We start from the raw sequence: 54103 nt of genomic DNA, 5'->3' as shown, positions 1-54103 counted from the left end.
AATGTCCTGCACGTTCTCCTTGTTTTTCTTTTCTGCAAACAGAACACAGACTGATTAAATCATGCAAACATCTCATATGTGAGGAAGTACGTAGCGTTTTCCGAGGGTAGTGAAGAGAAAACAAAATGTACACCTGTGTCTGGAATGGTCTCTTCCACTATTCTGCAAGCCTCCCCTGAATGAGTCATCCAGCCGGCTCCTCATTGGATAAGACCATGCCATCCCTAGGGATTGCCTTGCAGAGGCAGAAAGGCCTTGCTTCCATTCACAGAAACACTGGTATGCAAGCCTGCTATTTCATTCACATAAAAGGCTAAATATTGCATGCTTTTCTGTCCTCTGCTCTTTTTCTCCTTTGTGTTTTTGCCTCCTCTTGATGTGCGAGGTCCTGCCTTTTCCTCCCTGCTTTTGTGTTTGCCTTTGTTTCTGAGGAGAGAAGGCAGACGTGCTGTCTTTTTTTTTTTTTTTTTCTCTTTTGCCAGGCAGGAAAGAGAGATATTGGGAGGGACTGCAGTGCGAAATCTGCAGCATAGTGCGAGCGGAAGCTGCTTATGAATGAGTGTCAGTCTTTCGGCTTTGCTAGATGCTCCTGAGGACATTTTATATGAATGTGTGCTTTCCGCTACCTGGGAGACAAAGATGCTTCATTGTTGCTGGTTTTAAGGAGACTCTTGGGCTTTTTTTTTTTTTTCTGTTATCCTTTTGGTTGTTTCACTGACAAACATGTCGTTTCTAATGGTGTTTTTTGAGTTGTATTATTCATGTAGTTCAACATGGACCAATTGCTGGGTATTTTAGACAAGCTGTGAATCTGTATCGGCTTCCTAGTTTTGAATCTGGATTGTTTTATTCCTTTGTTGAATGTTGAGAGAGTATCAGTGCTACACGTTAGATCATTTTATGCAAAAAAAAAAAAAAAAAAATGGCTTTATTCTTTTTTGAATTAATGCTTGATTGTAAATATTTTGCGGAGAAACCAGTGCATTAACTAGTCTTAGATTTCAGACAGTACAAACCTGTAGTACATTCAGGATGTCTGCTCATATTCTGCAGCTATCATAAATTAAAATGGGAAATATATTAATGATGTTACGTATCCCCAGTCATGCTAGAATTTTACTGTATTGTTTCTTTTAATGATTTGTGTAGGTTTCTTTACATCCGTTTAAGGTAAATCTTTTTTGTATCCGTTTGAGGAGAATTTCTTCTTAATCGAAGATTTGTGTATTTTTTGGTTCAGATGATTTTAGCAGGCACTTTGACTGTAGCTGTCAATTAAATGGACGTTAGTTTTGATTACATATTTTACGTAATTTGTTATCATCTCTGATTAGTTTATGGTGTGTCGTCCTTTTTTCACAACTTTTATCTGATCATCAGCTTTATGACATTGTTTAAAACATGAATTTATGGAAATTGTTATGATTGATTATTTTACAAAGTCAGATAATCGAGCTACATCTCATTCATCATTTCCTTTTCTCAGAAAAACAAATAACGGGGAAAGAGTTATGGAGAATAAATACAAGACAATTTAAAAATTGATTGGTTCTAGTGTGCTGTAAGTGGGAGTTTTTTTTTCTCCCTCCAACAGGAAGTGATTTGCAGTGTTCAGCAAGCCTTTTGTTGAGAAGGTTTTCTCAGATCAGTGAGTCATGCTTTAGCTCTGAGCCGGCAGGCAGGCAGGCAGGCAGCAGTCAGCAGAGAGTATTTGCTCTTCCCTCGCTGTGTCCGTGATCATCAACAACACAGACCTTTTTCTGTTCTCTTACTTTCTGGATTTTGAGGCTAGAAATCAGGAGCAGCAGCAGCAGCAGCATCACCACTGGAAACCAAATAAGCTGCACCACAACACTGGCAGCCTTTTATCCTCCTCTTCCTCTGCTTCAATGTTGTGTTTCCATGGATTGTGTCTGTATATTTCTCTCTGACGGATTGGATTGCAGCTCTGGATTTTACTGAGAGCAGATTGGACTTTGGCGACAGCAGCAGCAGCAGCAGCAGCAGCAGCTCAACACAACCACCACTGTAACCTCAATAGAGAAAATTACAGTCAGGTGGCCTGTGATTGCTAAAAGGCGTTTGCTGCCTGTACCGTTGCTGCTATGTTACAGGAGAGGGTAATCAGCACGGCTCAGCCACGTCTGCCAGCACACTTGTGAACGAGGCAGGCTGTACGTTGGTGGAGAGAGGGAAGAGAGCAAGAGAGAGAAGGGTATGCTTCACCGTACCAAATACAACCGCTTCAGGAATGAGTCAGTAACATCCGTCGATGAGCTTCTCCACGGCCTGTCCATGAACCCCAAGGTCTCGGCCACCCCCCAGTCTGCAGCCGAGACATCTTACACACCCCCGACTGAGGTTCAGCCCTCTTCCACCACCACTCCTTCCAGCACCCCCACCGGCCACGGCTCTGATCACCTGGAAGATGGAGGCACCACCCTCTGTACCCTCATCAACAAGGTGTCCAGCCTGAAATTCAGCAACTCGGGCAGCTTGCTCGGTATCAAGGGTCTGCCCTCGGCCGTCAAGGACCTGGCTGTGTCTAAGCTGCAGGGGGGTGGGGGATCAGGCTCAGGCAGCTCCAGTGGCCCGAGCCCCAGTGCGGCGGCAGCAGCAGTGGCGGCGGCGGCGGCGGCAGCCTCTGGTGTGGGCGGCTCTCTGTGCAGCTCGGCCTCCCATCCAACCCCCTGCTCGCAGCTGGAGCCAGCTGTTAGCATGAGCAAGAAGAGCAGGCTGGATGAGCTCCAGCCCAGCGGAGAGGACTGGAACCCAGGTGGAGGTGGTGGACTGGTGAGCAAACCCTCCAGAGGATGGCTACACTCAAACGAGAAGATCTCTGGTCCTGGAGTGACATACATTGTGAAGGTTGGTGGACTCATTTTGGTCTATGTCCTCCCTCTTTTCCAGTCGTTGCCCATTGTCTCTTTTCTTTCAATGAATCGAGTTTAGCAACGTGCAAAGGAGGGGGTTTGGGGTGGGGAGGGGGTGGTGGGGGGTAAAGGAGAGATGCTGTAGTTTCACTTGCACATCACAACATGCCCTTGAGTGGGTGTATGTAGGTTGGCGAGAGCAGAAGGCTGAGCGAAGGAGCAGCAACCAGAAAATAGATATTGAATAATTCAGGAAACGGAGAAGGTCAACATTGGGGAGAAAAGTAGAGGAAAAGCCTGACGATGGCTAAAATCAAAACAGCATTCATCAATGTCATTTTTAACGTGCTGTAAAGATTTCAATTTATTCCTTTTTTCCGTGTGTTGTGTATGTGGAGCCACAGCGTTATGCTTTTGTAACCATGGTGATATGTTATTTCTGTACATCCTGCACCTCTACGAGCTCTGTGGCTGTTTGAGCTCCCCGATAGTGAAAAGGAAGATGCATGTTTGTCTCATGACACCCGGATCTGTTGTTAATGGTGTTTCAGCCCGTCATACATCATTTAAAGGAGCACAAGTTGGCGCACAAATGCAGGAGCTGTGAATGTCATCATGCCGGCAATGAGTCACTAGCTTAAGGAGTGATGATGCTGAGCCCTGGCTCTTCAAGGTGTGAAATGAATGGGGAAAAAAAATAGAAGAAACCATTTTAGCTGAAACAGTAAATTGATCATTTGACTGAATTCCCTTTTTTAAAAAATAAAAAAAAATTATTTATTTTTTTTGTCTTTCTTTTTTTTATTTATGCAGCAAATTAAACAAAAACTAAAATGCAGTTTATGGAGAAGAGTGAACATGCAGAGCAGCGTTGCGAGGCGAAATGTGTTATATTGCAAATCAAGTTACGCAGTATGATTGCCATCATATGACACTTACGACAAGTTGCCCGAACAAAGCCTTCAGTATCTGTGACCAGCGTGACACTCCGTTAACTGCATTAAGGCAGGGAGCGCTTATTTGTCCAGTCAATGCTGCTGAAAGCATCCACACTGCGAGAGGGGAAATGGGTCCGCTCCGTGCTCCCCCTCCCCCGGCTCATCCTGTGGTTTGAGTCCTGCGCGTATTGAGTTCAACGTGGTGTTCTGCTCACAGCACTTTTAATTAGCGTCATGCGGTCACTCCTCGCACATCATGCACCATTACTCTAAAGGGACGTTGACTGACAGTGACACTGTATACACTCACACTTTTAACCCATGGCGGCTGAGTGTTTATACAACAAAAACTTCACATTCACACCGAGTTATGTTGCACCTCCGCGGTGGCGATCCTCTTCATGTTCTTGTTTTTATTGCCGGCCGATTGAATAGGAAGTTTGTCACTATTATATACAACCCCAAAAAATGTTGGGACGGTCTGTAAAATGTAAATAAAAACAGAATGCAAGGATTTGAAAATCTCATGAACCCATATTTATTTGCTAATAGACCAAAGACAGCATATTAAATGTTGAAACTGAGAAATTATATTGTTTATAGGAATAAGTCAGATGTGTAAAACTTGCGTGATTGACTCAGCAGTTGCTTGCTAAACTTCTTTAACCTAAAATATCTGATTTCTTGGCCTCTTCGGGCGACACAACTGCAGCATTGTTGTCACTTCATGAAGTTGATGTGGCAAACTTCATTTGCCGTGTTTCTGGCTACCTGATGAACAGAACTTCAAAATGGTTCTCCTCTTTTAATATTCATTGATTTATGACGAAAGAAGGCACCACGTCTTCACATCACTCCCATAAACGTTTGACATGATAGTTCAATTATCAAAATAGTTGGCAATTCGTTTTTCTGTTGTCTATTTATTGATCAACTAAGTGACTTCGCCCCTCGACCTGACCGATCCTGTCTAGACTGCAGGGCAACTGGAGGGCAACTAAGTATTCTGAAAACTATTTTGTATGGAAAACCTTTTAGATTCACGTGAACAAGATCTAAACTGCAGCAGGCACGACGGCAGCCGGTGTGGTGTCGGACATATAAATGTGTTATGTTTTTATACGGGGATCATTAATGGGCTCTTCAGGGCTGGCCTGCGATGGATTTTCATAACTAATCAGAAGTTCTGTTTTACGTTGTGAATCGTGTGGGTGTTTATTGAACAGCGTGACGATCAGTCGTGCTCAGAATAGGACTCTCTACCTGTTTTAGAACTGTTTGATTTATTTTTGGCCCTGCTGAGTTGTTCACTTCAAACTCAATTCTAAAAATAGACGTCATTCAAAATTTTGCAAACGTCATGTTGACAAATATTGTATTTGTTTGCTAGAACTTGCTAAATGCTCTCTGGAGAGACAGCGAGTCATAATATAAATGTACGAAATCTGAGTTGGTGTGTCTGGACTCCTGTTTTGTTTACAGACAGATTATGAAAGTGATTCTGATAACGATAGGAACTCGTCAGCACAAAATGTTCCTGCTCCGTGCAATATTAATCAGAAAAGGTGTTGTAATGTGAGTAGCTGGCTGGTACTGATGATTATTTTATGGCATTGGAGAACTGCAGGCACCTCATGTGGCTTTGAAACACTAATATTTTTGTGATGATCAAGCATTAAACTGGATTTTCTTTTCTAAGTTTGTATCAGCTTTGTGTCAGACTGAACTCTTCGTCTAGCAGGATGTCTCTATTTTAAACTAGAAAACTGTGATATCAGCAAGTTTACGAAGCACAACTGCTGGTGTAACAGGTTTAGGCCTGCTTCCCATTATTTATTTACATGTGCATGAACAGATGAAGGTCGGGTAAAGAGGATAATAACTGAAATCGTCAATTTAATATTCATTTCAGTCCTTTATGTGTCAATTATATGATCAGTAATGCTCATTAGAAGAATTTGTAGTCAGCATCTTTTGTGCAGACTTGATGGCAAACACTTCAACCCACAGAAACCCATCCTGGGACAGCAGTCAAGGGAAAGTGACACGGATATATATTTAATCGGATGTAAGGTCATGTAAGTCTTTTATTGCAGAATAGTAATGTAATTCACTATTAACTCTCGTTCGACCTATTTAAAATAAAAACATTACTACAATTAAGATTCTACAGGTAAAAAGAGGCAGACAATAAATCTGAGCCGTAATATTTTCACCATGTAAGCAGCTCTGGCACACGTCTTTGTTTCACAACCATAACAGAACTGTATCTAGTTAAAGATGTGCAAATGTACCAAAGCTGAAGTTAACTCGACATATTGGCCCAACTGCTTGTACATGTGTGCAACTTTAATCAACAATTGTGAAACAATGCGTCAAGTTGGTCTTCATTTTTCCATTTAAAACAAGCCCCTGTTGTCCAATGTTAATGTGCGTGTAGTAATTTAATTTAGTTTGGATCAGTAATAAAGAAATAAAAGGTGTTTTTCTGTTCATAATGATGTTTCAGTTTTTGTTTATTTGACACTGGCTTTTCATTCTTGCTTTGCAGTATCTGGGCTGTATAGAAGTCCTTCGCTCGATGAGATCCCTGGACTTCACCACAAGGTCACAAATAACAAGGTATGTTCTCACATACTGTACTTTTTTTAATCGATTGTAAGACTTTTAAGACAGAAACGCCACACGCATCAAACTAGTTCATAACAAGTGTAACGAGTTTTGTTCATAATTAAGAATCAACCTCAAGAGAAAAGGGTTTCCTTTTTTTGTCTGTTAAATTACCGAAAAACTTTGGACACTTTGAATTAAAAAAAATCAGGTCTGGATTTTTTGTAACAGCCACTTATACACCTACATTTTTCCGTGCCAGTAATTGGTAAGTAATCAGTATATGGGATAATTCAAATGTAAACATGTTGTGTAACGGTCATGTTTGAATTTATTTGTAGAAAATGTTAGATGGCTCTCAAGCAGTTCATAATTCACTAACATGCGTTAAAACTGGACTGATTTGGGCACGGTAACTATTTCCCTATAACTATAATACTCATCTACTGTAAACCAGATTTTAAAACATCATATCATTGAACACTAAATCCCCCAAAAAATCACAGAAATTGAGAAATCTTGCCACTGCATTTTTAAAGTCAGGTCATATAGCCAATTTTAATATACAACAAGAGCTGGCCAAAGGGCTGCCAAACAACAAAGATTTAGGGTATCAAAACATTGAAGGCACCAAGGAAAACTAATTATAAATTAAAATGCATTTATTAAATAAAATTACACAAATTCAATGAATGTCACAAGAGTATATTTTCAAGAGTCCATCAATGTTTTATGATTCTCATGCATCTTTGACCAATTTTCAAACTCACATAATCAGAGGAAGAATAGACTGTTTACCATCTTGTGAGTGAAAAGCTCATTTTTATCATTCGCCACCATGTTAGAGTGTACGTCCAGACACACAACAATGGTCGTGACTCAGAGACTGACAATGACTCAGTAGTTTGTCCGGTCCAAAATAAAACTGAGCAGATGAGAGACCAGAAATCATCCAAAAAACATCAGACTGAGAGAGTTGTGTAAAAAGGATCAGAAGTGAAAGCATCAGCAGATATTAATAGAGAAATATTCCCTATGGGTTTTATTGTTTTTGAATTGCACTGTTAGTAAAACTTAATTTTTTATGTACGAGTTCACACGCGGCAGTGAAAACCTTTGATGCGACCACATGTTTTATTGTTGGTATCTAAAAAAGAAAAATGCTGTTAAATTGTTGTCTGACCCCAAATGTGTTATATGATAAATCTCTTCAGTATTAATTTGGTGTATTAAAAGACATTTTTCTGCCACGCCGTTGCACAGATCGTTTAAAAATGTGATAGGATTTTGACAATATATGAATTTAGAGTGCATTAATCATGATTTGTTTGCACTGAATTTTTCTGAGTTTCTCTGAAGTCATTGACCAATGTGCAGTGAGCCAAAGGCCAGCAGTGAATCGGTTTGTGTCATGTTCACTTTTCTGCTTGACTTCCTGAAGTCGGTAACGTTAGCTAGATGTCGCTCTTCGTCTGTCACTGTGAATATGTATTTATGTTTCTATCTAATAAAGAGAGAGATAGCGAAAAAGAGACAGAGAGAGAAATCATGCCTCTATTATTAGACATGTAGAGAGTGACATTTCTGATCTGTCATGAAACAATATTCACTTTTTATCAGAGGAATTTGACTGTTTTGTATCAAAGCAGCTCTATTTTTATCAGCTATTTATTCTAAATAGCGTTGCGTTTTACATCCTAATTATTGTCTGGTGATGCAGATTAGATAGTTTACTTCACATCTTTAAGACAGTTTCAGATTTCCTTTTGTAATGTAGGGCACCGAACAACGATACAAGATACATGTTCATTGGTTCAGGATTCATCTTCTGAAGACTGTGAACACCTTAAAAGAACGGTACATTAATAATAAAATTTGAAATGATAATTAAAGAAGAATGAAAGTAATAAAAAACTTCAATGAAGTATGAACCTTTCTAAGTATGAGCAGGGAATAAATAGCCTTAAAAAGTTAGGGAAACATTTTAACAGGTTTTTTTGGGGGGCATTTTATTTTTATTTAACTGTATAAAGGGAGAAGTATGAGCTGCTATAAAAGGTCACCTGGCCTGAAATCCATGAGCATTTGCAAACATGTGATATGTGGCTTCAGCACTGAGCTCCTTGGACGTTAAAATCGCTACCGAAGCTTGCGGCAGATGGATGGCAGTGTTGGTTGAACAGCCCAGACTCAATTATATCAGCGGTTAGAAGAATTGCTATGAAACAGACATTCAGGTCCCCCAGAGGATGAATCCTACCAATGTTGTTGATCCCTCAACATTTATTCTGGCGCCACCAGCAGGTCAACATTTTCCCTGCACCACAATTAGGTTGATTTTGGCAGCTTTACAAAACCTGTTGTATGAATTAATCAGAAAAACCTCCTGTCAGCTGCAGCTGTACTTTGTGAATGATAATTATCGAATGCCAACAAGCTAAACTCAGATGCACTTGTGTATACATGACACACAAATGCATTTCCTGATATAATAATCTATAATACAATATAATAATCTATAATACGAAGTGCAGCCCAACTAAATGCTAAACTAACTGTGACTCTGTGGCTGTCTGTCTTGCCCCCTCCAACCCCCCAACACCCCCTCAGGGAAGCCATCAGCCTCGTGTGTGAGGCAATTCCGGGGACCAAAGGGGCACTGCGGAAGAGAAAGGTACGTGGATGGGCAGAGAGGGAAGGAGAGAGGCACAGGAAGATGGAGTGATGTCCAAACTGCAAGACCTGAGAAAATGTATGTTAGTGAAATGCACAGTAGAAAAAGAAAAAGAGGAAACAGCAATAGATATTCATTTACCCGTCCACGTTCCATATATAGCATCCGCCCGGTATGTTTTTTTTTTTCTCTCCTCCTTCCTTTATGTAAAAAGAGACAGGAATTGGAGACATAGAGAGAGAGGGGGAAATGATGAGAGGGAAAAAGAGATTGTACTTAGAGAAGAGAGAGGCTGAGGAGAGAAGAGAGAGCGATGAAGAGGTATGGGACTGTATGTGCGTGGGTGGAGCTCCTGCCCACGATGCATTGCACACCGCACACAGTGCTTAGTGACTCATGTAGTGCACAATATCTGTGATCAGGAGGCTGAGCTGTGTGTGTGTGTGTGTGTGTGTGTGTGTGTGTGTGTGTGTGTGTGTGTGTGTGTGTGTGTGTGTGTGTGTGTGTGTGTGTGTGTGTGTGTGTGTGTGTGTGTGTGTGTGTGTGTGTGTGTGTGTATGTTTGTGTCTGTGTGTGTTCACATGGTGTGTGTCCACGGCGTGTGAGGAGACTGTGTCTTAATGTGGGGTGTGAAATGAAGCATTACTCTGCTCTGTAGAGCTCGTTCAAATGTCAGGGAAAGGTATATAACACAAAATCAGTGACGAGTGTCTCTTTCTTGCAATAGACGTAAGATGTAAGATAATATTATTTTGGCTGGATGATAAACGCATTGTGGGGACATCAGCTTCATAATTTTACGTAGCTCTCTTTCTCAGCATGATTTTACATATTAAACATTTCACAGGCTCCAATATTCAGGATAATTTGTGTAACCCAAACTACAATGATTACAAATATTGCTAACCCACTATATCCAGAGATCAATTCATAAGGGTTCAAATATGGAGTACCATTTTTTTCCTGACTTGTTCTGGAGGATATAGATACTGCTTTTTTTAATAGCCGCGCACGTGGCTGAATTTCAGTGCAGGAGACCGGTTTCATGCACCGAACAATAATGTTTCTATTGTATTAATCCAGTAGTGGTGACATGACACTCTCGAAAGAAATGGTTCCAGATTTTGGAGAAGAGTTAGATGAGAAGACGGAGCTCCAGCCAGATGCTGGTTAACTGAAAACAGAGGGAAACAGCTGGACTGTTGTCACCCTGAGGAAGCCAGTGGAGACTCCAGGAGGTCAAGAAATACTCTGCAGTCTTTTAGTGAGCTTTAGAGATGTTGCTAGATTTTGTTTCCTTTGGACAGAACCAGACAATTTCCCCTGTTTCTGGTCTTTATGCTAAGCTACATGCTAATTGGCTGTTGGCTAAAGCTTAATATTTTGCTTTACTTGTGTCTCACTGTGTCTTCCTCCGATCCTCTCAGCCACCGTCCAAAGCTCTGTCCAGTATTTTGGGGAAGAGTAATCTGCAGTTTGCCGGAATGTCCATCAACCTAAATATCTCCACGACCAGCCTCAACCTGATGACCCCTGACTGCAAACAGGTCAGTCTGCAACCTTTGTAAACAATTACAAGACATGTGATAAAAAAGAATGAATGCTACCACAGTGATAGTATGTTAAAGAAAGTGGTCGCTCCATTGTATTAGAGCATGATACAGTTACCCTTGAATTCCAGGAAAGCCATTTTCATGTAATAGCAGTACATTAAATATGTGTATGTAATAACTGCATGTGTGCTTGAATGTATGCAGAAGAATGGTTTCCCTCATATGCATTGTGTCCCTTTCCTCCTCACAGATCATAGCCAACCATCACATGCAGTCCATCTCCTTTGCATCAGGTGGAGACCCCGTAAGTAAACCAAAGAATTTATGATTCACATGGCATACATGTTTTTCAATGGAAAAAAACCCCTGAAAACTTTACAGTATTATAGTAATAGTATGGTAAATGTGTGAAAATGATAAAACTTAATTTATACAGTTTAAAGAAAAAAAAGTGTTACCCCCTTAATAAATGGTTTTCATCTAAACTCACTTTGCAACACATCTGACATACACTGATCACCCAAACATATTTATCTGTCTTTTAATATTTATTCAATAATTTACAAGTATATCTTTTTTTTTAATTTTTATTTTTTTATAGGACACAACAGATTTTGTTGCTTACGTAGCAAAGGACCCTGTTAACAGAAGAGGTGAGTAATCTTCTCTTCAATACACTATAGAAAGAGTTTCATATGCAACATGCTCGTTAAACTCTGAACTCTTCAGCGTGTCATATCCTGGAGTGCTCCGACGGCCTCGCCCAGGACGTCATCAGCACCATCGGCCAGGCCTTCGACCTTCGCTTCCAGCAGTACCTGCAGTGTCCCTCGAGCAAGCTGTCCTCCACACATGACAGGTGAGGTGCTCGTGATAAACGCAGCACACCCAAAAATACCTATTCACTTAACACAAGCACATACACACTGTGATAATCACAATAATATTTCAATGCAGGGTAAAGTTTCATAATTAAATCTGGTTTTCCCCTTTAGGGTATTAAACATGGAGGAGTTACCGTGGACAGAGGAAGAGGAGGAGTCAGCAGAACACCCTTACTATAACAACATCCCTGGCAAGATGCCCCCCCCTGGAGGCTTCATTGACACCCGGCTGACCAATCAGAACGCAGCGCCAGATGGATGTCAGGTACAACTCAATTTGTCTGGATTCATCTCATCCAACTGAAGAGAATAATGCTGTTTTTTTATACTTGTAGTTTTGTACATTTGGGCTGTTTTAGCTCTGACTTGTCATAAAGCAAGTTATACAAAATGATTGGGTACTTTTGGTGTCTGTCATCCTGCATCATCAGGTAATGCAGCACTGTACTGCTTCTTTTGTGTATATTCATATTCTCTGGACAACAGCAGACGGGCCAAAAGAGAGACATATTGAGCAACATTATTATTGTGGGATTGCTGTGTCACATGCTTTTTTTAATTAACTGCTGCGGTACACAAATATGATAAAATGATTTGACTGATTGATGACGTCAGTTGTCAGATTGTTAACATTTCACAGTTAGCTGATGGAAGTTTGAAGTGTGATGCTATATTAAATCCACCCGCCATATCAATGTTTGCACATTATTTAATTTAAACTGAGTCTTTTTAAAACTCCTAATCTCCATTTATTAATCCAGAAATATCTTAAATGTCCACTATGTCTCTGCATGTCATCAGATGGGTCCAGGCTCAGTGGATCAGACGTATTACCAGGGCCGGCATTGTGAAAACTGGGGAGATGAAAGAAAGTCCATCTTCATTCAACAGGGTAAGAAAATCCAAACAGTCTGCAGCATCAGATGTTTAATCCTGCAATATTTGATCATTTCTACCGTATGACTATGAGTGTCTCTCCAAATGTCTAGGATCCTTTGATATAAGCAGTCTGCCAGAGAGCAAAGGTCAGGCATCAAAAGGCGGAGAGATGCCCATGTACGTGAACACCCAGCAGATCGACGCCCAGGTGCTCGCGGCGCTCCAGGCGGAGGCGGAAAATGTGACGAAGGGCATGGCAGCCGCAGCCAAAGAGAGCCCACAGAAGGACCTGTTTGACATGAGTAAGACCTGGTTAGCTTGTAGACTCGGTTCATGTTGTCACAATTTAACTAATTTAAAATAAGTTCAGTTTAACATGTGTCATTAAATTTTTTATTCAGTTCACTGTGTACCTATTGTGAATTTCAGGCAAACCGAGTTTAAAACCATTTTGTACCTTACCTTCAAAGTACAACTACAAGATTACTTTAAATTGGAGTTCCTAATTACAGAGGTTTCCTAGCTTTTGTTTCTCGGTGACTTCAGCGTGGCATTATAATACCATCCTGTCCGTATGAAGACAAAAGGAGGACAGTTTTAATATCAGTGTGTAGCTTTACTCTCTCCTCCTTTCCACTTCACTCTTTGATTTGCTATTATTAATCATAGAAGATCAGTTGCATCAGGATGTGTGTGTGAATCTGTATGAAGAATCCATGACAAAAATTACATGTTAGCAGTGGACTATACAATTTAAAAATGAATGTTCCTTCTTCTATGAAAATGAAGTTCAGGTGTTCTTTAACTGTACAGTCATATTTTACTGAATTCCTCTAATATATTAACAAAACAGGATGTTGATTAATGCACAATACAGTGCAGAATAAGGCCTGTCACTTAAAATGTATTTCCAAAATATTTAGCAAAGCAGGCAGGCATGTAATGTCTTATATCTGGACGCCTGCGGGTCTGAAAGGTGGACCACGTTAATCGATGTCTCTAAATGGCCTGCAGGTGTGACATTAAGCTGAATGTCTGGTGTTATCTTTGTAATGGGCTGACAACTGTCCGACCGTGACCCTGATATGTGTTCATAAAGTAAATATGTGGACACTAAATCGAACCATCAGGCTTGCACATCCAACACACTGTCATCGGCATAACGGCGCATCAGTTCACAAACTAGATGACATACACTGTAAGTATGTACGTGGAGTCACATTTTTAGAATAAATTAGTAGATACAAAGAAATAATGTCTACAGTTTCACTGAGATACGGCCGTGATAACCTAAAAAGTTGGTAAAAAATAACTTCAAAAGAGAAGGAAGGTAAATAAAATGACCAAAATGTGATACCCATTCTGTTGTGGTAATAAATTGCGGTAGTGGATGCTAATATGTCAAAGAATATGGCAAGCAAACCCCAGAAACTTCCTTTTTATTTTTTAGAAGAACCAAGTAGCGCTAAAAAAGAAATAGCATTGAGTTACACCATCGAATGGAACAGAGGGGAGCGCAGGCGAGATGTTTCATGTTTTTATAGTTTGATTACTGTGTAAAAAATGTTTGAATATGCCATCCATACTCTTCTTCTCTTAACTCATGATTTTGGCACCGCCCTCACTTATGCCAGAGCCCTTCGAAGATGCTATTCAGTCTCAGTCCCAGCCACCGTCCCAGGGACAAATCCAGTCCCAGGTGTCTGGTCTCCACAAGGCAGCATCCGTGGACAACTCGAGCCCTCTTCTCGTGCGCTCACTGGCCTTCCGGGCGCAGGAGGAGCTGGAGGGCCAAACGTGGTACCACGGCAAAATGAGCCGCCGCGACGCCGAGAAACTGCTGAAAGAGGACGGGGACTTTCTCGTCCGCAAGAGCACTACCAACCCAGGGTCCTACGTACTGACGGGCATGCACAATGGACTTGCCAAACACCTCCTGCTGGTGGACCCTGAGGGCACGGTAAGAAAACGTGTGTCAGAAATAAACTCCAGATTGAAATGACTGATTTGTGAGTAGAAATGTTTGAAAAAAACATTTTACACATTGCAAGTAAAAAGATTAAATTCTTCTTAAGACAAAAACAGACCCTTAATATTTCTGTCCTTCTTTTCAAAGGTACGGACAAAAGATCATATATTTGACAGCATTAGCCACCTTATTGGCCATCACCGTGACAACAATCTGCCAATTGTGTCAGCCGGTAGTGAACTGTGTCTCCTACAGCCTGTCGGAAGGAAACAGTGATGCTTGCCATGCCTGATGGGAAAGAAGAAGCTCTAAACTGTTTTTCCATCCTGCAACTTGAAGATGAAACACGAGACGACGATGCTTAAAGGGTCTATGCGCTCACAGAGTTTTGGGGAAAACTGCCCGCGGTTACTTTCCTGGAGTCACTGGAAGACGCAAGATTTGTTTAAGATCAAAAAAAAAGATTTATAGAACTGTTATTATTTTGTTGTGATGACTGAAATGCTATATTTTTGAGAAGACATAGGTGCATTTGGACATAATATCTTGATTTGGTGTTTTAAAAGATTAAAAAAAGACAATTGTTCTTGTAGTTTAGATGAAGTGCAAATCAAACCTCAAAGAGGTGTTAACAAGAGTATTTTAGAATAAAAATCTGAAATTTTAGTTTTGTCTGTCAAGCACAACCACATTTCTACAGGAACTGTTGGCTAAGAGGTTGAGGAAACAGAAACGCTGTTTATAACAACTTACATTAGGAAAACTGTCTTCTAATCTCACCAATAGTGTGACAGCTTACTCAATTAGTCACTATATGAAACCTGCTTTTATTGGAAATTAGAACTGAATGTGTTTTTGCTTTGCAGTCGTCACAAAGTGTTGGGGTGCAAACAGACGCCCTTCATAGTGCTGTCAATGGCTTTAAAGATAAACTTTTTTATGAGGTATTTTCTTGTGTCACTACAGTCGCATGACTTAAACTCAACTGTTCTTGTGGCCATGTTCGTAGACCTTGATACCCCTTTATTTGGAAGAGGTGCTTGTGTATGCTGACACTGTAAAATATTTATGCTTTACAACCAGTGATTATTTCTGAATTGGTTTTCTCTGAATTCTTTTAGATGTGTAGTCGGTGATTAGTTTTTGGGAGTTGCATCATGCGATGGTTATTCTCACGTTCTTTATTAACATTTTTAGCTTCCTTTTTTGGGGGGGTTGGGGGGGTGAACTTTTCAAAGTTTAATATTATTTGAATGATCACAAATAAATAGCACAATCAAAAAGTTGGATCACTTAGATGAGCTGTGTCAGTTACCAATCACCAATGTGTTGAGGCGTAAGATTTACAGAAGAGACTGAATTAGACAAACGTTTGCGTTCACTGTGTTCACTCAGTTCAGTTTGTTCAATATTAGATCACTTTCAGTTACTGATGTTAGAAAGGTTTTATTTCTGTGTTGATATCTGAAAGCAGGACTACTGTTTTGCCACTAGATGTCATCATAGAAATACTTTTTTTTACCACTCGTCAGTCACACTTCAGATCTCCCACTTTATTACTTATTATAGGGAAGCGTGCAGTGTTGCTCTGCATTGCTTGGAGTACTACAGTTGAGGGAAAAAACTCTTAAGAAGAAAGTCCTCAATCACTGTTGCTTGACAGGTCAGAGTTACTTTTCATTTTGCAGTCCACTGTACACAATCGTTTCTCTGAACAGTTTAGTATTTAGGTTACACCGACTGTTTTTTCAGAGAAGGAATCAGAATTTTGAAATGGCTTGTAGACACGGTACACAGCAGTTCTGGAAACAGCCTTTTTAAATGCTCTCATCCTTATTATTGTCAGGACTCTGATGGAAACCAAATGAATGGGGCATTGTATTTGATATGCATTGGACCACTTCAATTGAACCAAAATCAGCATGAGTTCAATAAGTTTGACGAGACAGATGCAATGTAATATAACGTGCCTGTGTTTTGCTGCAAGAGGGAGTGTACAGTACATGCATCTCACAACAACACATACTGAGCAAAAAGCAGCATTGGGTTCATTTAAAAAAAAAAAAAAAATCCACCAGATTCATTTTGGTTGAAGACTTTCCTTGATTTCTTGTGTCCCATATTCTGGTTTGCTTCTCAAGATTCATTGGAGAACCGAGCACCAGAAGAATTATTTTCAAGAAAAACATGCGAAGAAAAGGGCACAAAGAGTGACGAGAAGTTTTCCTCGCCGTTTACTTTTACATTATCCAATTCTTTCTGACATAATTTCATCAAATGTAATATCTCGGGAGAAGGAATAATGCGCTAACTTTTTTTTAAAAAAGCACTACACTAGTGTAAAGAATTCTTTTAAATCTTGACTTCTGCAGACTAAATTCAGAGAATCACTTTTGGCCAAAAAAAAATTTGCAGTTTTGAACAAAGCGAATAGAAACAACTCCATACTTGAATCTCTCTGATAACATGATGATTAGCATTGTGACATAAGGAAAATTATAAACACACCTGGACACAAATAAGAACATGGTGTCTTTCCAGAGTTTCTGTTGATGAAAATGTGCCTTTTATTTGTACAAATGGTGTTTTTGTTTCTCTTTTTCTCTCCCTTCAAAGTGCAATAGCTGATCTTCAATGGGGCATGCCTGTTCACAAGAGGTTGTGTTTTGCCCTGCTGCGTGTTGCTGCTTGAGACTACTGTTTTCTCTCTCTATCTATCTGTCTCTTTCCTTCCCTCCCTCTCTATTATATATTATAAATGTATCATTTCCAGATTCTAAATATAAATCTTTGTCAGAGGGAATCACACAGAAAGTCACTATTTTGGGACAGGTGTAGTTAAAAAAGAAAAAAGAAAAAAGGAAATACAAACATAGAAACAACAAGTCCAAATGATGTTTACAGATTTAATCTTTTGGTTGTATGGGTTTATCATTATTCTGTATGACTGTTGGCAATAAAACCGTGAATGTGTAGAATTTCTGTTGCTGTCTGTGCAGTAATAAAATCTTGTATTTCAGTTTGTGGAACAGTACATGCAGCTTTTACACTAACTGTCATCAACATTTTTTTGGTTCATCCAAATTATCAAATGGTGTCCAGCCATGCAGATAATTTTATTCCAGATTGCAACATACCTGTCTTTGACATTTATTTTGAAAAATTTTTAGTAATGTCCTTGTGACTATAGATAGTCCCCAAAGTTAACCAACTGTTACCTAATGCTTAAAAATATAATCATAAAGTCCAAACAAAGACGGTAAAGTGTGTGGATTATCCATCAGGGGGGCTGTTTCTGGAAGTTGCTGTAAAATTATTTAGCTGTTATTTTAATACTATTATCACTACAAACACAATTCAATTCACATCAGGGAGCTGCAGAAATCTCACAAGCAGATATTCGTAAACCCTGAGCAACAAAATCCAAACTACCAACATGTCTGAATATAACTGTAAACAGGCAACATAAAATATGTTTACTTTTAATTTGGGTCCATCAACTATTTAAGTTTTTTTTCCTAAAAATAAGACATATGCCATCCAGACAAAGCATCCTTATTAAGAATGGCTGTCTCAAAATAAGCACTTACACTTGCTATTTTTAATGCAATACTTAAATTTTTGTACATGCTGTGTACTCAACACGCAGGTAATATTGTGTACAAAACACTGGACAGTTTTCAGCCCCAATGGGGGCTATTTTGGTTACGTCATGGAAGGGGCGGAGCCACCAACCTGGCAGAAGATGCTGCCGTCATAAACACCACAACTCTACAGAAGTAAGTTATATGGCCACACAAAAGTGATACTCCTCACTATTGTCTCGTCAGATACGAGGACGAAAACACTTTCAATTTTGGGTAAAATGACCAAACAAAAGCCGGAATGCGTGTTGGCTCGTGATGCATTCAAATGTTGCTGTCTTCACTTCCGGTAAGTGCCCAGCTGCAGTTTGCAATTTGAAATTACAATGTGCTGTCAGTGTTTACGTACTTGACAACTAAATATACTAAAATGTATTGTGCATGTAAATATAATGACGAGTAATACGCAAACTAAGAAACATTCATACGTTCAGGCCAGCCGGGAATTAGAAAATACCCATTTAGAAATATCCCACTTCCTAATTATTACCTTTTTAAAAGGAAGTGCTGCCATAAAGAGATGACGTGAAGCCTACTTTTCGTGGCTCTAAAACTTTCCCACTTTCCCAATTCATCAGGCGTTCAGGTGTAATCTCCAACTCTCAGGGTGGAACTTTCCCACTTCCCAATTGCTCATGAATGCACCATTAATTTATTCTTTTTAAAAAAATATTTTTTTTTTTTTTTTTTTACTTTATTGTGGTGAAAGCGCTTCTTTCGCATCATATAAATACCTTCATTTCGTTTTATTTCATATGCCCCTCCAGACCTCCAGTAAAACAGTTTCATGCTTTAACAGTCAAACCTTAAAACACGCGCTCGACTGGAGCCATTGTTTTACTGAACATGCAGCAATACTGAGCACAACCAGCAGGTGGAGCCGTGGTACTAAAACTACTGCTTCACTTATATTCTTTGTACAGCGGAAACAAATGCAGTTTTTTTTTTCATTTTGAACAAGATGCTGCTAATATTATATATATATATATATAAAAAAAGAAAAAGTTAGCAGTTTGACTCTTACTTAATTACTTGCAGATTGCAGTAGATGCAAAGCATACTGTACTGAGTAAATACAAAATTACAGAATACATAGAATAATAAATAGCCTACCATCAGCTGATTCTCATTACAAGTAATTGTCTACAATCATTCTTCATTACATTGTTTTTGCAGCACTATAATTGCACTTTTTAATAGCTTTATTTATCTTAGCTGGTCACAACTGTAACCACGGAGGTAAAAGTCTTTTCTGTTGAAGGGTAAGAGGAGCACCATGTGTTTGGAAATCGTTGTTGTCCTGTGAAAAGCTTGTATGTTCAGAACTTCTTCTTTTTTTTTTAGTGAGCTGCCCTGTTTCCGCTTTGTGACTGCACACTTTTCAGATGACACAGCAGGTTTGGTTTATTTTCTCTACCCATAGAGACTTTCTCACACAGTTAACCATGAAGCAATCAGATCTGAAGATACGACAAAAGGGGCCAAACCAATTGAGTCATTCATTGGCCTCATACATTGATCTGTCTTATATCATGTGTGAATATGTTAATGAGCTTCCCGGTTATAGATGATGCAGATATATCAATAACAAGCACAAAGGAGAAACCACTGCCCTGCAGCACATGTTCTGTCTCCCAGTCTTCATTGAAGGAATCCTTCATTCTTAATTGATCAAAACTAAAAATCCCTTTTTGTCACAATGCTCTCCACAGTGTCTGCTGCACAAACGGATGCCCCTCAGATTATTACTGCGGTCCCTTTTTCAGTCTTTTCTGTCACTCTCGCGGACGGCCTCAGCACCACCTGTGCTCGCTCCCACCACCACCGAGACCTCCCCTCCACCTGTGTCCGTCTCCTGCTTCCTCTCCTGCTTCCTCTCCATGTCCGCCTGCCCGGAGCTCTGCTGGTTCTGGTTCTGGTTCGGGTTGTTCTGGCTGCTCCACGACTTGCTCCGGCTGCGGCTGGCCTCCGGAGACGGCCTGTTCCCGCTGTTTCCAGAAACCTTCCCCTTGTAGCAAACCCCACAAACCAGACCGAAGAAGGCCCGTCTCATCTCACGGCTGGCCAGGGTGTAGATGACCGGGTTCATGGCCGAGTTAAGCACAGCCACCGCTATGAACCAGTCGGCCTTGTAGAGGATGGGGCAGCGCTGCTTGCACGCCACGTCCACCAGGAGCAGGACAAAGATTGGTGTCCAGCAGGCGATGAAGACCCCGACTACAATGATGACGGTGCGCAGCAGGGACATGGCATGCTCAGAGTTGCTGTGCTTGCTCACTTTTCGGCTGCTGGACTTCACCAAGATGTAGATGCGGGCGTAAAGGACCGACATGGCCAAGAGTAAAACCATGAAAACTGTGATACAGAAAGCGACATATTTCTTAGTGTAGAGAGGGAGGACGGTGGAGCAGTCAGGGAGGTTGTCCAGGCAGTTCCAGCCTAGAATGGGCAAAGCTCCAAGAGAGATGGCGATCAGCCAGCAGGTCCCGATGAGCAGAAATACTCTGTAGTTTTTGTTGGCATCATAAGGCCTCATTTTAATCATAGTCAGGTGTCTCTCTATAGCAATAGCCAGGAGACTGAAAATGGAGGCACCAAGTGCCACAAACATGCTGCCCTCTCTGACGAACCACAGGGCAGGTGACAGCTGCAGGGTCTTTTCTCCCGACAGCAGCAGGTTGACCAGGTAGGCGACTCCAGCCAGCATGTCGCAAAGCGCCAGGTTGCCGATGAAGTAGTACATGCGGTTGTGGAACCTTTGGTTCCTCCATATGGCCACCAGAACGGTGAGGTTCTCCAGGACGATGAAGCTGCAGATGATGAGGAACACGATGGTTTTGGTGTCCACGGTGCCGGGGCTCGTGCCCCCGCTCGGCCGGTGGTCCAGCTTCCCCGTGTAGTTGTAGTGGCGGTATATCTGAGGGTTGATCATCTTCAAAACGCCGGCCGCTGACACTGGATGTCAGACTTGAGCTGGGAGTCCAGTGTCCACTGTGTTCAACTGCAGCAGGAGAGATGGGTGTTATTGCAGAAAGCTGCCAGATTATAGGTCATGATGTTGCTATTATTTTCTCATAATATTTTCCCTGATTGTTTGTAACCGTTTCTATGGGAAAAGGAGGTCATTGAGTCTCGCAAATACCTGTAAAAACTTTTGAAAATAGAGTCAGCATCTTAAAATAAACTGTGATGTTTGTTTACATAAGAGTCTTAAAAAAAAAAAAGAAAACTACGGAGAAGCTCCTTTCAATACATTAATCATATTTTCCTTTGCTTTTTAAACATGAAATTAAGTCTTTTTTTGTTGTCACAATCATAAACTATAGCTTACACATGATCTGATGACACCCGGAGGTTTTAATTTGCCAGTTTGAGTCGTTTCAAGCAGTTTACGCACAACTCACCGCTGGACGCTCGCAGTTCGCGTTTAGATGAAAGTTAAACTGAAGGACGAACATTTCACCGCTGACCTGTCGATTCTCCGTATTTTCCTAGATTTAAACTTGAAGTCGTCCCGCATCGCTCCGCTGAAGACGGCAGCTCCTCATCTTTCGCTGATTGTCTGATCTGAAGCTCCGGAGTTGTCGACGGTTGTCTGGAAGTCAGACCCCTCCCTCTCCCCTCCCTCCGCCGGACAGGGGGAGCGCAGAGGCGGCCGAGGGGTCCGTTCAAAGCCTGGAGGTATGTGGATAAACTCAACGTGCTTAACATATGTTTCACTTATTCATTCTCACAGTTTGCTCCCACAAATAGTCAGCATTTTTTCCTCTTTAAAAAAAAAAACCAAAACTAAAACATAGTTACATAAAATGTTTAACAGGGCAGTTAATTAAATGTGTATCTTCAGGTTGCAAACAGACTTTGCTGAATTGACAGCCAGCATTTGTTATTACTGTTAAGTTTTAGCTTTTTTTTTTTAAAAACTCCTTCATAAGTCAGAAATTAGTTAATGAAAATAATGTTAGTAAACATATCTGCCCAATGAAGCTGATTGTGATTTTGATTCTGAAGAAGTTTTTTTTTTAGTAAACAAATGTAAATAATTAAAAATAGCTTGGCAGAAAGCTATTGGCTAGATTGCATTATTCCTTGCTCACTAGAGAAGTTCAGTGGTGGAAGAAGTATTCAGATCCTCAAGAGAAGTATCATCTGCAAAATGTACTTAAGAAAGTATACACAATGCAATAAATGCCCCCACTCAGTGTTTTACTGTTATGTGTTGGGTTTTAGTGCTTTAGTTAAGGATGTGCTTATTTTAATTACTTTATGTACCACTTTAATCTAATGTAATGCATCATATTCGATAAGATCATCAGATATTTGTATTGTTTCTGTTCTGTAAGAACCACGTATCTCTATGAAAATCAACAAGCTGTTATTCCGAGCAAATCCAAGAGGGATTGAAGTTTATTTATCTTAAATAGTTGGAGATTTTTCTCAACCCATAAAGGAACATCTAATCTGAAAAACTGTAACGTAACTAGTAACTAAAGATAAATGTAGTGCAAGACAAAGTACACGCATACAGTATGCTGTAAGAGTTTAAGCTGAGATGACTGCAGCCCATCCTTTGTTCTGGTCCTTCTGTTGTGACCTCATATCCAGGAAGGATGGGCAGGGCTGGCAGCGAGGAGGCAGAGGCAGGGAGACAGATGATGACTCTTTAAAATAGATGTGACAAAGTGGAATCTCCACTCTGAGGAGATTTAAAGACTTCTCCGGCTTAAAACTAAACACAAAATGACCCAACTGAGACTGAAACAATAAACTTTATTTTCAAACAAAATCCAGGGTTTGAGCCCAGAATAACTGAGTCACACACTCAAATGCTAAGAATCTTATTGCGTTTCTTTATATGGTGCCACACATTTAGCTGCTTGCAATTTTCCCCGAAGAAGCACATACTGTGCTGTGTCACAGACCAAATCATTAAATAATAGATATCTTCCAATGTCTGGCTATTAACCCAGAGGAATGTCTTGTGTGGTTGAATAAACAGCTATGGTCTGGCATGGCTCCATTAGCATTGTTACGGTCACAATTCTCAGTAGTTTCCTGCAGATCGCACTGTGCCAGCAAGCAATGGGAAAATTTCAGGGAAAAAGCCAAATAGTTACTCTGGACCCGCAGCAAATCTGGGACCAATCACAGAGTGGGGCTACGTAAAGGCAGCTGGATTAACAGAGTGGGAACATGGTTGGAAAATCCTTGGGTTTTTCAGCAAACTGCAGTGATGTGGGGCTCGCATCTGCATTTACATAAACTTTGGGCCAAATATGAAACCATCAGCAACCCCGTAATATGTGGTTGGAGTGAGCATATGTCTGCGTGTATTCATAGACTACTGAAGAGGAGCATGGGTGGAGGGTTTTCACTTTTGCAGGACCACCCTCACTAAAGTGTAACTTTGCAGACAGTCACTTCTTTGGTTTGAGCGAAGCTGAATTTTCCTTTCATCCTCGTCAGCAGGACAGTAATTAAAGTCCTGTGAAGCTGTCATTTTTTTCAGCATCACATGTTGTAAGACTCCCCTAAATCATCAATGCACCATATGTGTGATTTCCTGCTATTATATTGCTATATTATTTAAGTATAACCTACATGCTGCAACCCCTCATTTGAAAGTACTGTACAATATAACCTTCCTTCCCACAGAGTAACCGACCTTACAGATGGTAAAACCATTCCTCAGGGAAAGTTTCCACTGCTGAGCTCCAGGCCGCCCTGAACATTTTACAGTATACAGCTTTTCTGTGATATTGTTAGCGGTTAGTATTCACATCCTTTAGAAAAGTAAACGTAGCCGTACCACACTGCTGAGCTACTCCGGCTAAAAGTACAGACGTATCATCAGTATGTTGTGCTTATGAATTAAAATAAAATTTGTAATTAAGCAGCAGAATTTCCCCCCATTAGGTCTAATATTATATATTAGGTGATTAAATTAATATTTGTTATATATTTACATATAAGCATCAGTTTCAATGTTGCAGCTGGTCAAAGTGGAGCTATAAATAGTACTGCTTTATATACATTTTGGTATTTTAAGTTAACAAAGCATGGATCATATTTTTCAACAGTGTTCATACAGAATGTTTTCTATCATTAATCTTAAAATTACGTCAAGTAAATGTAATATTACCATCTGAAATGTATTGCAGTATAATATACCTTTGAAATAATTCAATTCAATTCAATTGAAGAGACGCAGAAGTCTGTATGGATTCTTTTAAATAGCTTTGTACAGTATCAAGTTGCTGTCAGTCGATAAAGAGCATTGAACTACTCTTGACTCGGGCAGAAACATATCAAGGTATTTATTATTAATCATAAGGCAATATAAAAGCAAAGCCCATTTAGAAATGCCTGTTTGTATGAAATATTCCAAGGCCATTCATAATTGATCACAATGCAGTTTGTGTGACTGGTAATCTAATGGCCTCTCATGCAAAGCAGAGAAGTAATGGTTAAATGAAAATGGCCGGATAGAATGAAGATAAGGGCGCTGTGCTTTAGTGCTGTAGGCTTATTGCAAAAATCTATCTGGCCGGCATCCCTGCAGCCATTAGTTTGCCAGGGTTTGCCTTGTTCAGGCTCTCAACCCTTCATTACAGCGCAGGAGCTGGGGTCAGGTCCGTGGGCAGTGGGCACATCCATCTGCAATTACATGAAAACGCTGCCTTTAATTTCACCCTCGCCATTTTAAGGCAAAAACACACCCCATGAGTCTGGGCTACAAATCTAAGGCGGGCAGTCCCCTCCTGCCCTGTGGCTTTGCGGTGGCAGTATTTCTAGGCATGGCGGTCTCTTGCATGCAGCTCCACAGAGCAAGGCCTCGGAGATGCTTCTGGGGCATAATTTCAGCTGTGGCACAGTTTAGTCTAGAATCTGCCAACTTGAGGAGGCCACACAAACAGAAATAGGTCTTAGGTTCTGTCATTTCCTTTGTCTGCCGGGATACTTAGTGCTCATACCTGTTGGCTCTTTTACTGTTAAGTGCAGGGCTTTTCATTTTCCATTTCATGTGTTTCCAGCCGAAAGATTAATCAGATGGATTTTTGAGATTCTGCCAATGGCTCTGACATCAGTAATACTGCAGTGGCTCCTCAACAGATTATCGAGTGTCAAGCTGGCTGACATTACCATACGAACATACATTTAATGGACTGTTTTCACTTAACACTGAACATGAAAAGAAACCCAGGAGCCACAGTTTTTCTGTTGCAGGCTCACTTTGACGGCTTCCGTGATAATTGCATGGTTCCCAGCCAAGGTTAACGCCTGCTCTGCCCACCTCCACGTACACGCACAAGGCAACGAAATATCACAAATACAGTTTAATGGAAAATGATCCAGTGCAACAGCACCCAAAAATCATTTCAAGCCATAATGTGTGGATCTTTTTCACCCCTGGCTAATAACGTACCCTTTAGATATATTTGATGCATAGAAGTGTTCAATATTAAATAAACCAAAAAAGACATTATAAGACGTGTAATCTAATAGCATACTAAATCATTTGAAATATTAAAATAGTGGTTTGTTTTAGTTTGGTACAGTCAACAGTACGTGCTGCTTTCAGCCCCTCAGTGTCTCTAACTTTATGTTTAGTGAAAGAAAATTCCTTTTGTCGCATAATAATGTTATCCTGAGTTAAAAGGACTTACAATGAAGTAGTCATTCTCCGTGAACATGTTCTGTTGTGTAACACGTATGAAATCTCTGTGTTGGGTGACAAATATACTTCTGTTTTTTTTTTTTAAAGATAACGGAAATTTAGTGGTCACATGTTTCATATAAACTCAGATCTATACTGAGATTTGTTTCTGCAAATTTGTTTAGCCTTCACGCTGTAAATGCAGCACATGGTTTTTATTTTACCACTGTCATCACCTTTATATTGAGACTTTGTTTTATCCGTGAGAAATTGTCAGTCAGGCTGCTAATCCTCATCTGCATTAGGTAGCGAGCAGAGCTGTTTCCTTTCCTTTTTGTTGATGGCATCGGCCTCCCAGACAGTTAATGTGAGTGTACAGCAAGAGTCCATTCATCACAAGGTTGAGCAGTGCTTTTCTCTCAGGTCCATTAAACCTACAGTACTCAGAGCATGTTGTATTGATGTCCAGCAGTCATTGCTCATTGCCAGACTTACTGCTGAATGGAGGGCTATTACATTTTTGTTAACCAGAGAGGAATTTGGCGTCTTTCGACTACTGGGTTGATTTCATATGGAGCCACTAATAATGCACTGGAACGTGCATTATCTTTATTATTTACAGCTCTCTCCTTTACAACTTGTTCTTATTACATCACCCCGTTTAGAGAGTGAAATCCAAAGCAACAAATGGATAAGTATATCTGTCAACTTAAATACCTTTTAAACAAAACCGACACCAGAACTTTTACTTTAAAATCTTGTACAGTCTGTTTTTGATACAGATAAAAACATGTTTTACTGCGGATACCTTAAAAAAACCAGTTTCTCTGTATTAATACATCCAACGCCCTGTAGCAGAACTCACTAACCACATACTTATTTTAGACTCAGCTGAGAGAAGTCAACCGGTAACACAGGTCTTCTCCTTTTTTTTTTTTTGCTATATTGTTGGTCTGTGTGAAAAGGAACACTAATACTAATGGCCGATCTAAATGGGTCAAAATTTAAACTGATTTTACTGCAGTTAATTTAACATTTTAATCGACTAAAAAGTTTGTTTTCTGTTTGTTTAATCCCTACAGTGTAACCACAGGACAAAATAATCTGAAGTAGCTTCATAAAAGTAGGCTAATAATCAGACAATATACACTTAAACTGAAATAAAAAGGTCTAAACAGTTCCACATTTTCACCTTTTAAATCATTAAGGACCTCTGAAAGCGTCCAAAACCAACACCCAGAGTTCAGCTCTCACTGCTGGTAAGGTAATACTGAAGAACCACATGGAGTTGTTTACTTGGCTTCAAATGCATTTCTAATCAATATTTCTGTCAGCTGTATTCTTTATTTATATTAATTTCTCATAAGCTAAGTGCATTAACCTTAAGAACATATTTAAAACCAGTTATGTCTGAAATGTAGCAGTGAAAGCCTCAGTTAGCATCTACATATTGCTTTTCTGCACAAGGTAAACAACATTAGTTCTATATAATAAGATTATGTTGTATTGGATCAATGTTCTGGATCTCCATTTGGATCCACCAGACACCACGGCCTGCTAGGTGTTGCTGTACAATATTATACAGTATGTTTATTGACAATTTCTGTGACTGTGTTCACAACTCGTACTGCCAAACCCCAAATAAAACCATTTCTCATCTGAACTCAAACATATAAACCGGTATGATTCAGGCTGATTATTTTCTAGGGAGATTAGCTATGTGTTGCTTCCTGCCTGTGGGATCAATTAAACTGCTCTTTAGCTCGCTATAAAAGTTGCTAAGATGCATAGTAAGTGTACGGGACTCCATTATAGTTTGTCCAATAAAACGTAGGTGTACATTATAGTACAAAATCCTGCTGTGCATACAGTTGATGGATGTATGACATCATGCCCGAACATGTATCTCAAATATCCTCAGGCTTTTAAGCAGACACACAGTGGGCTTGAAAGATGCTGACAACAAGTACAACACAAGGAAGAAACTCCTGCGTTATGCTACTACTATGATGATTAATAACTTTGACAGCACCCACCTACATCTTCACCCATAATTACTTATTACTTTAAGCCTCGATATCATTTAAAATGGATGACTTAGTGTGTCAACATTTACTCTCCACACAACTGTCATGAACAGGAAGCTATAGAGAGAAAAAAACAAAACTTTGTGTACCAAGCTGTTAACAGTTTTCGTCTGCTGTAAAGTTGAGCATTTCAACATGGGACAGACTTGCTTTTAAGAGCCGGCCTCAAGTGGCCATTCAAAGAACTGCAGTTGTTGGCTGTTTGGCTTAATTCTTTTGGCCCAAGAGTTTGGTGCTTAGAAATATTTGTGTGTGTGTGCATGTGTGTCTGAGGAGGATCAAAATGTTCTGTTCTTTGAAAGAACTGTTTCTTTGAAAGAAGAACAGAACATTAGGCCCACTTCCCTGAAGCGAACAATACCTCACACAGTATTGTCAGAGAAAATGGCTCCATCACTTCATTGTTAAATGTAGATATGAATCACCCATAAAAGTAGAATCACTCCTCATGGAGACACTCGCATTGTGTTCCTGTTCTGTGGGCTTTGTCATGATTCAAAGTAGTGTGATAACTCAGGATTCCCTCTTACTGGTAACTAACTACTGCTCTGTACAGTAAAGTATCCTGTATAGTATAGTGTACACACACACACACACACACACACACACACACACACACACACACACACACACACACACACACACACACACATTTTAGTTCTGTCTGGCGTTGCCGACTGCAGAAGTGCCGTCTCGGAGTCAAAGTGATTGTCTGGTGCCGATGAACAAGAGTCTGAGAGTCCAGCTGACAAAACTGTCTGCAGCTCAGAAACATACAGAACGAGCAACGAGTTGGATCTGTTAAGAGAGAAAAGTGTGTTACAGTTCAGCATAATCTGTAATGTTTATTCATTAAATCAAAGACCTTGCTGTGACCTCATAATCAAAGGAACTTCACCTGTTACTGCAAGATAAATAAAGTGTATAAAATAAAAAAAGAGGCTCCGAATTTAATTGCATGCAATTATAATCTTAAATCTATCAATTTCTGTTGATTAATGCCAGTTTTTAAACAATTTAGCGAATTCACTTTTCCCATCAGTGTTTTAATACTTGTTATATGTCGAAACATGTTTGGTTTGTTTTCAAGTTACAACAGGAGATATGTTGTTGAAACTCACGCTGCCCATTTCTTAAAATATTAACCAACTTCCCTAACGATGTCAAACAAGATAAAAACAGAGAACCTCGTCAGAGTGAGACAGCTTTCATGAGCGTCCAGTGGAATTTATTTCACAAGAACTATGATGGACTGATTTTTTTCAACACTGTTTACTTTGTACATGCCACTGGCCTCGTATTGTGAATTAAATTTGTAAATGTCATACTTTTTTTTATATAAATAAATAATACATAAATAAATAATAAATATAAAAATATTTCTTCACACTATTAAGAGAAAAAGTGTATGTATCAAGACTGTCAAGTTACAGGTCAGTTTTCTAACGCTAATCTGAAATTGTAAAAAAAGAGGTATTTATGGCTAGCATTGTAAAATCTGCCCTCACTGATGAGAGGAATTAATTATTTTAATCCACACTGAGAGGTTTAAAAAGTTTCCCCTTTTTTTCCAAATACATTATTTAAATAACAATAATAACACTGTGCTAAAGTCTTCTATCGGGACCAAAATATTTGAAGTGTTCAGTAAATCTGGTTCTTCTCACATGGACAAGCTACTTTCTACTGATGTCGTACATATTGTTCCTTGTTCTTGAGGAAAAAAAAAAAACCTGTTGCTTTTTCAAGGTTCTTTGTTTTGAAGGTGTTTCCTCTCAGAAACCCCACAGACAACATCAGACCACGCTGCTTCCAGCAGTCTCTCTGGTCCAACTTGTAGCTGCTATTGTGTTGCTGCATTGTCACACTGTTTCCTCAAAGGATGTCCCATTTAGAAATGCTTCGTGTGTGTGTGTGTGTGTGTGTGTGTGTGTGTGTGTGTGTGTGCGCACAGCATCAGAGTGATGACTTGGTAAGAGCAGGGCGAGGAACCCAGAGCGGACTGCAGGTTAACGGGTCAGGAGGTCAAACCTCGGGAGGTTCGGGGCTTCAGGAAGCCGCGGTGACACACACAGACACACAGTTTACACTTTGTTTTGTGGGTGTGAATTTTCCACCGCTGCCCATCAGCAGCTACAACAGTAACATGCTGTTCACACACCGATGCTTCACTATTATTAGATATGACATCATCTAATTACTTTTTCATTAATCTCAATTCCATTGTGTATATTCTGTACTTTTACCAAACAGGAATTGTCATCCAGGACTTCAGTATTTTTACTTTGATGTATTTGGACTTTTACTTGTTAAAGGATATGAATACTTCTTCCACCACTATATAGGTCAGAGTGATTGATTAGGCTGTAGCATATGTGCTTTTCTTATTATAAAAAGTCTAAATATTTTATTTAAAATGATCTGTCTGTTATTTATCCCCACGGGTTAAATCTCCAACATCCTCGTTCAATGTGAAGCTATATAGTCAAGAATTGAATTTTGAACATCTTGGTTTCCCTAAAATTATTCGTCATTATTTTCAATTGATTATTTTGTTATTTAAAGGAACATCTGGCTACATCTGATTAAAACTAATACAGTCCTGCACTAAATCCTGCGTTCATGTCCGTTATGATTTTTTGTTTTATAGCCTTAAGTGTAGTTCACTCCCATCCCACCTTTGTTTTAGTTTTCTCCCCTGCTCGAGGCTTAAAGTAACAAGTAATTATGGGTGAAGATGTAGGTGGGTGCTGTCACAGTTATTAATCATCATAGTAGTAGCATAATGCAGGAGTTTCTTTCTTGTGTTGTACTTGTTGTCAGCATCTATCAAGCCCACTGTGTGTCTGCTTGATAAATGTGCCTGAGGATATTTGAGATACATATTCGGGCATGATGTCATACATCCATCAACTGTATGCACAGCAGGATTTTGTACTATAATGTACACCTACGTTTTATTGGACAAACTATAATGGTGCACTATATATTCAACAGCTGGCTGCTGGCCTCGGCTCTCTCTTCTGATTGGTGCTGGGCAGGTTAATGCACAGTTTATCAGAGCTTTCTTTTTTTAAACAGCTGCCTGCTGAGAACAGTAAGAGAGTGAACTAGAACAGTGAAGTTTCAGGCTTCAAAGACCAAACAATAGGAGTAGGAAGGTTGAGGAACAACGCAGGTGTTATTAATAGCATAATCAATGACCCTGTTTTGTTCAGGTGTCCCACTCCTGCTGTGATGGCGAGCCAGCATGAACAATACCAGGACCCTGAAATCAGGCCAGCTAAATAAAATGCAGCCATCATTGATTTGTATTATTTACACCTGTGCTGTTTCCACTGCGGCATTTCAAAATACCTGTGAAGTAGCACGTGTGAAGAAAGGTGCTAAAAAGCTCAGTTCAACTGTTGGGTCACATTTATAGGACCGCACTCACATTACAGGCACCTGACCCATTGTTAAAATGAGAATATTGATCGAAGCAGCTTTGAGGATGTTTACTTTCATAGTACTGTTATATCCAGCTGCCACATACTTTATTTTTCTAGATCAAACCTTCTTTTCTTCAGAGTCACTGAAAATATTTAGCAAAACTCAGCCAAATGAGAATCGAACTTGTCTCCGAAGCTTTCAGGTTTTCCTTTTTTGTTTTTGTGTTTTAAATAAGCCTTACTCATTTGAACTCACTCTATATTCAAATTATACAAATGTGTTGACATTCAATAGATAAAGAACAGAAACTTGAGATAGGACACAAGATAACGGTGCTGAAAGTACAGTAACACGTGACATGAAGGAAATCAGACTTTTTTAAAATAAAATATCTTCATCTGCCAAAAGTCAGCGTCTCAGAACTTTTTATATCATCCTGTCAGTCATTCCCTTAATCATCTTTAGCATGTTTAAAATAACTTAACAAACTTCATTTTGGGCAGGAAGCTGATGACATCTCACCCCTGCCATACTTATAAGAAACTAGAGCTCATATTTTACCAGAAGCTATGTGCGTCCTCTGACATTTCATGAATCATCAGCTCGATAGGATCACAGTTTATCACAGCAATCATTCATCACCTCCAAGAACCCTGCAAATATATAAAACCATCTGAAAGCAGCTGCTGCTGACCATCTCTGTCCCACATGAAATAATGTGGTTTGTGCTATGTGCTCCACAAAAAGCATCGACCACATCTCTTTATTTCACGTTTTCAATTTAACTTTTTATTCTTTTGCCATAATTTTATAAAGAAAAGTGAGCAACACTCCTCTGCAAAATGTTGTTCATTGATATAATGCTCCTTATGAATAGGTTATTAATTACTACCTCTGTAATTACTTCCACAAGCCCGTTGTCTTCCACTGTGAAGGTCTGAGGACCTTTAGCGCCCTCTGGTGGGCTGAAGCTGTATTAGGATTGAAGGGATATTTCAAACAGCCAATGAGATTTTATTTCCTTAATGAGCTACAGTCATTTCAAATATCAAAACCAACTCAGGATCAGTAGTTTTAAAGAGTTAATATTATATACACATATGTATTTGAGTCACTCCAACATCAGTTTTATGACCTTTTTATTTATAAAATGTCACACAGTTTGTATTTAGATAAATGGACTTTTTTTAATTTATTTTTTTTATATGAGGAACTGTAAGCAGAGTCAGCTACAGTACTTCTTATTTTCCACTAGAGGTCAGGGCAAAGAAGCAGAAGAGTTCTGCAACGTATGAGTCACAGCCAGTAAAATTAACACTTTAGCTCATGAAAAGCCTTTTCATGAGGAAACAAAGTTGTGCTTTATAAATTAATGCTTTTTGAGAAGTCGCTGCACCTGCATCACGCATTTAGAAAACAACAACAAAAACTGCACCTGTTAGTGGTCGGTATAAATATGTGATTCGCACTGACAAAATGGACAGTGTGATCACAACGAACTGAATGAATCTGAGCAGCTTGATCAGTAATGTTAAATAATTAATCTATGATCTTTCAATCTATCTCTTTATGTACGTTATACACTGTGATGTGCACGAAGTAAAAATCATTCTCATAAAACAATCCTCTGAAAAGTTCATTACGTTTTTCAACCTGTTATTTTAGGTTTATTTTGTCGCTCACTTTTATTTTGATAAGAAAGGGTTGAAAGAACTAAATGAAAGTTGAGCTTAACACGTCTGACTTCATGTAAAACCGGACTGGATTTATTTTAGACAGTGTTCAAAATGTTTTTGCGGTTTGGATTATGTGTGTTGTTTAATTTATTCTGAACACATGCAACAAATCGGATCCATCGCAGCTTCATGTCTGTCCCTCATCTTTCTTTTTTTCTATACTCTCCATGTAATGTGATGAATGAAACCTCAGTCTCATTAATGACAAATATGCATTTCATATTTACTATTAAAGACATAAAAGCCTGGTTGACCCCAGTGTGGCCTATCATGAGAGTAAATGCTGCCTACCTCTCCAGCTGAGGACCTCTGCGGTGTTATTTATGTGGGTGTGAATAATAAACAGTGTAGGTAGCAGCAGGTATTTGAACGAGCAGGTAGCAAAGCTTTTACACTTTATTTTCTGTTATTTTATGCTTATAAAGTAATTTAAATTATTGTTTAACTTCTTGGCTACGAGCAGCTTCTATGACAGTCAAGACTCTTAAAACTTATACAGAATTGTGAAATTTAAATTCTAGACTGGAAGCTGATGACTTTCCATCACTGCCATATTGTTAAAGAAAGAAAATATTAGTTGAATTAAATAAGCTAATATTTAACTTACCCACAAAAGTCTGAATAACCAGGTTTCTAGATGCTCGGCCTTTTCAGGTTTCCTCCTTTTCTGTTTGTGGGCTCAACACAGTATGTGCAACTCCTCTCCAACCAAACTTGAAATGGATCATTTATTCGATCTGTCTCAAAGATTGGATTATTTTATAAACCAGCTCGGAGTTGTTATTAAGTTCCAGGACAGTTTGTATAATTCTTTTGTTCCTGCGTTTAAAATGTGCCCCTAAAATAAAGGTAAATTCTATCTTTTCTAACTTTTGATCAAATCTATTTTATCAATCAATCAAATTATTCAAACCTTCATGGACACACACCTTTTGTCCTCCTATAATTGTGAGGATCCTCACTGACATATTGTACTGTATTCTCTTGCCTGACCTTAACCACCATAGCTGCATGTCTAACTTCTAACTTTTACTCTGACCTAAACAAAATCTATTCTTAGCTTTAAAACTAAGTCTTCACCTCCAGCGATGCTTTCAAGAAAATGTCCTCACGATATCAATGTCTAAAACTAGTGCTGAAAAAGATCAAAAGACAGGAGACGCACTGAAACATGGTCATTTTTTTTTTTTTTTTTTTTTTTTTTTTTTTTGCAGAAATCATACTCCCAAACAAGAGCAGTTACAACATTTAGTGTCTTTATAAAACAATTTGCAAAATATAGCCAAGGCTCATTTATTTAAATACGCATAAATAGCAAGAAAATACTTTCCCATTTCAATTCAAATAATTTTTGAACTTCTTTATACACAAATCAGAGATGAACGTTATATGAAAAACGGGTTTGATTTGTTGCAGCAGAAAAAAACCACAAGCATACTAAGTAGCTAAAGCAGCTGTTGATTAGTCAGAAACATACAACCTCTGTAGACACAAATTCATAAACATTAAAACAAAGTCTTATTCAAGTCAGTGAAATATCAAAGAACACATCTTTGGATGAATTTCTCAGTCTTTTAAGAGCAATATATATATATTTATTTATTTTACATCAGCAACGGAACCGTAATGAACACCACCATGGCCAAAAGTTTGTCTCTATGTACAATAGTGCAGACGAGGAGTTTAACTCAGACCAACTCAGTGGAAGGAGAATAACACATGATCAAATATCCTGATTTACACTTCAAGTGGGTTCCCTTTGTTTTGGAAAATTGTTAAATAACAATCAAAAAAATTAACCCATTTTTAATGGATCGATTTTTGCCGTTATTTTCAACACATCTTAAAATAAAAATCACTGTGAATTGTTTGGATGAAGGCCGATTTTATTCGTCTATTTCAATGTAGTTTTACGTCACTTTCTTCTTATTATGAGACTGAAATTTTGTAATGACCTTTTTATAAAATAAAGCCTTGATTATTTTTGCACATGTAATCATTTTACATTCATCCTCGTCCCTAATTCAGAATTGTAACAATTAACAGGCCCCTCTCGGTGCATTTTCCTGCATATGAATACTTTTATGTTGAAATCCATTTTTGAATGAAAACCTTTTTAAACAGCCATGTCGATTAAAAACAAATGCAAATAATATATTCAAAACAGCATTCCGATATGTTGTTCTCAAAATTATTTGCCTCTTCTTAAATGCTTTCAAAGTAGTTGTAAACATTCATAGGAATGAAACAATTATTTAATTTAGTTATTTAATTAGACTCCCAAAAAGTCAGTTTTTCTGCTGCCGCATTAGCAGACTTCAAAATGTTCATTGATGTCACTTTTTAAAAAGGTGCTTTAGCTTCCTGGAGCAGAACAGACACGGAGATTAAAGAGATTTTGTGTCTTTTTTGTTTTGTTTTGTTTTTTGTCTTCTGCAGTTCATTTGGCAGACTCGGAGATGGGTGCAGCACGCTCCAGCCTCATGGTCCAGGGGTCAGAGGTCGCAGCATAAAATGGAGAATGAGTAAGCACCTCTTCTCCAGCCAGGGCGAAGGCAAACACTCCCCTCTGCCTCCCTGCTCCTGCCTTCTCCTCCTGTGCGACGTGCTTCCCCTCTGCTCGCCGTTCCTCCCTGCTCGCACCGTCCACGCTCTTAAATCCCAGGCCCCTGTTGCCGAGGCCGAGCAGCTCCCCAAGTCCGTGACTCTTCACCCCCTGGTACGCGGCGCTTAACCCATTCTCCTCAAACCGGTTGGCTGCAGCAGTAGGGGGGCACAGGAAGTTGCTGGTAGGTGTAGACCGCCAAGCAGCCGGCTTCCGTCCTCGCCGGGGGCGGGAGATGCGGCAGCTCTGCCTCTTGATGTGTCGATGTAGGTGGTCGGACCGTGTGAAACTCTTGTAGCAGTGCTCGCACTGGTAGGGACGGACGCCCGTGTGGATACGCAGGTGGTTCTTCAGGTCGTAGTTGTGCACGAACTTGGAGTTGCAGTGAAGGCAGATGTAGGGACGCTCACCGGTGTGCTTCCTCATGTGGATCTTGAGTTTGTCTTGTCTGAGAAAAAAAAACCAAAACCACATGCTTTCACACATTGTTGTGGGCGGAAAGGTTAACACAAAAAAACCTACAATACGGCACTTCTTTGAACCCCTTGATGTTATGTGACTGATTATAAAAGCCAGTAAAGATGATTTGTCTTCATTGTCAGCGTTAAGTTCCGCTCTAAAATACAGGTGGAAAATATGGCAAAGTAGAGGGTGTAAGTAAGTGAGACACCACTAATGCAAAAAGAAACAGAGGAGGGGGCTTTCCACTCTTTCACATTCGGGTGAAGTGAAAACAGATTCACCTCAATCAGAAGAACATGGGGTACTTTTCCGTCAACCCTGCTGTTTTACATGAGCTGATGCTTTCTGTGCAAACTGATGATCTCAAGATAATCTGGATGTGGTTTGTTCGTGTGATGTCAGGAGTTGTTGCTTCACATACCTGGTGAATCGTACTTCACAGATAGTGCACATGTACGGTTTCTCTCCCGTGTGCGTCCTCATGTGTCGCGGCAGTTTCCCAGCTCCTTGGATGACCTTGTTGCAGATAGGACACTGCTGCGACGCTTTGGGCTTCATCTTCCTCTCCTCCTCCAGCTGCCAGGGAGGGAACAGCGCGCCCAGATGGGATGCAGAGCTCAAGAAACTCAGGTACGACCGGAAGTCCGCTTCATCCTTAATCTGACCCAGCGAGTGACCTTCCGACGGCACCGGCCCAGCGCTCATGTTGGCGCCCAGGCCCGAGCTGACGAACTCTTTCAGGAAGTCGCCTTGGAGCAGACTGGGCGGGACTTCCTCTTTCACCTCCTCTTTTATGATCTCTCTTTTCACCGCTAGATTGAGGGGCCTGGAAGCCTCAAGTGGCGCAGAGGCAGGGAAGCTGTGGGGTAACCGGGTTTGTGGTGAGGTTCCTGCGTGAGGATGCTGATGGTGGCCGGGGTCCAGGAGCTGCTGGGGGAAGGATGGGAACTCGGCAGCCCACATGGAGGGATAGAACCCTGGGAGGAGAGGAGAGAAGTTGGCCCTCCTGTCCAGGGTTGACATACGGGGGTACAGCCCTTCCTGGAGGAGGGACTCGATGGAGAAGTCCTTCAGAGCCCGACTCTCCATACTCTCCTGCAACACAAGAAAGAGTCATCATCAGCCTCGGTCATTTAGAGCCTCTCTTTTTGCCCTGAAAATACAACAAAATGTACAATGAACGGTACCTGTTTTCCTCTCATGGTGTCTGGAGAGTGCGACTGGGACGACTCCCTGTGCAGGTGAAACTGTTGGTGGTATGTGGAGGTGCTCGGAGGCAGCGAGTCCTCCATCCCGGGGGGCGTCTGCTCTCCTCTGCTCCCCGATGACTGCAGGGACCTTTCGCTGACGTTGTCCTCCTCTTCGTCGTGCTCGTCCTTCCTCGACCTGACATCCTCCTCTTCATCCTCCTCTTCTTCCTCCTCCTCCTCATCTTCCTCCTCCTCCTCTTCATCCTCTTCTCCTTCCTCCTCTCTCCCTCCTCCGCCTCCGCCACCTCCACCGCCGCTGTCCATGATCTCCAGGCAGACGTTGATGATGCAGGGAATCTCCAGCATCTGAGCAGCGTTCAGGATCTCCTTAACGTTGGACGCCGTCACCGTCAGAGTGGAAGTGTAGGCGAACTCCAGGATGGCCGTGAGAGAATCCGGAGCCACGAAGTCGATCTCGTACACGGCCGCGGTTTGGTGGTGGTCTCCGCCGTCAGTGGCCACCGTGAAGAGCTTCTTGAAGTACTGACTGCAGGCGGCCAGGACGGAGCGGTGGGTGCGGTACTCCTGGTCACGGACGATGAGGATGACGTCGCAGAGCAGCCCGTCGCGGCGCTGCTCATTGAGGCTGCAGAGGACATCGCTGCTGTGATTTGGGAAGGGGATCCCAATCAGATCCTCCTCTCTGTGATGAACCATTCTCCCCTCTGCAACTCGGCTGGTTTTGGAGATAAAAGGGAATAAAAGCAAAATGTTTTGTCACACTTAGATGAAAATGGCAAAATAGAAAGATCATAATTCTGAATAACCCACATTTTGCTCAGAAAAACTCATCCTTAACAGTTACTAACTCCAGCGTCTCAAAAAAATTCAGTATTATTTAAGTTTATTTATGAGGTTATGTCAACAGTTCTTCCCGTCCATCTGGACGCAACACAAAATGTTTCTGATACATTTCTGAGGTTGCAACTCGCTTTCTTCATCACAAAGTTAATTTTGTACAACACTAAAAATAAGAATGCAGTACCATGTAAAAAAAATTTAAGTAACAAATAATATTATAATAGTATATTTAAATTATAAACAGTATTACAAAAGTAATAATACAAAAAAAACTAATCTAATGATATACTTGATAGTTAATCTTTAAAATGTTGGTTCATGTTGAATATTTGGTCTAACCTCTCTGAGATGATATGTCACTTCAGGCTACCATCTCAGTGTGGAAGTCAAAATAAAGGCACAGCTTTAGAGAAGAAATTAAAAACAGAAAACTCTTATCGTGCAGCAGATAGAATATGTTTTATTGTACATTGACAGAAAAGATGTCAGGAAATCAAAAGATACCTTCAAAACTGTGCTATGTGTGGTTGAATAAGTCTCAAGGTTTTAAAATGATGAGGATTTATCTTTCAGAAATAAAACGTGCTCAGCTCTGTGATAATAATTGGTCTGGTCACATTTACTGTCAAAGCAGTGAATAAAAAAGATCTTAAATGCACAAAGTTGGTTTCCCGCTGCCTCGGCAAGTGAACGGTCTGCCGCTGAAACTTCATGTCAGGTATCAAAGGGTGTGAAACACTGATTTTAAAGAGGACAACAGGAGCGCCGAGTGGACCACCGCTCTGCCAACAACTGCACCTCGCTCCGAAATGAAGTGTCAATGATGACGAGCAGCATCCATTCACGAGATGGAGGATTGTGGTGTCGGCGTAAGGGCAGGCTCTTAACTGAAGCTGATATTGTTAACACAATGAGTGACAGTCTAGCTTTATTAAAATATACTGTGGGCTTGCTTGTTTGTGTGCCATCTGTGCAGCAAAAGCAACAAGTGGTAAATACAGCATGTCTCGTTTTGAGCAAACATCACGTCGGGGAATATTTATTCTTGAATGTGTTATCACGATTTCTTGGAGGAACGTGTAGCAATTGTGCGAGTTTGGGGAACCCGTCATCTTGATAAGACATAAAACAGGGTTACGGGGTTTTTTTTGACACTCTGCGAGGTGTGATAATGAGTGCGTGAGAGTTTGTGTGATAATGTTCACGATGTCCATCCCTCTTGTCTGTCTAAGCCAGATATGAACACCAAGCAAACTGATACCTGCGCCTGAACAATACAGTGTGTGATTGGGATGTGGTGAGAAGAGAAGAAGACGACAAAAGAGGTCAGATTGAACTCCAGATACTATATCCTGTCAAAACGCTTACTTGCAGTCTATTCTCACTTGTTAGGTTTCCAGCACGGTGTCTAACAACCTGATACAGCACATACTGTCCCAACGCAAATAGACAAGTGGCTGTTCACATAGTTGTTTTCTTAACATTTCCATTCCTCAGCTGCCTGAGTTCCTACCTGTTGATTCACTGTGCCGTTGTTTACAGTTGCAGTGATAAAACTTCCCCTGGCACGGTGCTCATTCATTCACATCTATGAATAGAGCCTTAAACGTAGCCGTCCACACTTGGTGGTCACTGGAGGCATGTGTAGATAAATACTTTGAAGCAGCCCCACACACCACAACTGCATTGTTGACTGGCTCTAAATGGGCCAGCGCTGAAGACACACACACACACACACACACACGCACACGCACACTGAGGAGTGTCTCGCTTTCTTGTTCATGCTGCAGCGAATCAAACCAAAGAAGAAAAAAAATAAAATAAAGAAGGATTTCAGAAAATCCCTTACTTCACCTGCAGGTATGCAACTTGGATCTTACATGTAGTTTATTCTTGCTGATCTTGTTGCTAGGTAACTGTTGCTATGTTCATGCCATTGATACAGTGTGGACATAATTAACATGTCTATAGCGGGTGGTGGTATATTATATAGGCTCACAGACCAGTGCGCCTACCTCGATAAGAAAACGGGAACAATAGACGGACAGAGAAAGTTGCAGCGACCCGGCAAACTGATGGAATGATAAATTCTAAATTAAAATAATCAATAATGAAAGAAAAATGTATTAAATTTCACACAAGTCCTATACTGTGGCGCAAACCCTGTCCTATAAACTCACACACCACATTAAAACTTTACATATTAACTTCGCACATTACAAAGAATATCCTGTTTTCTATTATATTTCACACTGTGTGCACAACATCCATAAAAGTAATAGCCTGGGTAAAAGGTGGGAGAATCTCCAGTGAGAGATCAGATGGCACTAAAAGTTTCCTAACAGGTTGCACAAACAGCAGCGGAGGGGCCCCTCCCTGTAGCAGCCTGCCAAGGCAAACAATAGTGCAGAGCTTGGAACAACACCGAGTGGATAAGAGGGAGAGAAAAAGAGTCTGACTGGGAGGGCTTGGCGAACCCACTGTCATTCGTTTGCTCTCCATCCATCCCACCCACTCCTGGAACTATGGGACACGTGCTGCTGTTGCTGTTTGTTTGCCTGGTGCCCCAGTGAGCGCCACTCCCCTCCGTTCCCACTGTTTGCCTGCCACCAGCTAGCACTAGCTCTTAGCGGCCGGCCCCTAATTACAATGTGGAGAGGATCTGAGGAGGATGTGCCACATAGACAGGGAGGGGAGGAGGGCACAGCTTTCCCACCACAAGGTCCTAGAGCGACATTTCATCAGCCAAACAGTCTTAACCCTTTACGCACACACACACACATGCGCACGCGCACACGCGCACACACACACACACACACACACACACACACCACCCACCGATCAGAGCAGCCAGGGTGGGGACGTCTTGACAAAGGGCGCTGATAATTACTATTTAAGTCATTTGGCTCTTGTTTCATTTTCTCTTGAAGGAAAGTCAAACTTTTTAGTCATGAAACTGACTCGATAAATAGTTGTCATCTTATAAAATCCTGCCAATATAACATGACAACATTTTTTAGATGAGTAAATAAACATATTTAGTCACAACAACCGTAAACTATTTTTTTTTATCACGCATGCATTACTGTTTCCAGGACTTTCAGCTCCGTGTATAAGAAGTGTTCACACAGAGCTCAGTGTTAACTCCTTTATTAAGCTGACCTCTAACGAAGGCCTCTCTGCCTGTCCCTCCGTCCTCCGTCCTCCTTCCTGCTCCGGCCACGTCTCCTCTCATGCCTCACTTAGTCACTAACACTTTCAACTCAGCACTCCCACCCCAAATTATGTGTCACCTCAATTCCGCGTCGTCTTTCTCCCAAGAACTTCATCTGCTTTCCGGGCACTGACCACCACCTCCTCCTCCTCCTCCTCTGCTACCGCCGCCGCCTCCTCCTCCTCCTAATCATTCTCCTCTTCCTCCTCACCTCCTCCTCCTCTTCTCTCCGTCCGCGTTGCAGCTGTATCATCATTATGCCCAGAGTAGAGTGGCTAACTTGTCCCCAACCCTGACCGCTCAGGCCACAAATCAGCAGCTAATGTCCATCTCGAGCCTTGTCACGGGCAGACGCTCATTTGGCCTGTAAGCTGCAGCACCCGAAGCCTAGTTTATCCCTGTCAGGTCGGTGCATCCACCTGACCCACATGCTAAATCACCAGCAGTCAGAGTTTACCCCTGTCACCAACTGCCCGTAGCAAACACCTGCTAAACAACTGTCACAGATAGACAATTTCACAGCCAATAATTTATCGTATTGACAGCCAAAATTCACCCCTTATTAGGAGAAGACATTCATTTGACCTACTGTGTAAGCTAGTCCATTATCACCAGTAACACACCAGTGCACCTGTTTTTCGAGGACACACTTCCTTGGTTAGTGTTTTACTGTTGGTGTCAATTGTTCGGAGACTTTGGGCCGCATCGGGAGAGTTTTTATATTTTACCATAATTGCTGTCAATTACAGCAGGTGAGGAAGGCAGACGATGTGTCACTTACACCATTTTGTTTTTACAATCATGATGAAATGTCAAGGCCAAATTTGAGCATTTAACTGCAAGTTTGGCATAAAAGTTAGTGATCACTTGGAACATATTATATTAGAAATTGTTAAGTATTGTTTAAGTATTTTTTTTTATCAATTTTAATAGAAAATCTCCATGTGGGTCCAATTTTTTTTTTAACTTTGTCTCCCTTTGAACGCCAGCGATTCTTGGTCAAAGGTTTCAATAGGTGTCCCAATAAATGATCTCATTTCATTCATCACTTTATTTAATTATGTCAGCAAATAACCCACAATTTACTCCTTTAATTAATGTTTAATTTATATTTATTAGACGTTTGATAAAATGTAATAATTTGATGTTAACACTGGATCTGGTCCAAGGTCGGTTAAACTCGCTCGGCTCCCTTAACGCGCCTGTTTACGCCTCTTTAAGTGTCATCCGTGAAGCCTTGAGGGGGGCCCACAGCTACACACCATTATCTCTGTCGCCCCAAAAGTAAACAAAAGTTTATGATTCACTGCTGAATATTGGTTCAGCGATGAATAAATGTTGCTTCCAGTCTAATCGCTGTGAAATGAAGGACTGATTACTTCATATTCATCTTTTTTTATGGGTGTCTTCGGTCTGAATAAAGAGCCCTGAAATAAACACTAGTGAGAATGGAGCAATATGACATGAAAAATACAACATTTTTAAGTTGGAATGTTACTACAGATTTATCACTTCGCTTTTATATTCATTTATCTTTATTTATCATGTTCCTGGTATTCAAAAATGGCGCCCTGAAAAAATAGTCAGGCTTTATGGACTTTACAATCATGTTTTTTTTTTTTAAAGCAAATATTTAATATCTTTATCAAACACTGGCGGGTGTAGGTCAAAAACTGACTGAGTTTCAATATGTGATAAAGCAAACATGTCTTCTAAATGACACTGATCAATGAAAAATCTCTTGTCAGGGTTTGCGAGCCTGTTTGCAAAACTACATGTACTTTAAAGTGATCCAAGACGTGTCCTAATATCTGATACACCCAAAATACAGAGAATCCTTATTTAGCATTTTTATGTGCAGTTTTCTGCACATCATATCAATAAAGAATTTAGTGAGTACAAACCAAACAACAGCTGGTAAACAGTTCTAATAGAAATACTGGTCATTGCATTTTGTAACTACATGAGGTAAGAGGTCCATAAGCTGACTGCTTGTAAACAATAATTTACAGCTCTGCCTCAAATCCATAACATGTTTTGATTTTGTCCACACAAACATTCCCCTTTTAACTTTATGAATTACCTGAGAATTTGTTTTGGATTTAAAGGGCAATGTCGTATAGATATGAAAACCGAAGTGTGTAATTACGTCTGGAGACGAAACACACACTTAAGTCTACTGAAACTACTATGTTTGGCATTTCCGAGATGTGCTCCGATGCTATAAACGCTCGTGCTATTTCCAGAACTTTATAGCACGATATTTACACGACAGCCTAAATAATGATACGAGTCGTTAAGTGATTTTATTGACCTGTTTGCACCTTGTCAGGCCTTTATGGTCTAAAGCCGAGGGTTACGGCACTCATATAAACACTCAGTGATGCACATGTGTACACTGTAACATAGCACACAAGTGCAAGCTTGTTCACATACACATACACACTGTGTAACACTGGGACAAATTATTACAGACATATACGCTCAGACACACACCCCATGTGCACGCTCCAGAAATCTGGCATCTACATAAATTTACACATGTCTTGATACGCTCGCTTGCATTCCACAGCTTTCAGCAGCCATCACCTACCGTACCTTCAGGAGTCTTGATTCCCCTCACGTGTCTTTGTATTTCCAGACTACTAAGAGGCTCTGTTGCTCCTCACTTGACCTCTCAGCATTGCTCTCTTCAATTGAAACACAGCTCCCTTCTTTCTTTGCCCGTCTGTCAGTCAGTCAGTCAGTCAGCCAGCCAGAGCAGTCAGTCCATTCACAAGCTCCCGACACTGGGCACAGATGCCCATTCACAAAAATAAAAAAATATTTAAAAAAAAAAAGCACACCCCGGGAGGAATATCCAAAGGAGAGAAGCAAAGCGGCACAACAGAGGAGAGCAGAGTGTGATTCTTGGGTCTGTCTGTGCAGCAGAGTGGCTAGAGTGGAGTTTAGAGGCTCTCTGTTGTGTGTGGCTCATGTAGGACGAGCGAGAGAGTGAGAGGAAGGGAGGGAGGGCAGCAGCAGTGCGCTGTGGAGATGTCGCACCACTAGTTTTTATAGCAGGGTGGGTAGCTGGAAGATAATAATACCCCATCCTCCTCCACAACACAAGTTTAAGCGCAGTGTGTAATAAGCCCATGGCGCAGACACCCTCTGATTTAGGTCAGACAAAATGAATTTTTAGTTGTGTTCAAGTGGATTTTGGTATAAAGGGACTGGGGCAAAGAAACTCGAAGGGGTTGTTTGGGGAGACTGAGGGAGGGTAAAAAAAGAATGAGAGAGAAAAAGTTGGAAAACTTGTTTTGTGCACCTCTGTTGGTTAGTCTCAAGCCGAGATGAGGAGATGCACAGAAGCAGCTCCAACTTAAAGCCAGTTAGCTTCAGTTTTCCACCTGTTTTTTTTTTTTTTTTTTTTTTTTTTAATAGATTCCTGCTATTAACAGTAAATTTGATCATAAAAGTAACATCTAATACGCTGTTGGTTACTTCAGGCAGACACAGGTGTCAAGATGCACTCTGTAACCCCCATAAATACAGCAGACTAATTACTGAAAAACATAATAAATCAACCCACTCTGGCATGTGACATTAAGAACCCTACAAAACCGTCTGATTCAGTCAACGGCGTTAACTTGAAAGGAAATGTCACTTAAAAGCGCTCTGTATACGAGACCAAATTTAACCACAAACACTGAAAAACGCCGCAGGTGCCTGTGTAGACACTTAGTTTCCTCGTTTGTTGAACCATTGGCTAAACCAGGGCTTCAGAAACCAGGTTGCGAGGAGCAGAAGGCCAACGTTAGACTCCTGTTTTGAGTCAGAAAGCAGCAGAAGCAGGGTAACAGTTGGTGAACGCACCACCACCTCGGTGTGTGGAGAGGAGGAGGGGGAAGTTAACGCAGAAAGGTGTAGAAATAAGCAGTTCTGTCTCGACTTCAGTGGAGAAGAGGAACCCTGGCCAGCAGTAGATTTGAGGAGCTAATCAAAGAGTTAATGATAGCAAAACCTGGATATAACTTCTTATTCTGCTTCCTGTGTTGTGTCATAATGCATGTGTGTTTGTGACAGAGAGAAACCGAAGGAGAGAAGTGAGAATGAGTGTTTCCTTTGCTTTCACAGACAAGCCAAATGTTATGACATAGCACATTCACAGGGTCTAAAACAGCCATTGGGCTTTCCTGTATGACATCATTAAACCGCTCCCTTTGAAATACTTGTTGTTGATTTAAGTTTTACTGCCTATTTGATAGATTTTGAACTTCAAGAGGACTGATCTAAAAACTGTCAGAGTTATGGTACAGACAAAAAAAAACCTAATTTAATAATCACTTCCCAGCAGTTTTGCATTCATAAATGTAGAATATGCACCGAGCCATTGTTTTCTTTGTGGTTACCGGACCTTCAAATCTACTAAAATATTTCCAACCATCCGTATATCATAACCGACAATCAGACCGTGAAAGCAGTCGAACTGTGTTGAGTTAACCTCCACAAACAAGTAGACATCAGAGTGTACATCAGACTGCTATGCCCACTTCCCCTCAGGGAAAACATGGACCGAAGCACAAACCACAGCCCATGCCCATGGTGGTTTACACTGTTTTGTACAGGGTGAGAGCTGAGGCCAGCTCACATTGGCATCTCGTATATATAAACAGGGTTAGCCACTAACTGCTAGCAGGCCAGCCAGACGGGTAGAAAAACAACGTTTGCCATCCTATAAGATCAGCTATCAGTTCTAAACACGTTGCCGCCACCATAGCAACACGCTGTAAGTGGTACCTGTGTGGACGGCTTTGTTCTAAACTCAGTAAACTGTGGGCTTTTTTTTTTTTTTTTCTTCACTGCCATGAACCATGATTGACAGAAAGCTACCATGAAATGGTGCTGAGATAACTGTAAAATACATGATTTGCATTTTGGTAATTTAATTTAATCACAGTTTAGAAAGAGTGACACTCTTGAAAATGTGTTACTTATTGATTTTATATTTTGATAGTATAACCATTAAAGGTAAATATGGCTTCCTTCCCTCCCTCCGTCTTCCTCCAGTGTTGAGTGTATCGACACTAAGAAGCGACGAGTCTCGCTCCTCCGTCCGTGTCCTCACTGTCACAAGACACGAGGATTCAACAGGCTCTGTAAGAGTCATGTGTTTCGTCTGTCTGTCCGACTGGCGTCCCGGCGTACCTGTTTGCTGCCACCTGCTGCTCCCAGCAGGATACACGTACCGCGACACCAGATTGGGGGGGGGGGGGGGGGGGGGTGTGAAGCATCGTTATGTAAAGTTGCGATCGTGAAGACTTTCGATGCCTCAGCTTATCTTACTGTACAGAATCATAAACACAGTGAGACAGTTTCTAGGAGAAGCGTTTCCTAAATCTGAACTTGACTTTGAAAATGTTGAGAAGAACTCATTAGAATATCTCAGACTGTCTCGTCGCCGCGCCGCAGCATGTGTCAGTGAGACAAAGGGACACGCTCGCTTACAGACTTCAGTTCCTTGAAGGGTAACGACCTACTAGCCTAATGCTGTTACTATTACTTTCGGCCGACAGCTCCATTGTGTGATCCCAGACTGCTCGACTGTCAGGTCGGGGTGTTTGACACTCAGCAGCCCCGTTGATGCCGTTCTAATGAACCTCTTTTCTACACGCACTCTATTCAAACTCCTCCCTCTCTTTGATTCTGGACAGTGTTACCGCTTTCAAAACATCCAAACTAGGTTTATAATACAAGAGAAGAGCTTGATTAAACACTGAATCAGAGTTCTTGTTAGCTTCTCTCAAGACCGCCATTTTTTTTCTCAACCAAGTCCTGATTGGTGGTGTTTCTATTTTAATTTACATCATTTTATCGCTTGCTGTGCAATTTGTATGTTAACGTTGATGTTTTAAATGTCGTTGTCTTTTTTTTTTTTCTTCAAATTTGTACCATTTTATTCGCCTGCTGTAGTTTCTGATGTAATTTTATTTTATTACATTGGAACCATGTTGCGTTGGGCTTCTGCATTTTAGATCAAGTTTATGATTTTTTTGCAGAAACAAGGACTCTATTTTAAAGACCTAAGTGCGACGTCTAAACCGCATTGTGCAAGCGCATTTAGGGCGTGTCCAAATACACTTTTGCTTGTTTAACAGCAGTAAAAAAAAAAGTGCAAAGTAAGGTGCATGGTACAAAGGGGTTGTATTTGTTCTCTTAGTTAACCTCAGGTGTGTTTTGGGCCCAACAGGAAATAAGTCATCGTCCATTTCCTTGAAGAACCAGGTGTGCTTGCACCTTGGGGGATTGCTATCATAACTGTAGATTGGCAGAGTAGTTGGACATGCCTCTTCTCTGCAGAGGAAACAGTCCCTGCATGTCCCTGCGTGTGCAAAGGGCAGAGTGTACTTGCCTCGTGCCATAGTTATCATTCTGCATCCTTTAAATAAGAATAAAATCCTGCAGTACTGACTTAGGATCAGGTTTTTGTTTCTCAATTGCACCATCAGTCTCTGCAGCCTTAAAGTAGCGATGCACAAACAATGCACGTGACAACAATTCATTTTAAGACCTAAACACCCATCGGCGCTTAGATGTGTGCAAGTACAATGGTATTCAAACTATTTTAATGCTGGAAGTACAAATTCACTGCATCTGTTTGATACTAGGAAGGACACTCGCATTGCGCTTGGCCCCGCTTTACACTGGGAGTACGATAGAGCTGAAAGCCTCCCGTGGCCACAGAAATGATGATCCAAGGAGGCCCGCCCCAAGTCAGGTGATGTTGTAATAGAGTGGCACAGTTTGCGTTTCCCATTTCCAACCAACAGTCAAAGTTGAGTCTTTGTTCAAGGATGGGCGTCACTATCTTCAAAGTTTTTTGTTTATTATTGTACTCTTGACGAAGAACGTCCCTTACCCTTTACAGTAGTTGTTTCAACCCAAACTATGATCTTGTGTTGTGCCTAAATCCAATGAAACCTTACCTACATTCTTATCATTTAATTTTGGAAAGGATGTTGTCCTGCCGGTAAAGGCGTAGTCGTTGGAATACATTCACACAGTCTGTCCTGGAAGCCGTTCATATTGCTGTACTCATTTGTGCATATCAACAATGACAGAAGTCGTAAATAATTTTTTGATGATGATAATGAGTTTTAACCCTTAACTTTGTGTAGCTGGTGGGAATTTCAGATTTCCAGTTTCAGAAAGTTGCAAAAATTGTTGGACACAGATTTCCCCAATCGGAAATCGGAAAAAAGTGTGATGGGAGGAGGGGTTTCTAAAGCACTTCAGTCACCCAACTTATAACTTTTGCCAGAACTGGCAACTCAGAATTACATGAAAACCAACTCTCCAAGATTCAAATGTAATAATGTTTAAAAGAGCTTTAGGGAAGTGGTCAGCAGACCTTCCCAACATTAATAACTGTAAAGACAGACAAACGCAACCAGCCCGACCCAACGTGTGCCCTTTACCCTAGTGTCTCTGCAGCCAGGTGTGGCCTGGTGTGGGAGAGAAGCAGGAAAGGGAGGCAGTCATCCCCCCCCCCACCCCACCCCACACCCCCTCTCACCCCCACAGACCAAAGATAGGGCATGGCAGCAGCCTCACAGTTCTACACCCCCTGCCTCCAGAAGTCCAAGGACAGAGACACACTCGCAGATGCAATGTTGCTTAAAAACAACACCCACTGTATACTCTGCCTCGTAAAATCATAGACAAATACTCCCAGAGACATCCACCCATCTGTCAGTGCACTGCGATCATTAGAACTCACCTTGGAGCATGCCATTCGGGTGAGTGAGGTGAGGGCGGTTCCTTTCTGCTGACCTGTCTGTTTGCGCTTCAACTTTCTCCTGTTCGGTCTTCGTTTCAAACAATCTAATCAGTAATGGAAGCTTTGCCAGAAGGGAGGTAAAGTATGCAAGCTGCATATTCAGAAGCGCGAGTGTTGGTAGAGACAGAGTTACAGTGTTATACAGGTGGCCGTACTGCGTTGCATGAGCTCACTGTTGTGTGTGAGGATGATTTAAATTTCTGGAGTGATTTTTGTCAAGACAAATATGATTTAGAAATTTGTTTTGAGCCTTGAGACTGTGAGAAAAATGGACAAAGAGTCAAAACTCCCTGCCACCACTAGCAAGATGTGACTTCACAATGTATTTCAGTGCTGTGTTGTGTTCATCTGATTGGCTTGGTGTCAATATTGTGTGTGTGTGTGTGTGTGTGTGTGTGTGTGTGTGTGTGTGTGTGTGTGTGTGTGTGTGTGTGTGTGTGTGTGTGTGTGTCGTGAGGGTCGTCAGGTGAATGAGGACAACTCCTTATGGTGATAACGAGAAGGAGGCCAGCCTTGGTGGGACAGCCTCTGTCTGCCCTCAGGTAGTGTGTGTGTGTGTGTGTGTGTGTGTGTGTGTGTGTGTGTGTGTGTGTGTGTGTGTGTGTGTGTGCGCGCGCGCGCGCGTGTGTGTGTGTGTGCCTGTTTGTGTGTGTGTGTGTGTGTGTGTGTGTGTGTGCGCCTGTTTGTGTGTGTGTGTGAGCATGTGTACGTGTGTGTGTCAGCAGGAGAGCCCTCGGGCACTCTGGCACCTCCTAATTAAAACCAGTCAGGCTGCAGGGCAGGGGAGACAGATGCCTGTCATGACACACGCATGCATAGACACACACACACACACATGTACGCGGCGGCGGACCGCAATGCACACTCACAAATACACAAGTGCGATGCGTAGGTCAGCTATTTTTGGATGCAAACCCAATCTCGTCCCACCCACTCAGGTATCACACAGGTAACTAATCTGTTTCTGACCCACATGACAAAAGAGCAGCAGTGAAACACAGCTGGGAAATAATTCATATTAATAAGGCTGCTTATATTCTATGACAAAGAACATTTAAGCACACATGCATGTTTTTGTGTGTATATGGTAGTTTTTTTTTTTTTAACAAATGTGTGTTACTTACTTTCATTGGTTAGCCTTAGGTTAAAACAAATTTGTCTAATTCGGTTTTAAAAACCAGTCAAAGAACGCTCATTAGTTTTAGAAACCTGCTGGATTGAGGCCAGTGTGTTCACCGCTGACACACACCGAGCGTTGCTTCCACTCACACACTCTCTCATATGCAATCACGACCCACAGTGGCTCCCAGATTGACACATCTCTCTTTCTCACTGGCACAGAATGAGACATAATTGCGCTGTATGTCTGTTACCTGCAGACTCTGTCACATTTCATCTCCGTTCCCCCATGTTCAACCCAGAGCTGCAGGCGACCACATATAGTACTTAGCAGGCTAACTGCTGTTTGTCTCGGGTGGGTGGGTGGATCAAGGCATGCTGCTCTCCTTTCTCTCCCAGTGATTAGATAGCATAAGCAGGCCAGCTAGCCTAACCCACACACTCATGTCTCTAAAACTGCCATCCAGCCCTGCTTTCTCTCTCGCTGCCTCTCACACACAGGTGGGTGGACCCACTTATTCAACCCAGATCTTTCTTTTAGACATTATGAAATCATGCTCTCTTTTTTTTTCTCTCTCTTTCTTCTTTTCTTCATGTAACTCCCTGATGCTGAATGGCACTCAGCTCTATATGTTTCCTGTCTTTGCAGCTGTGCTCTGTAAAACATAGCTTTAATTCTTATTCTAATTCTAATTCATTATGTGATTATTTACCCGATTGCCAAGCTGAAAATCACATCTCTTTGTACTTGTCACTGGGCTAAAGCTACCTGGGTTGCCAGTGGTTACAGGGGCTTATTTTGTATTATCTAGGTAACATCCAGGAAACACCCACAATTTAACGTGCAAAATGTGTCACTGCACGACCACAGTGACAAATGTGGCTGCCACTTGCATTTCATGTGTTGAAATATAGGAAAAAAATATTTCACAAATGATTTTGATACAAAAAAACCCTGCAAGACGAATTTCCACTGCGATTTAGGAAATATAAAGCGAATACAAGTGCTGTTGTTTTATCAGGATTTCATAAAATAAAAGGCTATTTAAAAAAGAGTAATCCAATAAGTCAAAAGTTAGGCAAGTTTATAAAATTTAAACATCCCTCTAAAGTAACACTATATATTGATGTGACTAATTAATGCAGATATAAATAATGAAACAAATTTCCAATATTACAAATAACTCGAGTGCATCCTATTTGTGTGCTTGGCGTAGAGGTGGGTGGTAAAGAGTGAGTGTGGAGCAAGAGTTGAACGAGTTGTTAAAGTATGTGAATTTAATCAGTGACTTTATAAAAGAGAAATACTGAGAAGAAGTGAAAAGGAGCAGCAGGGACAGACGGGAAAAGAAGTGGAGAGTGGTGTAAATTGTAAACGGAAAGAAAGTATATCACTTGAAAAGCAGCGAGGGTGCGATCGAGCCGACCTCTGGGAGTGCATGCGCCTGCCTCCCTGGCTGCTTTGTCATTCGAGCCAGGCGCTGTGTTTCGTGAGGAACGCAAAAGTACACAAATCCCACAGAAGGAGCTTTTTTGGCAGGGCTCGGGCCTCCCACCCACGGCAGCCTCTTCAAGCCTCCTCCCATCCTCTATTCATCTGTGAGGGGCGGCTTACTCACCCAGCCCAACTCCACACAATAAAACCTGGACCTCGATCCTACGGAGGAGGGCGGACACGCACACAAAAACGACTACTCGGCCACAGCAGACACACAAACACACACATGGTTGCATTAACCTGAACACAAGCAGGATTTTTGAGGGTAAACACTGAACTGATAGGGTGACACTTTTTTTTTTGTGGCAGATTTCATCTCATCTGTCTAAGCAGGATTTAAAAATCTGACTTGAGACAGCTGTCGTGACGACATGTGTCACAGGAGGTTAAGATCAGATGCTGAATCCCCGTGTAAAGGCGATTACATGGGCAGGCCCACATGCTGTCAGGTGGGAAGAAGGCGTGTGGACTCATTCACTCTGTCAGTCTCATAATGAACACATTGCATAATTTTGCAAATATGAAGGCACATTCTCATTCATTTGACACATTCATCCGCCACACTGAAGTCTCTCAGTCAAGCATTTTACACACTCGCTCCTTCACGGAGCAGCTCGAGTATTTGTTTATCGTTATCTGGACCATACTGTAAGTGAGATTGCACAAACATGAATGAAATCTGCCTCAGGTAATGTTTGTTAAACACATCAATGTAATAAAAGCCCCGCAACAAAAGACGAGCAGGGATCAGATTCAGTTCAGATAATCCTGGAGAGAGAGAGAGAGAGAGAGAGAGAGAGAGCGAGCAAGGCAGACAGAGAGCTGTTGTCAGGGTGTGTGGCGAGAGTAGGTGCGGTAGAGTCTACTTGATTTTATCCCCAACTAACCCCGCTGCAACAGGAAGACAGCTCTGTAGGTTCTGCTTGCTTTGTTTTTTTTTTTCATTAATGATGGAGGCTGATAAGGTTTCAGGGTGCTATGAACTTGCTGCTTTGGAGTGTTTTAAGTTTTTATCAGCAGGTTTTCATTCAGTTTTTTTGTGCAGTATTATCTCACACCTATAAATTAAATATACCATCATTCCAAGTGTGTTTGAAATCAATGAGCAGTTTGCATTAACCGTTTAAGCCTCATCAGCTTAAATGTTGCTATTAATATGGTGGCAGTGCAAGTCACATTAACAGGAACATGTTATGTTTTCAATAATATTACCAATTAATTAATCATAAGATCCCGAGTTAGAAAATGGAACATTGCAATATTGATTACTGCTAAATCAGCTGATATGTTCTACTGTCGACCGTTAATAATACTCTTAAAGGTTAACAGTTATTTGTGCTCTTTGATGGGGAGTCACAGGAAGAGGGAAATAATTTTGCATGTCACACATCTGCCCCCACATCTGCTGCACCGAGAGTGAATCTGAAGTTAGAATATTGAGTGTGATCGTAAACTGATTGAATAGATTGTCAATTAGAGACGTCACACACTTTGATTGTGTGTAATCTTAGTCACATACGCAGCTACTACAAGTCAGAAATGCAGGTGATGAGTAGAAATATAGAGTAAGAAGTGACGTGTAACAAATATTCATGTATTTATAAAGAAGTGACGTGTAACAAATATTCATGTATTTATAAAGTTGCTGCTCCAATAACAAATCAAAATGATATCAGTCTTTCAGTCTGTTCCAGCTTTGTCATGCTTTCACTTGCTTCCTCCTCAGTGTTTGGCTGTTATGTGAAGGGGGAAGGCTTTCACTGTGCAAACATCTGTTGCAAGATATGCATAAGAAAGTTTCTGGATAGCACTGGAGGACTCTTTTTTTTTTGCTGTATATCTTATGCTACAAGGTTTGAGACATGGAGCAGAAAGATTTGCATCTAAAAATGGGAACACAGAAGAACCTGATTCTATAAAAGGTCAGCCATCCTTTAGTTAGATTCTGGTGCACAGAGGGTAGCTGACAGCTCTTGCATGCTTTGAAATTTTTTTCCACAACAGAAAATATGAACCTCACATTCGGATTTTTTTTTACAGTATGGGAAATAGTATAATAAACTAAACAAAATCGGAAGGAAAAGAGACAGCAGAGATGTAACTGACCTTTTAAGAAGAGAAGTTTTGAGTTCAGTTCCTCTCTCACGCTCTCACTCCCTGTCAGGAAACTCAACTGTGTCTCGGCACTGGCAGACTTGTGAAAGTGAGAGCGGACAAGATAGAGAGTAAAATTTTCTCTGAAGGTGTGTCTGTGATTTGGAGGAGTGAAAAGGTACCGTTCCACAAAACGGTTATCTAAGAAACACAACAAAACAAAAACTGCTACACCCACCAGCCTCAGCCAACACCCCTCCCTCCCTCTGAACTAAAAGTATTTGGCAGCTTTCCCTACAAGT

The 54103-nt window shown here is 40.9% G+C and overlaps 3 protein-coding genes across 4 annotated transcripts; 1 reads left to right on the top strand and 2 right to left on the bottom strand.

Annotated features, from left to right (window-relative positions):
- Positions 1-298: 298 nt before the first annotated feature.
- Positions 299-17399, top strand: shc3 (SHC (Src homology 2 domain containing) transforming protein 3). The gene is made up of 12 exons (XM_069171056.1): positions 299-2868; positions 6363-6433; positions 9032-9095; positions 10523-10642; positions 10899-10952; positions 11250-11301; positions 11378-11507; positions 11644-11797; positions 12334-12424; positions 12522-12713; positions 14046-14371; positions 14528-17399. The coding sequence occupies exons 1-12, from the start codon at positions 2218-2220 to the stop codon at positions 14654-14656; spliced, it is 2034 nt and encodes a 677-aa protein (XP_069027157.1). The 5' UTR covers positions 299-2217; the 3' UTR covers positions 14657-17399.
- Positions 17400-18696: 1297 nt separating this feature from the next.
- LOC138211292 (sphingosine 1-phosphate receptor 3) lies at positions 18697-21572 on the bottom strand. The gene is made up of 2 exons (XM_069171065.1): positions 21429-21572; positions 18697-21025 (listed from the first exon to the last, which is right to left on the bottom strand). The coding sequence occupies exon 2, from the start codon at positions 20954-20956 to the stop codon at positions 19787-19789; it is 1170 nt and encodes a 389-aa protein (XP_069027166.1). The 5' UTR covers positions 20957-21025; positions 21429-21572; the 3' UTR covers positions 18697-19786.
- A 12603-nt stretch (positions 21573-34175) lies between these two features.
- On the bottom strand, positions 34176-53897 carry LOC138211161 (zinc finger and BTB domain-containing protein 7C). Of its 2 annotated transcripts, none has more exons than XM_069170860.1 (4): positions 53814-53897; positions 37191-37929; positions 36425-37098; positions 34176-35989 (listed from the first exon to the last, which is right to left on the bottom strand). In XM_069170860.1, exons 2-4 carry the CDS (start codon positions 37908-37910, stop codon positions 35377-35379), a joined length of 2007 nt encoding a protein of 668 aa, XP_069026961.1. In that variant the 5' UTR covers positions 37911-37929; positions 53814-53897; the 3' UTR covers positions 34176-35376. The 2 variants fall into 2 exon arrangements, with proteins under 2 accessions (XP_069026961.1, XP_069026952.1); XM_069170851.1 differs by lacking the exon at positions 53814-53897 and adding an exon at positions 43867-44652.
- Positions 53898-54103: the final 206 nt, after the last annotated feature.

This window comes from Embiotoca jacksoni, unplaced genomic scaffold (assembly GCF_022577435.1).
Source record: "Embiotoca jacksoni isolate LCO1_2020_lvr unplaced genomic scaffold, fEmbJac1.0.p SCAF_10, whole genome shotgun sequence".
Lineage (NCBI taxonomy): Eukaryota > Metazoa > Chordata > Actinopteri > Embiotocidae > Embiotoca > Embiotoca jacksoni.
The sequence above is the reverse complement of the archived record's forward strand: the minus strand, read 5'-3'. Positions and strand labels throughout refer to the sequence as shown.

What these genes read in the sequence shown, in the direction of transcription:
- shc3 (XM_069171056.1), top strand. Translation starts at nt 2,218, where the DNA reads ATGCTTCACCGTACCAAATACAACCGCTTCAGGAATGAGTCAGTAACA. An exon ending in ACAAGGTCACAAATAACAAG is followed by an intron (nt 6,434 to 9,031) that starts GTATGTTCTCAC and finishes ACACCCCCTCAG; the next exon opens with GGAAGCCATCAGCCTCGTGT. An exon ending in CAGCGCCAGATGGATGTCAG is followed by an intron (nt 11,798 to 12,333) that starts GTACAACTCAAT and finishes GCATGTCATCAG; the next exon opens with ATGGGTCCAGGCTCAGTGGA.
- LOC138211292 (XM_069171065.1), bottom strand. Translation starts at nt 20,956, where the DNA reads ATGATCAACCCTCAGATATACCGCCACTACAACTACACGGGGAAGCTG.
- LOC138211161 (XM_069170860.1), bottom strand. Translation starts at nt 37,910, where the DNA reads ATGGTTCATCACAGAGAGGAGGATCTGATTGGGATCCCCTTCCCAAAT. An exon ending in ACACCATGAGAGGAAAACAG is followed by an intron (nt 37,099 to 37,190) that starts GTACCGTTCATT and finishes CTTGTGTTGCAG; the next exon opens with GAGAGTATGGAGAGTCGGGC. An exon ending in TGTGAAGTACGATTCACCAG is followed by an intron (nt 35,990 to 36,424) that starts GTATGTGAAGCA and finishes TTTTTTTCTCAG; the next exon opens with ACAAGACAAACTCAAGATCC.